The sequence below is a fragment of the Lemur catta genome, chromosome 1 (genome assembly GCF_020740605.2).
Source record: "Lemur catta isolate mLemCat1 chromosome 1, mLemCat1.pri, whole genome shotgun sequence".
Classification (NCBI taxonomy): domain Eukaryota; kingdom Metazoa; phylum Chordata; class Mammalia; order Primates; family Lemuridae; genus Lemur; species Lemur catta.
In genome coordinates, this window is record NC_059128.1 from 186057149 (window position 1) to 186129237 (window position 72089).

Below are 72089 nucleotides of genomic sequence, written 5' to 3' on the forward strand. Positions count from 1 at the left end.
GACCCTCCATCTGTCCGACGCAGCGCGCGCTTCCCTTTCTCACAGCCGCGCGCTCCCAGACGCGCGTAGACGCGGACCCTCGGGGACCGGCCGGCCGCGAAAGGACACGCCCCCTCGCGGGAGCGCACGGCCACCGCACGCACGCCCCTTGCACCTCCCCGAGAGCGAGCGCGCACGCGCGCAAAGAAGGCGGGGCTCCTTCCCGGCACCCACTGAGCGTCCGGCCTCCTCACCCCACCCCACCCCCTGGCGCCCAGGCTCCGCCTCCGCGACGGGCCCGTAGGGAGGAGGCGACCGGAAGCCACTTAAAGCAGAGCTCGAGGTGACAGGCGAGCGAGCTCGACGCGGAGCGCTGTTGAGGCTTTCTGCGCTCGCGGCTGCCGAATGGCCCGTGCGCGGCTAGCCGCGTCGCCGGCCTGCGACCCCTAGACGCCAGCGCCCTCCTTCGGCGCCGAGCCCCGGCACGGACGCTGCCCGCAACGCGGCTCTCGTGGTCCGGTCTCTCAGGCTCTGGTTCAGGTAAACGGCTCCGAGTGGGCGCTGAGGGGCCGAGGGACCCTAGCCGGGATGGCGGGAGCCGGCCTCGCGGCGCCGGCCCCGCGCCGGGAGTGCGCCGGGCTCTTGCGGGTCAGGGCGATTGATTTTTAGACTGCCGTTTTGTACCAAATTCATCCGGATCCCATCAATAGAAAGAGGGAATTAGTGTACACCCCTTAGTCACTGAGAGCCTCCGGCAGGTGTATAAGTCAGACCAAGACGCCGAAGGACTTAGTTGGGGTCGCTGGCGCCCGCCCCTCCCTCTTCGGCAGGGCGGGGGCATGTCCGCGCGGCCTCCCCCCGGGCAGACCCCGGGCGCTCCTGGGGCGCCGAGCGGCCCTTCACGGACCCGGGAGGAGGGCAGGGCGGTTGCGGGAGACTTCCGGCCGGCCCCGCGTTCCGGGCTGCAGCCGAGAAGTTTGCAGGCTGTTTTCACATTAACTTTGAGGGCGTACAAGTCTTCGCCTTCCTCCCGGCCGCCGCGAGGCGCGCCTGCCGCCTTTCCCCGGCGCTTCGCGGCTCAGTTCTGCGAGCCTCCGAGACCCGCCGGACGCTCCTGAGGAGGTGAAGAAGAAATGCAGAGCCGCGACTGGGAAGCCGGGGTCGTTAGTCAGGAGAAGGCCGGAGCGTGGGTTTGAGGGGCGCCCGGCGCCCGCGGAGGGGGCAGGGATGCCCGGGAACACTCGGAATTGTCCGGCCGGGCGGCGCCTCGGCCGCTCTTGGCCAAGTTGGCGCGGCCCGGGGTTCGGAGCTGCGGAAGCCGCCGCGGCCGGCAGGAGGCGTCACTCGGACCCGGGTCGGCGCCCGGGTGTCGCGCGGTGTGTGGAGCGGGCGGTTTCCTTGGAATGTGCAATTGTCCGGGAGTGTCGGAGATCCCTGGAGTCCCTCGGTGAGCGATCTCTCGGGGGCTTGCCTGCAGCCAGGGACCGGAGGAAGTGTCCTTCCAATCTTTATTTTTCTGTTATGCAAACTAATTGGGGAAGTAGGTTCTAGTGGCTTAGCCACTTCTCGAGTTCTCTACTTCCTCCCAGTTTTGTTTCCGAGTTTGATGAAAGGCAATAATAGGAAAAGTTGCACGCGCTCGTGTGTATGTACACACATGTATAAATAAAATTGGTTTAGTGTCTGTTTTGCCTTGATAAGGGGTGATAGGAGTGGTTGGTGTGTATGTGCGTAGGGGAAGGCATAGGCCGGTTTGGTGTGGTGGAGAGGGAATACCACAATCTGTGCCAATTCTGCCTTGAGGCAATAGCACTGAATGATGAATAATAACGCCTGGCTTGGCTGCTTTCCACTTGATTTATGTCTTATGTCGGGTCCCTCCTTCTTCGTGAAGCTTTCCCTAACAATGCCAGCTCAAACTGAACTCTGCTTTTTCTACCTTTTCCTTCTGTGCTTACATACACTAACGCTTTGCTATATACTATGCTTTGTATTTTATTTTTCTGAGTGATTACTGTGCACTTTTTACAGATCGATTTATGATTTTCTCCAGTTGTATCTTTAATGTTAATTTTTGGAGAGGCACTTAGTTTTATCTATTTTTGTTGACTTTGACCCATAAACAACAAAGAACTAAGCGTTTAATATGTGCCTTCAGTCATTCAGCCAACAAAATATTTGTGGAACACCTGCAGTATGCATTGTGCTAGGCACTGTACTTGGCATCTAGGATGCATACTTGATTAAATCATGGCCTCTTGCTTCAGGGATCTCTTGGTGTGTTGGACAAGAGAAAAAAGGGTTAATTGCTTATTACTGTCCCTTTCTCACCTGGCACAATCTGAGTAAATATTTTTTAGTTTCAATTTTTTTCAAGGGGTCTGATTCTTGAAAGAAAGCACTTTTTTTTAAATCTCTTTCAGTATTTCATTAGGAATCTGACATTGGGAATGTGTTTTATATTCTTGTGTTAGTTTTCTATATATGCCTTCATTTGCCTCTTTAAAAATGCATATATATAACTTTTGAAGACAGGGACTTAGAGGCCCTTTCTGTGTTATGAAGTTGTGTTTGGTTTCTAACACAGTGTGCAGTGGTTGCTGCTGATGTGGCTTCTGTTGCTAAACACACCCAGCCTGGTGTTCCGTCGGTAGTGGTAATGCTTCTGGGGATTTCAAAAGTAGACCCTTGACATTCTTCAGGAATATGTTAGAACTTTCTGAATATAGGCATGATTAATAGGCTTCTCCTAGCTTTCTCCCATATAATATTTCAATTGAGAGGTCCTGTTTCCTGTGTACATTTTTACACCCCAAATTCACTCACTATTTACCTTTGAAGTTTAACCTTCGTTTTTTTTTTTTTTTTTTTTTTTTTGAGACAAGGTAGAGTGAGTGCCATGGCATCAGCCTAGCTCACAGCAACCTCAAACTCCTGGGTTTAAGCGATCCTACTGCCTCAGCCTCCCAAGTAGCTGGGACTACAGGCATGCGCCATCATGCCCAGCTAATTTTTTTTTTCTCTATATATTTTTTTTAGTTGTCCAGCTAATTTCTTTCTATTTTTTTTTTTAGTAGAGACGGGGTCTCGCTCTTGCTCAGGCTGGTCTCAAGCTGCTGACCTCGAGCGATCCACCTGCTTCGGCCTCCCAGAGTGCTAGGATTACAGGCGTGAGGCACTGCGCCCAGCCTAACCTTTGTTGAACTTTTTTTCCCCACAAAGAAACTTAAGTTTTTGCCAACTCATGAGACAGGTGGTACATAAACAACTATGAAGAGAACCACAAAGCTAAGTAGAGATGTGGCTTCCCTGCTGTTATCATCTAGACACAGTTATTTCTACCTCCCATCTCCTACCCTACTCTAGCCTTAGTAAAAATTCATACCTCAGCAAAATTACAGACTCATATGTTAGGTCCACAAATAAGTGCCAAAGGCCTATTGAAAGACTGTTTCTCTCTTCTACTTTTACCTGCTGTAGGCTTTTGGATAGCCTTGGTTACTTTGGAGCTTTGATTTCTCAATAAAATTTAAAATTGACCTGGAAAGGCTAAATATAGTATAAGAGGAAATGATTTCAGGGCCTCTATCACAGACCAAAACAAAACATTTTTAATGAATGAATGTGATCCAGTTGTTGTCAGTGTGTAAATGATCATCTTCCTTCCTTTCCTGGTAGGATTTTTAGACTGAGGAACAATTGGAGCTAATCCACATCATGGAAATGGAAACCACAGAATCTGAGCCAGACTGTGTAGTGCAGCCTCCCTCTCCTCCTGATGACTTTTCATGCCAAATGAGACTTTCTGAGAAGATCACCCCATTGAAGACTTGTTTTAAGAAAAAGCAGGATCAGAAAAGGTTGGGAACTGGAACCCTGAGGTCTTTGAGGCCAATATTAAATACTTTACTAGAGTCTGGCTCACTTGATGGGGTTTTTGGATCTAGGAACCAGAGTGCAGATGAGAACAGCTTACATGAACCTATGGTGAAAAAAACCCTGGAAATGAATACATCATGCCCACCAGCAGAAAACAATATGTCTGTCCTGATTCCTGATGGAACAAATGTCGGGGACCAGATACCAGAAGCCCATCCTTCCACTGATGCTCCAGAGCAAGTGGTTCCAATCCAGGATCACAGCTTTTCACCAGAAACCATCAGTGGGACAGTGGCAGATTCTACACCAGGGCACTTCCAGACTGACCTTTTGCACCCGGTTTCAGGTGATGTTCCTACTAGTCCTGACTGCATAGACAAAGTCATGGATTATGTTCCAGGGGTTTTCCAAGATAACAGTTTTACAATCCAGTACATTTTGGACACCAGTGATAAGTTGAGTACTGAGCTTTTCCAGGACAAAAGTGAGGAGGCTTCCCTTGACCTCGTGTTTGAGCTGGTGAACCAGCTACAGTACCACACTCACCAAGAAAACGGAATTGAAATCTGCATGGACTTTCTGCAAGGCACTTGTATTTATGGCAGGGATTGTTTGAAGCACCACACAGTCTTGCCATATCATTGGCAGATCAAAAGGACAACTACTCAAAAGTGGCAGAGTATATCCAATGATTCTCAGGAGCACTTGGAAAGATTTTACTGTAACCCAGAAAATGATAGAATGAGAATGAAGTATGGGTATGTATTTATAACAATTTATAAAACTTTTTAAATGCTGTAGAGAAGGTAAAGAAGCTAAAAGCTTAGTGTGGAGTAGTTTCTTACAGTAGTAATAGGTTTTATTCTTTTTTCCACTGTTATTCTTTGGGCTTTACGCTATCCTGATTTTTCATGGTGGTTGAATGCAGGCTATTTACCCAACCAAACAATGAAGGTTTTATGATTTGAACAATTCATATGTCACTCTGTTCAATATGAGTGTCACTGAGAAGTTGCATATACATTGAATATTGTGAATCAAATATTATTTTAGTCACACAGGAGAGCTTTTTAAAAGAAAGTCCGTGGTGAATCTTATTATAAATAATGAATACCTAATTTGTCTAAATTTAAAGTTCTGCATATTGAGTAGCTGCTATTTTTTAAAAGAAAGTAATGTTGCTGGGAGATTTTTGTGGCCCTTTTCATTTTAAATAGTTTAAACACTTTTTTTGTGAGTGATTCACAAGTTCCTGCCATACTTCTCAATCTTTTATTAGTTTCCTTGAAGCTTTTTACTATTAAGTTTATCTTATAGATAAATAGTTGCACAATTCAGAGTATTTTTTAAACCTGGGAGAATTTTAACAATGAGTGAAGGGAGGATTTATGTAAATGGATATGTTTATTCACAAAAAAACTATCCTTTTGATATGCAAAATATATGTAATTCAGTTCTCTTAGTATGGATGTCTATAAGCAATATTTACTGACAGAGAACTGACATTTCCACATCCTAATTCTTCTTTAATTGAACTTTAAAATGAAAATGATAGTTGCCACGTGTAAAGTTGCTAGTGCAAAAATGGATATATAGTAAGCATCAATCTCTATAATTCTCCTATAACGAAGGAGGAGTTAAAATGTGTGGTGTTAATAGCTATTTATGTATGACAAAGAGTGAGGATTAAAATTACATGGAAGAGAAGAGCCCTTCTTTCCTTGCTACCTGACTTGGGAGACCATGAAGGCAACCTGACAGCTTCACAGATAATGAATGGCCTGGCATAGTATTGAGAGATATGGCCTATATATGAGGGAAAATGCAGACTGTGCCAACTCAGAAAAACTTCCTTGAGAGTCATCTTTGTTCATAGATGGTTTACACTACCCAGATGTCTGGAGAGTCAGCAAATGGTGGCTATAAACCAATTTTAAGTTGTTTTATTCTGTTAGTCTTGATGTTGGCCTTCTATACTCTGATTAGTGCCAGACCATTGTTGGCATTACAGAAACCTGATCTTTTTTTTTTTTTTTTTTAAACTTCTCTTGCTCCCTTTTAGTGTTGGGTAAGTGGTTTTCTTCCAGTATTTCAGTATTTCAGTTGTAGTATATAGGTCCATGTGTCTTTTTAACACCTTAATTATCATCAGACTAGAACTTTTTTTTTTGTTTTTTGAGACAAGAGTCTTGCTCTCTTGCCCAGGCTAGAGTGCTGTGACATCAGCCTAGCTCACAGCAACCTCAAACTCCTGGGCTCAAGCGATCCTTCTGCCTCAGCCTCCTGAGCAGCTGGGATTACAGGCATGCGCCACCATGCCCAGCTAACTTTTTCTATATATTTTTAGTTGTCTGGCTAATTTCTTTGTATTTTTAGTAGAGATGGGGTCTCACTCTTGCTCAGGCTGGTCTTGAACTCCTGACCTCTGAGTTATCCTCCCACCTCGGCCTCCCAGAGTGCTAGGATTACAGGCGTGAGCCACCAGCCTGGCTGAGACTAGAACTTTGCATATAGTGTTTCAAAGGGGAAGTGTGGAACATGAAGAGAAACAATATAAAGCCTAAGTTCAAGGGTATTACATAGGGAACCCCCTGGGATAAAAGTAAGGCCATATCAAGAGTGTAGTTTTCCTGGCTATAAATGTATTATCTTGATAATATAATGCATTCAAGATTCTACCTTGCTTGGGTAGCAAAACTTTTACAGTAAAACTGAGTACTTTTTTAAAACAGCCTTGGAAGAAAGAAAAATGTTTTATATTTTACTTTAAACATTTTCTTAATAAGGTATTGTCCAAAATCTCTTTTGCCCATGAGCTAGCAATTCTAATTGCTATGTCAAGGGTAATTAATTTTATATACTCTCAAAGCCACTCTAATCCTTCCAACTCCAGATTGCAAAACTCTGCAGAACAGTGGCCTTCCACTTCACTATGAAGCAAATTTCCAGTCTGCTGAGTACTTCAGCATCTTGGTACATTAAGTTTCTATCTGTTTGAATTGGTCAGGAAGAAACTAGCAGGATTATTGTTCAACACATTACATTCTGTTACTATGAGCAAGGAAAAATAGTCATTTTGATCCTGGAAAATCCAAGAACTCTTATGTCAGCAGCATATGGGGTATTTTATCCTTTGGTAAGATTATTTTGCTGAAGAATAAACAGATAAAAGCTCATAAGCATACATTGTTGGATCAGTTATAAAGTAGTTGCAGTGGGTGTTTGATTTCCATATCAATTTTAATGAAGTAAACTAATGTTTACCTGACATTTGGGAGAGGAAAAGTATGAGTGAATTATTATTATAATTACTATTGCTTCCACTACATTGTTAGTGGTAATAAGTGGCCCTGCCCTGATAAAATAGCAAAAAGTATTAACTGTTAAATTACTAGTAAAGTGAACTTCTCTCAGGACTACAGGAAGAAATTTTGCAATATTGTAGATAGCTAAGTGTCACAAATTAGGCTCTTGGGAAGTTGACCTGTGGTCATTGCAACCTGGTTTTCCTTGTATTCCAAAGCGATGTTGTGTTTCCTGGCAACAAGATGCAGATAACGGCATGTTGAGCCTTGCTGAGAGATTCACAAACAAGCTGGAGCAGCCCAGGTTCACATGGTTACCACATTATTTGGCTAAAGCTATTAATCTCTGTGGGTCAGACTTGTAAAGCTGGTCTATCTGTTCAGATTGCATATAACCAGGAAGTGTGTGTTCAGCTGTGTATATGTCCAAGTTAGACCTGGCAGTCTTTGGATTGAGGAATAATGAATAGTGAATGACAGTTGTTTATCGCAGTGTTTTCATTAGTTTATATGATTTGGTAAATCATTATATTCCATACCCATAACGTCTTCATTGTGTGCAACTTGGAAAAAGTTCATAGTTCTAGGTCCGTAGGAGAGACAAAAGCATAGTTTCAAACTGTGCAGATAACAATTCTTTATTTTGCTTTGCAAGTGTATTGGATTTACCATTTAAATCTAAATTAGAGGTGTAGTGTTCATTTTGTTCTCAGGAATGGAATTGGAAAGGAAGTTGAGCTAGATAAGTTCACAGGTCCTTTCCAACTTTTTAGTTATGATGCTTAGACCCTAAAAACATTTAAAAATTATTTCAATAATAAATGCTTACTTGGTTCATTGTAATGAAATTATGATATAATCCTACTTTGCTTTCTCATTCTGCTTTTGTACATCTATAAATGTTTATTGCCATCATTGACTGTATACGAGTTGTGTGTATGAACTCTCCAGATACAGATACTGAGGCTTCTTTTCTGTACATGAAATGGGCCTTGGAGAATTTCCAAATTCCAAATATGCAGTTGAGAAAACAACATTGAATGTTGTGTTTTCGATTAAGAAAACACAGTCTCTAACATTAGGCACTCATCCTTAGTAGATAATGATATTTGATAGCAGAACTAAGCAGTTTTAAAAGAGCCTCGCTCACTGTGTGGAATACTGTTGTGGATAATTGAAATTATGGAGGCTGTGCATATCTCTTTTTAGCATCCACGATCACCATTGGTTTCCCATTACATTCATTTTAAAGTGTGCCAGAATAGTATTCTAGTTATTGCCACCCATCAAGAAAGGACACTCTGCAAACCTTATTTTAGAAGTTACTACAGATGAAAATATGACTAATGATTATTTCTAATTCTGAATGTATCGAAAGAGGGTGGAGTTGAAAAAGAAAGTTCCAAACCCTGAATCTATGGTTAATTTTTTCCAGAGGACAGTGTTCTTTCCTCTTTTGGAATTAATCCTTATTGATAAAAGAGGGAGTTTTACTTGCTTAAGGTTGAAGCCTAAAGTATTGTCATAGTCTTAGTTGCTGAGTGATTTTGATTGCCAATTGCTGTAAGAAGTCTTTTTTTAAATTTGTCCAAGGGATAATACTATTAGATGACTTAACAGAAACTCTTGTGTAAGAAGGCAAGGAGAAGTGCATATTCATGATAATAAAAAGCATATAGTGTTATATTCTATATGACTTGCAGAGTGAATTATCTTAACTAGAACAAGCTGCTGACTGAACTCTACTGGAATAGTTAAATTAGCCAAGTTAACTCTGGCCTGCACAGCTGTGATGATGTATGAACTAACTCATTATGTGTTATTGATAACACTGGAGAGAGGAGAACAGCTGAAACTTACTATGCCTTGTGACTGTTTGGTATTTCTTGAATATACACAGCTGGATGAGTTTGAATTTATTTTAAAAATTCCTGTCTAAGAGAAAGAGAGAGCTCCATAAGCAAGAACTGTGTTTGAAGTGACTTTTAAAATGTGTGCCTTGTGCTTTAGGATAAAGCAATCCAATGAATTATTTTTTTTGGTACTTCTTTATGCTGCCATTTACATATGAAATAAAACTAATTGGCTTCCATCTATACTAATCCAGAGAAGTTACTGTATCTGTGTAGAGCTGTCATGGGAATCAGTGGCAATCATTCATTTATTCTCTTTCTGGGTTTTTATCAATAAGCAGAATAGACTTTTTGAAGCATCTGTCACCTGGCTTCAGGTTGGGGTCAGTCTTTTCCTGTTATATTTACGGTAATGAAAATAAACCTTGCCAAAAAGCACAGATTTATCACTATTTAATTAGATAGTTGGAGGAAATAGCTTATAAGGTTATCTGGCAATCCCTGAAACTAATTGCATTATACATTATGTCTTTTTATTGTTGAATTGAAAACAAAACTCTTTTTATTATAAATAAGAAAAAGAGAAGAAATGCAGGTTGAGTATTATCCAAAGTGTTTTTAGGACTAGAAGTATTTCAGATTTCAAGTTTTTTTTCAGATTTTGGAATATTTGAATTACACCAGTCAAACCTCCAAAATCCAAAATCTGAAATGCTCTAAAGAGCATTTCCTTTGAGCATCACCTTGGTGCTCAAAAAAGTTTTGGATTTTGGAGCATCTTGGGTTTTCGGATTAGTGATGCTCAACCTATAGTCATAACTCCATTCAGCATTTAAAACTTCTGCACATAATGGGCATGCAAAAAAATGCTGCTTTTGACAGGATAACTCTGCTGTGTCCCTGTAAATCTATTTCCTATTTTTGTGCTAGAATTTTTAGATTCTAGTTTTATAGTCTTCCATAAAGCAAAGGTAAATTTCATAAATTCTTTTGTGTATTTTTAATATGGTCAGTGATTCTCAGTTTTATTCTGGGTTTGGGGGCTATTTCTAAAGGGTAATGTAGTATGTAGACCATTCAAGCATTGACTACTCAAGGAATGCTACTAAAATCCAGACTTTTGAGATTATGACTGTTTTCCTATGGCCTTTTTTATTTCTTATCTCCCGATTTGATGATGATTCTGGATTGCATTTAAATGAGGACCTCAGGTCCTCTTAACCTTGGTCAACAACCTTTAATAATTACCATTCTCCCATTTGTGAGTTGTGGTTACCTTTTTGTGGAAGGAAACCCAAGTACATGTGTATATCATTTTTGCAAAGGAAAAAACAAATACATTTTGTATTGCAAGGTGATTATTCTGGCACAACTTTCTATAAGGCTGATTCAAATTGAACACTAAGTGAAAGACACTGTAAAAGTAGTAGAGTTTCTCTTTTATAAGTCTGGGAGTCTTAAGATAATGTGAGTGTGAATGATTTTGTGTCTTTGAAAGACACCAGAGTGCTGAAGGTTGAGCCATTTTCTGTTGCATTCTGGGTTTAAAATTGTTATGTACTAGGCTGAGATCTTGGGTTGAGCTCTACTTTGTAGTACCATAACCACAAACTGTACAAAGAAGTAAAGTACTTCTGAAGTTCACCATTTCTAGGAGCAAACAAGCCATATTTTAGATGTGAAGGAATTTCTTCAGCAAAACTAAGTATTGCTTATTTTTATATTTATAGATTATTCATGGCTGTGCTTTCTAGAGACCAGGAATTACACTGCACACAAACTCACCCCTATTTAAAATTTCTCCCTGCAAGTGTTAAAACTAATATAGCCCAGTTTGACACATGAACTAAAAGCCTCAAATTATTAATATAGATAATTTCTTGTTAATCAGGGAATTTGAAATTACAAGTGGTAGGTTCTGAAATACATTTTGAAATTTTTGAAAATTAAGGATTTTATGTAAATTCCACTTACTCAACTTGGTGTCTTTTTTTTTTTTTTTTTTTGAGACGGAGTGTCGCTTTGTTCCCCAGACTAGAGTGAGTGCCGTGGCGTCAGCCCAGCTCACAGCAACCTCAAACTCCTGGGCTTAAGCGATCCTACTGCCTCAACCTTCCAAGTAGCTGGGACTACAGGCATGCGCCACCGTGCCCGGCTAATTTTCTCTATATATATTTTAGTTGGCCAGATAATTTCTTTCTATTTTTAGTAGAGACGGGGTCTCACTCTTGCTCAGGCTGGTCTCGAACTCCTGACCTCGAACGATCCACCTGCCTCGGCCTCCCAGAGTGCTAGGACTACAGGCGTGAGCCACTGCGCCCGGCCTCAACTTGGTGTCTTGTAACGATTTATATTCAGTCTGTGCAAAACAGTATTGTAAACTTGATGTAAATATAACCAATTCTGATCAGGAACTCAAATTTTAGAAGTTGATATTAATAAACTTTTAACTGTCATGTATTAAACTTCCAATTTTCCTCGCTGACCTACCCAGTTACTGTTGCTAAGACAAGCATTAAAAGAGTGTTAACTAAGCATTCCTATTTGCCGTTTCCACACAACAAAATGTGTCTGTCTCCTTGATCTTTCTCTGTGGTGTTTACTTACTGGTAACACCCACTTGACCAGTAAAGAACCTTTACATGGTCATCACAATGAAAGTATAAGCACTTCCAAGAGTGAGCATACTAGAGTGACTGTTCCCTTTCACGTTCTACAGAAACCAGTGGTATATGTACCACAAAAAATTGTGTAAGGAATGTATTAGAATCTCCCATGACTAAGTTGTCTGAGAAAGAGTTCAGTAAATTTGTATTCTTTATGCAAATAGAAGTCCTGTTTTGGTTCTGTTGCTTCTGAGCATAAGGAAGGATTTGTGAATAGCCTTATGTTGAAACATAGCACTTCTCGTAGTGATTGGAAAATGTTTAATTTAGGCTACACTTACAGGAATTTCTATTACATTAGCTTTTTTCTTTTTGGATTAATTAATGGTTTCTTAAACTCTCCCTTCTCACTTGATGTATAGCCACAGAGTTTGGGGGACCTTCTTTGGTCTAAATTTTTACCAGCACTGAATAGTCAGTGAAAAATGGCATGGGTTGGGGCCCAAGGGTGAACTTTGCTTTCAGTAGTGCATTGCTTTCAGAATATTGCCTACACCCTGTGATCTTCACAGTTCCTGCAGCTGATCAGGGCGTAGAGAGGGCAAATGGCACAAAATATTCTAAATAATTTCCTGCTGTGGTTGGTCCTTGGTTTTTGACTGTCACCTGGCTTAGCTCTTTCATTTCCAGGCATTTAGAGAGTAAAAATAAGCACAAGAGAAATAACTAGGTTTGCCTTCCAGGGTTTAATTACTCATCCTAATGAAAGAAAGACATCTTTGAATCTGGATAGAATATGTGAAACAGGAGGAAATTTGCTTGCTTGCTTTTTGACATTTGGATTATCCTAATGCTGCCAGACAGCAGAAGCATTGTGTAAAGTGTTAATTTATTTGTTACTAAAAAATAATTTAGACTGTCTTAACTAAATGATAAAATTGAATCTATCAGATTCAATTATGGCTTTGTAGAATCCATCTCCCCCAGAAAAAGTTACTGATTTAAGACTGTTGATAGATTTTGTGATCATAGTTTACAAAATTTTAAACAATAAAAAACTTTTAATATCTTTTCTGTAGAAAATCTTTTTTCCAGAAATTTGTTTAAAGAACTATCAGGTTGATCAATTCCCTATGTAGTTTGTATGCATTCAAATCTCTAGTCTGCTTGAAAGCTGCTTACTCATCTCTGGGTTCTTAGCACCAAATACATCATAAGCCATCAACGAGTATGTTTCTAATTCTTTTATTGATTAGTTAGATTATCTGGACTAATTGGGGGAAAGCCAAGGCTAAATAAAAGAAAATGCTGAATAAAAACCTTTTTAAGGGAGTCATTTGTAATTTAAAAATCTGAACAGCAATGAAGCTAATAGATTATATCTTACTAGGGATTATTAGAGAGTATTTTTATGATAAGTATTTATAATTAATATTTCATTTGTGTACAGATGAGTCCTGAATTGTTTGAGGTTATTTGAAAGCAACTTATTTTTAAGTAATTTTAGGTTTTACATATATGTATTGACGTTATGTAGAAAAGTTTTATGAACAAATTTATTTTATCCCTCTTTAAACGCTGCCAAGTTTATATCCAAAAAAATGAATTAACCAGTATTTGTGCCTTGACTACATGACAGACATTTTTTATTGTCTACTTTGAGGTAAGATAGAAACCTTAGTTTTAAAAATATTTCACTCAACAGAGGGGATATTTACTCATCTTCATAAAAATCAGTAATTGGATAATTTAAGGCAATATATAAGGCATGCTACACAATTTTTAAAAACTAGTCTGTGCTTTCTATCTCAGCTGTTCTCCTAAAAATTAAGTTTCAATTCCTTATCAGGCTGTCCGTGATTGAGAAGTATGTCTCACTTATAGTTACCTTCTGTGAGTCTCAGGACATGTGACTGAACTTGGATCAAAGTTAAGGCCGTGTGACATTTTTGGTACCTTCAGCGTGCAAAATTTATCCCCATGCCTCCATAAATAGATAACAGTGAGATCTTCTGATCTCATAAGTGTAGTTTTTATTTATGAAAGATTTTAGACTTATCCACATCTTACTAGGAAGTTTTATTGTGTTTTTTGCTTTGATCTATAGTGTGTAATAAAAAACAAAAAATGTCAGCATAACAGTATTTTAGTAGATTGTTTTCCTTAAGTGAATATTATAATTTGCTTTTAGTGGTTGCATTGGGGCAGGGAACTTCAATGTATGGTATTATTTATTAGGGGTTTAGCAAACATGTAGATGTATTCAAATGGCCATGTCTTAGTATCAAAGCTTTTTGAGAATAAGCTGTGGTATGTATGGGTTTGTTTAGTTCCCCCAAAACTTTTGGAGAATATACAATTAAAAAAGCTTAAAAATGGTATCTTTTCATTTAGACAACTTACCTGCCACCCTTTCCTCTCCTATCTCTTATTCTCTTTGTCATTTCACCATGTTCAGCTGTAGAATGACTTTAAGACCACAGATTAAGATGTCTAATAATTTGTAACTCAGACATGGGGTTTGCCACACAGATAAACATGATTCCAGACAGCATCTCTCTAACTTGCTGCCTTCTCAGAAATTCACCTTTTTCCAAGCTGTTTTAGGAGAGACCAAAGGAGGAGCACGCACAGAATTTTCCCTGGTGATCACTTTTGAAAGAGTTGATTCCAAGAAATGCATTGTGTCTTAAAATGGGGAACATTTTTACCTACCCAAAACTCTTTTGAAGTATTTGGAACCATTAGATACATCTGTGATCCAAGTTTTATATTGATAGTTTTACAGAGTGATCTAAGCCTCAGTAATCCTGCCTTGATTAGGTCAGGATCTCTTTAGAGGTGGGCAAATTTAATTTAGAGTCAACATTTGGTTCTTAGTCTTTGCATAACTACTGAGCACCATATGTATAATAATGTAAACTCTCACTTTTGATTTGTGGGTATATCCTTGTGTATAGCTACTTCTGGATACAAAGCGAAAAATCAGTTGTTACCATGACCGATGTCATAGTGTAGAAATTAAGTGCAGCATTTTAACTTCTGGTGGATATTAAAAGATGTTGCTTTGATTGTAAGCATTTATAGATAAGGTTTATTGCTTCCCCCAACAGTTCTATGCTATTTATTTGAGGCAGTGTTAGCACAAATCTTAATTAGGAACAGAATAAATGGCAGTTACTGTGCTACTAAAGCAGAAAGTTACTAGTATATAGTTCTCTGAAGTTTAATAACTACACTACTTTCACAAAATAATGTTGGTGTTGTGTATGCCATGGCTTTGATTCTCATCACCTTGTAACATATTCGAAGGGTTATAAGCTGTCAGATACTCAGCATTGCTAAATGAGTTCCTGGAAACATCAAAGCCAGGTATCAAAAGCCAGCTATATTTTGTGTGCCTGTGAAATTTCTTTAGCAGCAGCAAACATATCCCATCTGTCATGCCTGTCTCAAGCCAGTAGCAGAAGAGCCTAAATACTCTCTCAGATGCATTTAATCTTTATCCTTCTATCATTATGACCATCACTTTGGGAGTTATTTTCACTTTACATCATAATAATAAAATAAGAGAGCCTACTAATTATGTGTGGTTTGTCTAGCCAGTTAGGGTTGGTGTTAAACGTCACAGGTTTATCCTTGCAGAAACCAGTTAACTCTTAAAGGCAGAAAGCCAGGGTTCCAAAGTATATTTGATCTGGTTAAAACTGTACAGAGTAGGGTTCAGAAAACTTGAATTGACTTTGCTAAAGTCTGAGTTTATATTTTATTTACATCCTCTTCCCACTTAAAGATGTTCCACCTCTTATAATTTCTTTCTCTTTAATGGCACCATGATCCAATCACCTAGATCAAAAACATGGGACATATCCTGCACTCTTTCTACTTTATTCGGATCCATACGTAATCATCCTTCATACAATTAGATTCTAACTCTTAAATACCTCTCAAATCATCCCTAATTTGCTTCCTTAGTCCTCTGTCATCATTTGTGTTGTGCAGTTCTAATAGCTGTAGATGGTTAATCATAGAATAATAAATATTGATAAATATGCTAATAAATATTTAGCAAATGAATGCTTGTCTCTACCTCTCCCCTACCTTTCCCCACCCTCCTCTGCCCAAAATAAATAAGTAAATTATTCTTCTATACAAGTACTATTGAAGTGACTTTTGTAGAGGCAAGTCTGGACCTTGTTGAAAATCTACTGGTGATTCCTATTGCCCTACTGCAGAGTCAAGTCCTAACCTCTTAACCCAGCATACAAAGCACTTTATTATCTGGCCCCAGCCAGCCTATCCAGTCCAGTCTTATCCCTTATCATCTCTCGTAGGCACATACACCCTGACTTCCCACATGAACCGCATGTGCTTCTTGCACACTCTCCTCGTGCCTTGCTTGTTTAGCTTCTACACATGCAGTCAGTCTGCATGTGGTGTCTTGCCTCCCGTTGTCTGCCTGGTGACTGACTGGACTTGGCTCACATTTTATCCGCTCTGGGACACCTCCCTTGACCACTTTTCCTGACACCTTTCCCAGCAGAGGTAGGCCATCTGCTTCTGAGTTGTTCCCAGACCACCTTTGTGCCACATTTCACACTGCCACAAGGTTTACTGCCCGCACTAGATTGGTTCTCTGTGGCATTTTGTCTTTTTCATATTCTTATCCCCAAAGCAGAGCCCAATAGTTAATCAGTGTGCCTACTTAAGATTACTTTTTCTTTTTTTTGTCACATTTCCTTCTTGGTTTCAAACCTTTTATAGTAGAGAAATTGCCTAAAATGGTTGTACTCTTTACTAAGCTCCCAAATACCTAAACTGAAAAGCTATTTATCTGAGAAAGAAGTCATGTTCTTACTAATTTCTATTTCATTTAGCATCTGTTTCTATATTAGTTTTGGTTTTCATTCCAGCTCTGTTTATTGCTCATGCCGTAGTTCTTTTTTACTTTCTTTTTAGTATCTGAAATACACTAAGATACTAGTAAGTTTATAATATAGAGGAAATGATGTGTAGGGCATATTTTCTGACTTAGTGTGGGTGTTGGTGCTCTATGCATTGCTAATATGTGTCAGAAAATGTGGGCTTAATTGGTATGTATAGATACTTGTTAAGAAGAGAACCATTGTTATAAAACATCTAAATTATGAGAATGGGTATCCTTTTCAGAATTTTAAATTAGTTTTGTATCTGGATTCTTACACTGGTATGTGTGGTGTTGTGTTTGTTGGCAAAACATGTGAAGCAGAATTGTTAATATTTCAGCAGTTAAAGTTCATTCTTCCTTTTATAACAAAAATCAGCAACCTGCTCACAAGTTTTTTATTTTTCTGGCTCATGATAAGGTTATATCTTAGATAACACAATACTGACGGATCTAGCCATTTGATATGTTTAGCAAAATATAAATCCTGAAACAGTGACTACCTCTCATACTTCTTTCTGGCCATCCCTCACTAGGGATGCCCTTAGGCCAGATAGGATTCTCATCCACAAGGATTATAGTACTCTACTTTTACAAAGACACTCCCTCCCCCAAAGTCCCACGTCTCTTAGCACTGTCTCTCTTGCTCAGTTTTCACACATCTAGTATTTACTACTTTGACTCTTTATCCTCATCTGCTCAGTACTCTAAATTCCCAGCCTTATGCCTTAAGGCTCTGAGACCCTGGATTATTTACATTCTTAGCTCATGTCCTGACATCTCTCACGTTGCCTATTACCCCCCTGGTTCACATTTCCTCATCTCTCATACACCCCTGTTTTGAAGGTCTCCTTTTCCAACTACTTGTACCACTTCTGTCTCCACCCTTCTTCTAGAATTGAAGTGTTGGAGACCTCTTTTTCCTTTTTCTTACACACAGCTGTTCACTGATATTTCCTATTATTTAAACTCCTAAAATTCTTTCTCTTACAGGAAGCTATCTTGGCTTGATAAAATAAAACCTCTTTTCCTGACCTTTATCTAATCCTGGATGCCAATAACCACCTCCTCTTCATAATGCTGCATGTCTATTCTTTGTCCTGTTACTTCTTGAATGTACTTGCCACTGTTGAATTTAGATAGGCAGATGTCCTGCTTCTTTCGTTCTACGTTTTGTTAGTTATTCCTCTCTCGAAGCCCCTGGAAGACAGGGACTACATCTGTTTAATTCTTTGTGTATTGCCTAATGCAGCCCACCATCACCATTACCACACACAGATGACTCATAACTGCTTTCTGATAATAGGAAACAGTGGTTTGATAAAGAAGAGTGGTGGATGTTGAACATTTGGCAACTGTTTTGCACACATTCATACTGATGCAGATTGTAGAGGAAAAAAACTCTTGGCTTTGGATTTTTAAAGCATTCCCTGTTTAAGGGAGAGCAGGTGGTAAAATTAATCTTATAAAAAGATAATTTAATGTTTTTCAAATTTGTTATTTTGTCTCTGTCAAGTCTAGAAAAGCATATTGAAAATCCAATAGAGCTAAAACAGTACTTTGATACATCAATCCAAAGAACAGTTGATTGTAGTAAATTAGAATTTGTCATAGAAATTTCATAATGCCCCAAGGACTGAAATGCACAGAGAATGTAGCAAAAGCTGAGCTGCAGTTGTAGATGTCTTTCTCATGCAAATCATTATCTATAAAGTCTCAGTAATAAGGCTTAAACAGAAATTGCTAGAGTGATGTCCAGAATAAAATCTGACACTTAAACAGCAAAAAGCATTAGCTGTTTATATTATAATGCATGTTAACATAATGAGTGCTGTTCTAAGAACTCCTTAAAGGAAATACTGAGGATTTGTTAACTCATAATTGGGAATAGTTGTTGGGAGATAAGCTTAAAGGGGGGAAAATATGCTTAGAAACTTGAAATAGTCTACGTTTATATCTCTCTTCCCAATCATAGCATCAGAATCTCCTAAAGTTAAGTGAAAATTCTTTAAGCAACTTGATAGGAAATTTAACTTAGGCATAGAAGTTCTAATTTTCTGGGTTTTTTTCCCCCCAAGGATTTCCCAGAAACATTTTTCCTCTTGAATTAAATATTTCTATTTACCATACATTATTTTATTTCAAACAAAACAGTAACCAAATGTGATTTTAAACTATGTCTTATTGTCTTATCCCCATTTCATGCCTAATTAAAATTATGTTATTTTGGCCGGGCGCGGTGGCTCACGCCTGTAATCCTAGCCCTCTGGGAGGCCGAGGTGGGTGGATCGCTCGAGGTCAGGAGTTCAAAACCAGCCTGAGCGAGACCCCCGTCTCTACTAAAAATAGAAATAAAAAAATTATCTGGACAACTAAAAATATATATAGAAAAAAAATTAGCCGGGCATGGTGGCGCATGCCTGTAGCCCCGGCTACTTGGGAGGCTGAGGCAGTAGGATTGCTTAAGCCCAGGAGTTTGAGGTTGCTGTGAGCTGGGCTGACGCCACGGCACTCACTCTAGCCCGGGCAACAAAGTGAGACTCTGTCTCAAAAAAAAAAAAAAAAAAATTATGTTATTTTTAAGACCACATCCTACTGCTAGTTATTATTCTTTCTAAGCAAGAAATTTGGATTTGGGGGAAGGATCTTTTGGAAATTTTAAGAGAACATACTGCTTTTTACAAGTTGTATGCTTGCTTCTTGGCACCAGCAATTGGGTATATAACTTGAGTTTTTTTTTGAAGAGTAGAACCTGATTCACAAATTGGCAAACATCAGGGTGGAGGATGGGGAGTAGATTTTTCTTCCCTGACATTTGCCAGAGGTGTATTGAGAGGTGTTACGTGGTATTCGTGGGGGGAGTGGAGGGAGAGTGCTGTCGTAGATTTAGAAGGATATTTTAAAGCCCTCATCAAGGTACTTCAGTATCTATCTTAGTATATATCTATTTTAGTATATAGCAGAAAGGCTATAGTGAGTAAGTTGTTTAACTGTGTATGACCAATTTTTCAAACATTTGACTGCAAAATCCTTTGTGCACAGAATACTTATTAACAGTTCTTGAAGCAAGTGTTCCAAGAGTAGAGTTTGGAAAATGTTGCACTAACCAACAAAACCCATAAAGCAAAATTAATAGCCTTTTCAAAATCCTAATTTACAGCAAGGAAATAAGTTAGTTATTGGGAAAATCTGTCCCAGTCTCTGGATTTCACATGTACCAGTCTTTCTGAATGCCACTGGATCTGGAATATCTCATGTGTTGTAGACATCCATTTAGAAATCCATTGTGATAGACAAGGTGGGAAGTATTGAGTAATGTATTCAGGAATCTGTTACTCTGCAACATATATTATGTTATTTTATGATATATTTCATTTTTTTAATTTTCTTAGGGAAATTTTCAAACATAACACAAAAAAGAAAAAGGAGAGAAAAGTACAATGAACATACCAGTTACTTAAAATAATAATTCATATGTTTCAAACACTAGATGATGTTCTATTGAAAAGGAAACAGATGTTTTAATTGGACCACAAATGAGTCTAATTCACATAGTGGGATTCCTCCCCACCCCCACCCGCACCCCCAACAGTATGGAGATGTTTGTAAAGTGCTGTTTCAGCAACAGTAGACCAGGTAACAAAATGACAAAAATATTCTCATAGGTAAACCTCACCATAATCCAAACTACTTTTCTCTTCCTGTTTTGCCATTTTTTCACCCGCAGGATAAAAGACTATTGATTTGGGGTGGATTAGTACTGGCATTGTCTGAGGTCATTTTATTTTTCCTTTGTTTTCTTTTTTGCTGTCTTTCATCAGCAATACTGTGTATTCCTGTATTGGCCCAGGTAAACTGATGCCTCTGAAAAAGGGGCAAGCTTCAAGAGAACTTTTCTTTGGTTTCTCTGTCTGGTTTCTATTATCAGCTTCATTCTAAAACTGACTCCTTGATTGGCTGAGACCAGAGTGTGTGTTAGCCCACTGTGGAATGGAGATTGGGATTATGTTGACTGGGTTAGGCCAGTGGTGCTACGTATGGGGTTAAATCAATCCTACCATAACACAATAGCCTGGAAATTTTGGTCTTGGCAAGAAAGGGCACATAGGGAATGGATACTATGGAAATAACCAGTAATATCCTGTACTCCAAGTAAAGCAAGTTTTCTACAACAAGCTATACTAGATATTTTTAATGTCTGATGAGATGTTTAGATATTTTTATTTTGTGAATATATTAACAGGATTTTTTGGGGGGGGTCTTTTCAGAGGACAAGAATTTTGGGCAGATTTGAATGCCATGAACGTGTATGAAACAACTGAATTTGACCAACTACGAAGGCTGTCCACACCACCCTCTAGCAATGTCAACTCTATTTACCACACAGTCTGGAAATTCTTCTGTAGGGACCACTTTGGATGGAGAGAGTATCCTGAGGTATTTACAGGTTTTTGTTTTTTTTCTTTTGGCAAGTTAACTTTTCAAATGTACTTTTTCTTTTTTGAAAAAGTATATTTAAAATTTTTTTCTCTGTTCTTTTGTTTTACTTTTCCAACAATGACTAGGCAGAACTACTAATATTATCAAAGAGCTTATGAATAGAAAATTGATCTTGTTGATACAAGTAAAATTTTTCTCTTTATTTTTCTGAAAACTTATTTTTTCCATTAATTTGAAATCCATAAATAGAATACCAGTATTATCAGAGAAATAAAATACTTTCCCCAGAATCTTACCTTATAGAGATGAAATACTTAAACCTGTTGCCACCTTTGGAATAATTTTAATGAGATGAGAACTGGTATAACTTGGTTTTTATCTGTCTCCTGGGCTTGATTGAGATCATGTGTTACTCTTAGCATTTCAGAAGCCTGATGAAAACAGTCACTCTCAGGGGCCTGGGAAGGAGTACCTGAAAATGTTTATTGAGCTGTGATCAGACAAATCAGCTATTTGAAATTTTGTCATATGTGCACTTGCATCCTTAGCCTAAGATAGCAAGAATAGCTTATCAATCACAAAGCAAGGTTTTTAAAATGATGATGGTTTACTTTGCCTCTGAATGACAATCCTGAGTCAAGTTTAAACACCCTGAAAATGGACTTTAGAGATTACTTTCACATTCCAAAGAGATTAGATTTCTTCAATTTGATTAAATTCATTTCTAGCATTACAAAAAGGTAACTTATCTACCTTACTTTGACTTAAGACAGTAGCAAAAGAAGACAACCAGTATGTTAATTGCTATAAAATACAATATTAAACTAAATTTCTTGCTCTCTTTTAAGTGATCACTGATATCTACCTTCCAAAGAAAATAAGAGGCTGTCCAAAATGTATTCTCAGGATACTTGGACTGTTCTGTGTTTTTCCTCGGAGAAGTTTCGTGGGTTTGGGGAACTTAATTGGTTTATTTGAACTTTATACACCACCATCTTTAATTCCTCTTCTGAAAATTCCCTTAAGAAATATAACCCCCCACCCCTCAAAAAAAATCTCTAGGACAACATTAAGGCTCAAAATAGAATAGAGTAATTCCCTGGGCCTCACATGTTTCATAAGGTGGAAATCATGTTCTTCTGAACAGGGAGCTTCTTCTCTGCATCTTCAGAGGAGAAAAAAATTTAACACATAAAAGGAATTAATTTGACTTTACTGTATTTTATTGAAATTCCTCTGATGTTAACAGTGAGATTAACTATTTTTGCCTTTACATTTTCATATTTCATAGTGATTATTATTAACTTGCTTTTTTAAAAATCTTTTTTTCTTTCTGTTTTCTACTCCGTAGTCTGTCATTCGATTGATTGAAGAAGCCAACTCTCGGGGTCTGAAAGAGGTTCGATTTATGATGTGGAATAACCACTACATCTTCCACAATTCATTCTTCAGGAGAGAAATAAAAAGGAGATCCCTTTTCCGTTCCTGTTTTATACTGCTTCCATATTTACAGTAAGTGTCCAGTGGAAAGTCTCTTCTTTACTCTTTTTTTATATAAATGCACTACTGAATACCAGAGAGAAGAAGATTTTAAATTAAGAGGCTCTCTTGGTTATTACCTCTAGAATGTGAAATTCTGACTTATTCTATGGATTTAATTCTTCAACAAATGAGTTCAGATAAGCTACAGTTAACACTAAAAGAGTGAGTATCTTCTTGGATTTTTTGAACTGAAAAGCAGAGTTAACATTTTTCCACAGCTATAAGTAATTGTGTCTGGAACGAGGCACAGAGTTTGTATTTGCCTCCTTTATGGAAAATATAGTAATATTTCACTTTCCATGAGATAGACTTCAAAAGGAGACCAATCTGGGTTATGGGAGTATTTCCCAGCCCAGGTAAACTACCATGGCAAGTGAAGAAAAGTTATACAAGGTAGTGTTCTTCATTCTTTTTCCTTGAGTGAATGTGAATGGGAAAAATTCACCTTTTCAAATACTTTATATTCTCATTGCTAAGTAAGGCACATCATCTTGTGATATTCACTAAAATTACTTGTCATACTTACTAGGAATACAGTTTCTTAATAAAAGGTTAAGACTGAACTCACCCTTCTGAATTATAGGTGAGTTCTTCCATTGTCCCAAGAACCATTTCTTCCTTCCCTCTCCAGATAATCACTGGCACATCTTTATAGATACTGAAAGGTGGGGCACATTACCATTAAAGTTAGTATCTTTGGGGAAATTACTATATACTCTAGTCACATATCCCATTTTTAGAGCCTAATCTTGAAAATACTACGTTTACTTGTTTTAATGAACTTGGGAGGTCTAGCATAATGGTCTTTTCTGCTTTGAGGTGAAAATACTGTTTTTATAATATTTTCCTACTGTTTTTATATTTCTTCTGTTTTTATTTTAAGCTCAAACCCATGTTTTCCCAAGTCATTATAACAGAATCTTCATGATTCTAATTCTGGAATTGTAAGGGGAACATTAAAAACAAAATACAAATAAAAGTCTCTGAAATGATCGGTATCCAAAAGAAATTTGTAGTAGGGCCAATTTTAGAAATATATATTGGCTTGGGTTAAGTGTGTATTTTCTTCCAAGTCCAAGTGTTAGTGTAAAAAATTTTACCTTCTTAGGTTTTTTTAAAATTAGAACTAATAAAAATACCATTTCTGTGATTTCACTAGCCTAGCTGGAGATAGTGTCAGCATCCAGTAGTTAGAGGAATATATTTTCCTCCTGGTGAGACAGTGGGACTCATTAGTAAGACCAGCAGCTTGACATGCTGAGTCAATCAAGCAAGATGTAGCTTCTGTGTGAGGATAAGAATGCTCATTTGAATGCTACATTGTTGGAAAAGTTTTAATGAATGGTGAAAATCAGTTGGTTTCAATCCTAAGACAAATATGGAATACCCTCTCCTCTTCTTTTCCTTTTTAAAGTTAGGTTTGTTTTCTAAAAGTAGGAGCTATAAAACTAATATAAGCAGTAGTAGAGTTAGTTAATGCCTTACTACACAGGCATGCATCACTTTATTGTGCTTTGCTTTATTGCAATTGACAGATACTGTGTTTTTTGTTTTTTTTACAAATTTGAAGGTTTGTGGCAACCCTACTTTGAGCAAGTCTGTCAGCACCATTTTTCCAACAACATGTACTTACTTGGTGTCTCTGTGTCACATTTTGGTAATTTTCACAATATTTCAAACTTTTTCATTATATCTGCTATGGTGATCTGTGATCAGTGATCTTTGTTACTAATTGTTTTGGGGTGCGATGAACCATGCCCATATAAGATGGCAAACTTAAATGTTGTATGTGTTCTGACTGCTTAACTGGTCATTTCCCTGTCTTTCTCCCTTTCTTCGGGCCTCCCTGTTCCCTAAGACACAACAGATTTGAAATTAGGCCAATTAATATTCCTACAACAGCCTCAAAGTGTTCACATGAAAGGAAGAGTCACACATCTCTCATTTTAAATCAAAAAGCTAGAAATGATAAAGCTTAGTAAGGAAGACATGTTGAAAGTTGAGTTGGACTTAAAGATAGATCTCTTGTGCCAAACACTTAGCCAAGTTGTGAATGCAAAGGAAAAGTTCTTAAAGAAAATTAAAAGTACTACTCCAGTGAACACAAATAATAAGAAACTAAAACAGCCTTATTGCTGATACGGAGAAAGTTTGAGTGGTCTGGATAGAAGGTCAGACCAGCTATAATATTGCCTTAAACCAAAGCCTAATCCAGAACAAGGCCCTAACTCTCTTCAATTCTGTGAAAGCTGAGAGAGGTGAGGAAGCTGCAGAAGGAAAGTTTGAAGCTAGCAGAGATTGGTTCATGAAATTTAAGGAAAGAAGCCATCTCCGTAATAGAAAAGTATAAGATAAAGCAGCAGATGCAAGCTGCAGCAAGTTATCCAGAAGATCTAGCTAAGATAATTGATAAAGGTGGCTACACTAAAAAACAGATTTTCAGTGCAGTTGAAACAGCCTTCTCTTGGAAGAAGATGCCCTTTAGGACTTTCATAGCTAGAGAGGCTTCAAAGGATGGCTGACTCTCTTGTTAGGGACTAATGCAGCTGGTGACTTTTAAGTTGAAGCCAGTGCTCATTTACCATTACAGAAATTCTAGGATCCTTAAATTATGCTAAATCTACTCTGCCTATACTCTAAGAAATGGAACAACAAAACCTGGATGACAGCAGATCTGTTTACAGCATGGTTTACTGAATATTTTAAGCCTGCTGTTGAAACCTACTGCTCAGAAAAAGTCCTTTCAAAATATTACTGCTCATTGACAATGCACCTGGTCACCGAGGAACTCTGATACAGATATGCAAGGAGATTAAGGTTGTTTTCATGCTTGCTAACAAAACATTCATTCTGCTGCCCATGGATCAAGGAGTAATTTTGATTTTCAGGTATTATTATTTAAACAATATATTTTGTAAGGCTATAGCTGCCATAGTTATTCCTCTGATGGATCTGGGCAAAGCAAACTGAAAATCTTCTGGGAAGGATTCATCATTCTACACGCCATTAAGAACATATGTGATTCATGGGAGAAGGTCAGAATATCAACATTTACAGGAGTTTAGAAAAAGCCGATTCCACTTCTCTTGGATGACTTTGAGGGATTTAAGACTTGAGTGGAAGTAACTGCAGATATGGTAGAAGTAGTGAAACAACTAAAATTAGATGTGGAGCCTGAAGATATGACTGAATTGCTTCAATCTCATTATAAAACTTGAACAGATTATGAGTTGCTTCTTATGGATGAGCCAAGGAAGTAGTTTCTTGAGATGGAATCTGTTGCTGGTAAAGATGCTATGAACATTGTTGAAATGACAACAAAGGGTTTAGAATATTACATAAACTTAATTCATAAAGGAGCGGCAGGGTTTGACAGGATTGACTCCAATTTTGAAAGAGGTTCTATTGTGGTTAAAATGCTATCAAACAGCATCAAATGCTGCAGAGAAATCTTTTGTTAAAGAAAGAGTCAATTGCAGTGGCAAACTTCATTGTTGTCTTATTTTAAGAAATTGCCACAGCAACCCCAACCTTCAGCAACCACCACCCTGATCAGTCAGCAGCCATCAACACACAGCCATCAACCCACAGCCATCCAGCAAAAAAATTACAACTGGATAAAGGCTCAGATGATCGTTAGCATTTTTTAGCAATAAAGTATTTTTTAATTAAGATATGAATATGAGTTTTTTAGACATAATGCTATTACAACTTTATTGTATAATATAAACAGCTTTTATGTGCACTGGGAAATGAAAAAATTTGCATGACTTGCTTTATTGAGATATTTGCTTTATTGCAGTGGTCTGGTATTGAACCCTTAATATCTACAAGGTTTGCCTATGTTTATAATATAGGCTTATAAGAGAACGAAAATCCTCTGATTTCCCTTCCTTTTTTAAAATTTAGATTTATTTATTTTTGCAGAGATGGGGTCTCGCTGTGTTGCCCAGGCTGGTCTGGAAACTCCTGGCTTCAAGCGATCCTCCTACTTTGGCTTCCCACAGTGCTGGGATTACAGGTGTGAGCCACTGTACCCGGCCCCTTTTTCTTTTTAAAATTTTCTATTTTAGCCTTCCTATTTGGAACTAATAATGAAGTATAAAGTAAGAAGTCAGAAAATTAAAGAGATTTTAATTAGACAAATACTTAAATGAGAAAAGAGCAGAGAAAAAGCCAGTTCACCAAGGTGGAATGGGTAAATGGAGCCATCCCATCTAACCTAGAGTCTGGGGCTGAAGGGTACTCAGATCGGCCTAGTGAGAAGAAAGAGGAAGGGGAATGGTTTCGAAAAGCACATTTCCAAGGTAGATTCCATAGACCATGATCTTAGCCAGGGAGTAAGTTTTGTTTTGTTTTTAAGTGTTGTTAAATGCAAAGGTCAAAGAAAAACATAGGTGTCAAGGAAGCCACAATTCTCAGGGAATCAGAAATATCTTAGAATTGGGAATGCTGAGGTGGAGATTGGGGGTGAGCCTGACTTAATTCATGAATTTCCTGCAGATTCAGCTGTTTTTAAACGGTTTTCCCTGCTTTTTAATGGAGCTGATTAAAAGGAGCTTATTCTTTAGTCTTAGACTACTGGAGCTAAGGCTGCATAAGCAAACAAGTCTCAGATTTAGGGGTTTGAGGGTTCATTTCTTTCAGCTAAAAGGACATCTCTCACATGTAATCACCTCATGGCCATGCAAAGGCCTAACACAGTTTCTTTGACTCCTCCCCCAAAAGGATAAAATGAATTTCTATTTCATTACTGAAGTTGGGTTAGGAAATATTTTTCAGAATGGTAAGGGGAGGGAAGGAGAGTGATAAAAAGTGACCTTGGATTCTGAAAATCCATTCTTTAGAGATCTTTGAGTAACAACTAGCTCGATACCTCTCGACTTGCCTCTCTAAAGAAGGCTGGTACAGCACTATGAAACATGCAGTATGTCATTGGAATACCCATGAGCTGAATATGAACTCAGCGTTCTCAGAAAATAAAGGCACAACTGTAACTGTACTTGGAATATATATATTAATATTAACCCATGGCAAATAGAATGTTGAAGTCCACCAGACAGATATGTATATGCACTTTTATGTTTTAGTCCAGTTAGAATGTTGGCTTGTTAAAAGTAAGCATCTATGGGTGGGAATGGATGCTAACCATATATATAATCTAATTTAACATCTTAGAATGAATAAGATTTACTTACCTAGGCTCATCTTCAAGCACATGTGAATAAGTAACAGACCTCTATCCCCTGCTAAAAAGGAAAGGATATATTAGAAGCTTTCATTTTATAGAACTGGTTCTTAGCCAGGAGTGGTGTCAGGAAGAAAAGGAGCAGAATCTTATCTGTTGTCAGTGCCAGGTATTCAATACAGGGTGAGGCAGTCTAAAACCTGTTTTTGGCAGCGTGTTTGGGGAGAATCTTAGCTTCCTTTCTCAACCCAGGAGCCCTTGTTGGTAACATCAATCCCTGATAATAATGGGAAATCTGGTGGGTTGGGACTTAACCCTTTTTCTTTGCAGAGCAGGGATAGAGGGAAGGGCTAAAAATAAAGGACTTATATTCTCCACTTCCCTGCCATTCTTCCAGAATTAGTGATGGCTTTTTAAGGAGTTACAGACCTTTGAGAATCTGATTAAAGAAGTGGGGCCTCTCTTCAGAAAAATGTACTAGTAAAAAATGTACCAGTACTGAGGCTCCAAAGGAATCTGTCAGGGCTCTGAGAAAATGCTCCAGAGGACAAGAACTGTTGTGCCTTCTGTTGTGAAGGTTGGAGAAACAAGTACCACTTCAAATCTGCCCCTGAACTTCAAAACAACTGGGAGATTTAGTAAGCTCTGGATCCACCCACCCAGGACTCTGTCTCACAAAGGGACTTTGAGGCACATTAAATTGAAGGCACAGCCACTTGAAGGAGGTGGGATGAGAGAAAGCAGTTGCCCCTCCATACCTTTTTAGCTTCTTATCAAACTATCTCTTGAAAGTAAAAAGACTTTTATATTGTTGTTGGAGGAGGAGGAGGGAGAGTCAGGTAAACCTGGCTTGGAATCCTTATATCCCATCTATCACTTTCTAGCCTTGTTCTTAAAAAAAAAGAAAAGTATAAATTGTAAAATATACAGAAATGGAAAGAGTGTGAGTTTAGAAACTTACCTAGATGGGCCTGTATTTAAATCCTGTGTCTCTAGTCTTTGCTAGCTGTGGCAGGACAGATTATTTAATCTCTCTGAACCTCAGTTTCTTTATTGGAAAAGTAGAGATAGCCAAGCCGTCTTAAAGGGTTATTGTGACAGTTAGTGATACTGTGTGTAAAATGCCTAGCCCATAGTATGTGCATGGTATTAGGTGGCTATGATTAGGATGAGGGCAATGGTAAAATATGTTCTTTGGAGATTAGATGCATGTTCACACATAGTTACAGCCTATGTGACACAAAGCTCTTTTGAAAATTTCAGTTTCCTAATCCATTTTGGCAGACATCATTATTATTTCCTTGTGACTACTATGTGCCAATGAGTGTTACAGTATCCTAGTACTAAAACTGGGTCTGAAGGTCAGGATTTCCCTATTCTCTGCTTCTCCCTTTTTTCGCCATGTAGAAAATGGCCAAGAAATATAATTTAAGTGTAAGTATTTAACCAGGCAGGAATAAGTAACTTCTCACATCTTCTGCTTACCTAAACTCATCCTTCATAACAGACCTGAATTTAAAAGCTCAAGGATGTGCTTTCTGGTGTCTAGAGTTTATAATAATTAGCTCCATTTTAAACACACTCAAATTTATAAAAATTAATAGTATCAGTGGTTTTGTTATTATATGTGATCTTGGGAAATGAAGTAAATGTCAAATACTTGTCAGCTTTCGATGCTTGTTTCATGATTTTTGTTTGTTTTTTGTACAGAAATGAAAGTAAGCTTTTTTATTCCCCCCCCATAAGCTCCCTCTTTGCTGGCTGCCCTACTTTGGCTCCCATGCCACATAGCCTTATAGTGACAGCATCTTTTCTGCTTAGTATCAGCAAAGATTGAAGAGAGAAAGCATATAAACGATCATTGCTCCCTTGAAACAAAGTTTCTTTAACTACATAGGTAAAAGAGGAGTCTAGGATTCAAAGTAGAGATATTTATGAATTGGCTCTTGCTTGTTTGCCTTGCAGCAATGCATTCCAGAGTTTTCTCCACAGGAAGGAGGCCAGGAGGAAGCTAATAATAGGTTATCTGTGTACAGACTGTGTTTGCTCTAACACTTTTTTTTCTTAAATCGCATTTTTCATTTTTTAAATAAGCATTTAAGCTGTACAAATTATATTAGACACTGCTCTGTAGAGCACTATAATGTGACATGTACTTACTTCTGAGTGTTTTTATGTTGATGTTCCTTCCTCTCCATTTTAGGACACTTGGTGGGGTTCCCACACAGGCTCCTTCACCTCTTGAAGCAACTTCATCATCACAAATCATCTGCCCAGATGGGGTCACCTCGGCAAACTTTTACCCTGAAACTTGGATTTATATGCATCCATCTCAGGACTTCATCCAAGTGCCTGTTTCCGCAGAGGACAAAAGTTACCGGATCATTTACAATCTTTTTCATAAGACTGTACCTGAGTTTAAATATAGAATTTTGCAAATACTGAGAGTCCAAAACCAGTTTCTTTGGGAGAAATACAAAAGGTGAGTCAGAGGTATAAAAAGCTCGAGAGCTTTTCTTAAAGTAGCTAATGTCAAATGCAGAACATAATAGTAAACACTTGTGTAGAATTTAATATGTTCCTATTTTTCCACATATTAATTTGCATGTAATACTCAGACCTATGAATAGTATTATTCCAGCATTTCACAGGGAGGAAACTCACTCACAGAAAACTTTGCTTGCTTGCCACAGGTCATGCAGCTAATAAGATAATGGTGCTAGAATTTGAACTCAGGCAGTCTAGCACCAGAGGCCTTGCTCATAATCGCTCTGCTATGCTGCCTGTCAAGTCAACAAACTAATGTAATACAAAGGGAATACCTGCAGATTTGAGGAATCTCAAATAACGGACACTCAGATTGGAGGAATTAGACAAGGAAGGGATCCTGAGGAAGACAAGAAATGAGAACTAGATTTAAGATGAAAGAGAAAGCAAGTAAATGGTTGAAAGAGAAAGAAGGAAAAGGGCTTTCCTGCAGTGGAAAAGATTTTAAACTTTTAATATGATCTTTGATGGCCTTTTGCCCTTGATAACTACTATAATATTTCCACCCCATTGAAACCATAAAGATAAGTTTATGACTACATCATGCCTGTTACATTGATCTGTATGTCCTTTTTCTGAATTTTTTTCCCACTCTTTGCATTAGGAAAAAGGAATATATGAACAGGAAAATGTTTGGCCGTGACAGGATAATAAATGAGAGACATTTATTTCATGGAACATCGCAGGATGTGGTAGATGGAATCTGCAAGCACAACTTCGACCCTCGAGTCTGTGGAAAGCATGCTACAATGTTTGGACAAGGCAGTTATTTTGCAAAGAAGGCAAGCTACTCTCACAACTTTTCTAAGAAGTCCTCCAAGGGAGTCCATTTCATGTTTCTGGCCAAAGTGCTGACCGGCAGATACACAATGGGCAGTCATGGCATGAGAAGGCCCCCTCCAGTCAATCCTGGCAGTGTCACGAGTGACCTCTATGACTCTTGTGTGGATAATTTCTTTGAGCCTCAGATTTTTGTCATTTTTAATGATGACCAGAGTTACCCTTATTTTGTTATTCAATATGAAGAAGTCAGTAACACTGTTTCCATTTGAAAAATCTTGGTACTGCTAAATTATTTGATATGAACTCAATCCAGCATTTGTAGCAGGTTTTGAATGGGTGGGACTGGGTGGGGGAACAGCATTGGACATTAATAGGGCACTTTTCAGACCCATTTTTTAAAGTGCTAGAAAGCATAAATTTTTTTTAAGAAAAATACAAGTTTTGAAATGACCACTTATTCTTTATTTACTAATTATTTTTAGTGTACTCAGTGTGGAAAAGACTACGGATTGCACACTCTTTTCATTCACACTGTACATATAGGCAGCAATGTTAATTAGAAGCATTAAAAAAAAACAAAAAACTGAACAGCCTAACTAATTAAATATGGCTTGGGCCTGGTAGAAGTTTGGCCGGACAAAATGAAGGGTATGAGCAAAGTGAGAATTATATTTATTCATATACATTGATAAAACTGACTGGAACTGGTACTACCATGCTTATTCCCCGTCCAAAGCATCACTGCTTTGGTATAGTATAAGTTCATGAAATTCTGATAGGTGGAAAGAAATTATTTCTATCAGCAGGACTGAAATATATCACCCAACCAGAGAACCCCAATAACTTTAACTGTTCTGCAGAGTTTGCCTGAGGAAGTTTAAAAAAAAAGTTAGAGGAAGTTTAAAAAAAAATTTTTTGAAAAAATTTTATAACCAGCAAAATTTTTCACTAACTAGTTATAGTTATATTCTTGTGTTAATCTTCAGCTTTGGAAAACTCAGTCTCTTCCATTATCATACACACCAACTTGAAGGCATTGAGCAGCTAATTTGCTTGAAGCCAGACTTGAGGACTTAGAAATATTACTTTCTTTTGGGGTTCCAGACGTAGCCCATGACTGACTGTTGGTTTTAGAGAAAGGAAGAACGTCTACTGCCAGAGTGATAAGGTTTATTACCATGCTTTGCACAAAGTAGATTCTCAAAAATACTTGCTGGAATTATTGGTAGATGGCGATCCCACCCTTATACCTGCTTTGCCAGATTTAGCTGGGTTCCCTGGCTGAATGTACCTTACTTACACTACTTAATAGAAACACAAACTTGGAAATTGTGCCACTGGCCCAGCTGGAGTACCAGTAGGTGAGTATGCTGTGCCTCAGTTCAGAGAGGTAGCAGCTAGGTATCTTCTCCTTAAGCAAAGCAAATATCTCGATTTACAAAAGTGGAAGTGGTTGTTCACAAAAGAATGCACCATAGAATTCCTTCAGATATCAAGCTTTCCTGATATGTTTGTGGTTGTTTCATTTACACAAAACTTTTCAGGAACTTCTGTGTTGTTTAAAGCAAGATATATCTATACTGATGTCTCCAGTGAATCAGTCTGTTTAAGCACTTATCAGGGCTTCCACACAGTTATTTATTTTGCCCTAGTTGATCCTGTTGTTTGCTGCCATTGTCATGAAACGGCCAACTGTGGCTGTTACAGCTCTTTCATTCAATTATAACTTGTAAACCAGTGATTCCCAATCTTTTTCAAGTTAAGACACCATACCATTGCCTATTTGATTTTATGAAACTTGTTCCTTTTTTCTCCCTAAAGAAAAAGAAAGCTTTATGACATATTTATTTTTTTAATAAAACTAAGCAAAAATAAAAGTTATGGTAATACTTTAAAAAATACTTATGTTGTTTTGGTTCCATTTAAGATAACTGAAGTCAACACATAGTTGATGATATAATTTTATAAATGGTGGCTGGTTGGTTGGATGAATGTATGATTGAATGACTGACTGAACAGATCTAACCAGAACATGCTGCTTAAGCTTCAGTACCCAGGGAATCCACAGAAAGTACATTATCTAGCATTCAACTTTAAGTCACAAGAGTAGAGTGAATATTTTATTTTGCAGGTAAGTATTTGGAGGAAAGGGACAAGTTTTATACAGATTGAGTATCCCTAATCTGAGAATCCAAAATGCTCCAAAATCTGAGACTTTTTCAGGGCCAACATGATGCTCAAAGGACATGCTTGTTGGAGCATTTCAGATTTCAGATTTTTGAATTAGGGGTACTCAACTGATACATATAATGCAAATATTCCAAAATCTGAAAAAGTCCAAAATCTGAAATTCTTCTGGTCCCAACTTTTTCCAATAAGGGATACTCAGCCTGTATTAGCAAACATATAAAGAGATAGAGAAAAAACATGAGCAGGTTGTCACAGGTGTGAAGGAAATATAAAAAGGGAATCGTAGAATTCTTGTCAGCAATCAAGCACCTTAGATCTCAGCCAACTGAAAGTCATCTTGATACATATGAACATCTCTAACAGTTCTTTGCCCCTAGTGTAATGATTTTTAAATCCCTGTAATAGTATATTGTTTTAACTAAGCAATAACTATATAGTCAGTCTAAAATTTTTAGTAGTTACATCTATTTAAAAGATACTAAAAGACGTTCAGTAGCTTTCTTCCTATAGCTGTCATGTACACCATTTCATAAAGCTGGAACTTATTCTTTTAAACTATGGTTAAGATTTCCAGGAAAAGAGAGTCTGTAGACTCCCTGAGATATTTCAGTATCATGTAATCCTATAGACAGGAAGATTTTTTTTTTATGTGTGCAAAGTTTATAAATATTGGATCCCTTAGAATTATGAATGTAATCCTTTGCATCTTTTGTTGTAAACCCGTTTTAGTAAACAATTATTTAGTTAAAAATAATCACTAGGGCCTGAAATACTAAACTTTAAAGAAGAAAATTTTTTATATAAGATCTGAATTAAAAAGAATACATTCAACAATACCATCCGATTAAATCAGAGATTTTTTTTCTCCTTCATTTAAGGAAAGTAAAATGACTAGAAAATATTTCCAGTTTTCCTTAATCAGAATCCAACAGTCAAAATGCATTTTAGAAAATTCTGCATAGCATTTTTCTAGACTCTAATCCACACCACGTACATTGTTGCTATTACAGTGTGATGTTTTAAGAAAATAAGCTTTTCTTTCATAACTGTAATCTTGGACAAATCACTTAACCTTTCACACGGTTAAGTGTTCTCATCTTTGAAATAGTTGTTTTCTAAAGAGTACAAATAAGAATATTTCAACTTTGAAACCCAATGGAAAAATTTTTTGTAGAGTGCTGTACAAACAACTTACAGCATTTACTTAAAAATTAAAAGCCATTGGCCGGGCATGGTGGTTCATGCCTGTAATCTTAGCACTCTTGGAGGCCAAGGTGGGAGGATTGCTTGAGGTCAGGAGTTCAAGACCAGCCTTAGCAAGAGCAAGACCCTGTCTCTACTAAAAAATAGAAATAAATTAGCCGGGCAACTAAAAATATAAAAAGTTAGCTGGGCATGGTGGCCCACACCTGTAGTCCCAGCTACTCAGGAGGCTGACGCAGGAGGATTGCTTGAGCCCAGGAGTTTGTTTGAGGTTGCTGTGAGCTAAGCTGATGCCAGGGCACTATAGCCCGGGCAACAGAGTGAGACTCTTGTCTAAAAAAACAAACCATATACATTTTCCTTAGAAAAAACTAGTGTTGAGTTTTTAAAACACTCCCATCTGGTTTATTGATTTAAGTACCCTTATCACAGAAAAGTTAGAGAAATGAAATTAAACAGTGCTTTCTACCTTCTTTAACTTACTTTACTCATAAGCTATCATTGTAGAAAAAAAACCATGCTATTGAAAGATTTCATTAGCATTAGTTAGTTGGTCTTATTGCTTAACTCACTGCTTCACATATCTTCTGGAAGACTTAACTCTTGTATAGAATGGTCAGCTAGGAGCTCTTTTGAAGCTTTAATCTTACATGAAGGGAAGGGTTTGTGTGTTAGAAGTGTTTCATGGACACTTGCTAAATTCTTCAAGCTAGAGGGAGTGGTGCTCAACCATTTTAAGTATGTCAGAATTTCATAGACTCTTCATGATAGTACTTAATTGTACTTAAGTACCTAATGATTTATAAAATGCAGAATGAGCAAAAAATAGGAATTCAATGATTATTTTAAAGCAAATTTACATTACTCATCATTACCATATATATCTGTATTTGATAACGTAGGATATATTAATATTTAGTCTACAGAGATGTATATTTGGTGCTCAAATGAATTAATGGATTCCTTATGATGATTCTCATATGCTGTTGGGTTTCATAGTAGTCTGGGACCGCTGGGCTGGACTATTTCTATATTCAAGTTTAAATAATTTCCTTTTATAACTAGGTGTATCTCCTTAGTTATATCCAATCTTAAAATAGCCTTAATCAAGTCAGCCAACAGGCTCTTGAACACTAGGTTCAGGCTAGTGTTCAAGAGCTTCTAACCCTTCTAATGCTTATCACGTCTTAGGTATCAAATTGTCATTTGGTGTGCCTCATGTTAGATACATCAGAGCTGCATTGTATAGTACGTTAAGGACTGCATTTGACAGATTTGAGTGGCAAGTGTACACTAAACAGGTGCTTCTCAACCAGATGATAATGTGATAATCTTCAATGTTATAAGAAATTCTTATGCAACCATCAGTTTATAAATTGTTTTTTGTGCAGCAGTGATGGCTTTTGGGCATTAACCCACACTTTCCTGACAAAGGTCAGGAAAAGTTACACATTTTGTATTACCTTGGTCAAGGATTTAAGTCAGTTTCTAAGCTATGTACAATTAATTGTTTCATTTAGGGGCAGCAACCATAAATCTCTAATTAGCACTGGTCTCAGTGATCTAAGGTAATTGGACCCAGTATTTATAAGCTTTAGTCCCAGTCACTCATAAACGTAGCTGGATTTCTTCTAAATGCAGGTGTCTACCCAGAGGACTTATGACTATATTTTTCTAAAGTTACAGGTTTACAAGCTTAGCTTGTAGGCATATGCAAGTCAGTGCTCGACAGGAGTGAGAATGCAGCAATATTGTGAATTATTACTCAAATTTGTGATAAATTACTGTCATTTACTTAAAGCAATGGCTTAGTCACAAGGCTGTCTGCTGTTCTCTACACTATCTTAGTATGTGGCTTGCAGACTAATTGACATAAAGACCATAAAGCAGTTAGAATGGTGCCTGGCTCATACAAAATCAAATTTTAGCCAGTGGTAGTAGTGGTAGTAGTGGTAGCAGCAGCAGCAGGCGTAGCAAGTTGTGTGGTAGGCTGAATAATGGCCCCTAAAGGTATGCTAATCCCAAGAACCTGTCAATATATTACCTTATATGGCAAGAAGGACTTTACATTGTGATTAAATTAAGAATCCTAAGAAAGGGTGGTTATCCTGGATTATCCTAGTGGGCCGAATGTAATCTTGAGAGTCCTTATAAGAAGGGGACAGAAAGGTCAGAGAGATTGGAAGATGTTATATTGCTGGCTTTAAAGATGGAGGTTGAGGCCATGAGCCAAGGAATGCAGGTGGCCTCTAGAAACTAGGAGAGAGAGGTAAGGAAACAGATTGTCCCCTGGAGCCTCCAGAAGGAACACAGCCCTGCGTTGGTTTGATTTTAGGACTTTGACCTCCAGAACTGTAAGAATAAATTTGTGTTGTTTTAAGTCACTACATTTGTGGTAATTTATACCAATAGCAATAGGAAACTAATACAAGTAGTAAAAATAATAGTAATGATATTAGAGATTCATCAGAGAACTGTCCCAATATAAATTAGTAGTTAAAAAGAGTACTCCAAATGTGAAAAATTCCAAATGCTTGGTGAAAATTTAAAAGGTTATGTGAAATTCCAAAAGAGTGAAATACCAGTGGCTTTCCAAGAGTGGTGTATCTACATGCTAAAGACAAACCACTTAAAATAAGGTTTCTTCAAAGGGGTATTTAAATACAGAATAATGGCAAGCACTACAGTTAGATAGCCCAGTTCAATGGATCTCCCATTAAAGATGGGGGAGAAAGCAAATTGCTTAAGAAAACTTGATGAAAAAGATGTAGGATGGAAAATTTTAACATTGAGGTTGTCTAATGGTAAATTTACGATGCAGATTCAAGCTTCCTTTAGGTGATCTTTTGTTTTTAGCTAGGGAAGGGTACCAAGCTATTTAGAAAAGCACTTATTGATTAGCTTCTAGAACCCAGTGAATTCCTTCTTGAAAGGGCATTGTGTTCCAGGTTATAAAATAGCTTCCTTGAGCTTAGCAAAGTACAGGATTTTCTTCAGCCCCTTGTTAAAGAACATTGTCTTTTGTAGAGATCTTGTTAATTTCTCAAATCTTATTAAAAGTCACTCCAGCCCAAAGCAGCTTCTTCTTGTTCATAATCCGGAACTTCTTACTAGAAGACCTCATCTGGAGCTTTGCTTTGGAGGACGGGACATCCGCTCAGCTTTGTTCGCTATTGTACCGTCCTCCGAAGAGTCTTGTGGAGAGGGTCAAGGTGATAAGATAGTTTTGGTAAAGATACACAGAAGTGTCTTAAATCATAATACAGTGAATTCTTTCTTTCTCATAACAGAAGTCCAGAGGAAGTCATTCCAAGATTGGGTAATTCAAAGGTGCAGCATTTCCAAGGATTCTGTATGGTTCTCTTGATTCCCCCTCATGATTGCAAGATGACTGCTCTGGCACAAAATTCCTCATATCATCTGCAGCATCCAAATGTAGAAACGGATGATCCTTATGTAGTACTGTTTCTTTTTTCCTGATAAGAATTAGTTAAACCTTATAATAGCACCCTAGTGGATTTCCATTTATGTCTTACTGTCCTGGGTTGCATAATGAGACTGTGCCTAAACCAATCCCTGGCCAGGGGGACAGAATCATTATGAATGCTTTGAACTAAACAACATTCACCACCTAGGGCACAGGGGTGATCCATTAAGCAAGTGGTCACCCATACCTGGAAAAATTGGGGTTCTGTTAGCAAGGGGAAAAGAAAGGACCGTACAATTTGGCCTATGAGCCATTATTTGCCAACTCCTACTGTAGTGCAGCAGTTCACAACTTCCCTGAGCCGCGTTATGACCACCTGGGAGTGTGAAAACAGATTCCGGACCCTTTCTCAAACCTGAATTTTGACAGGCATCTCAGATGATTCTTAGGGCAGGCAAATTAAGGACCCTGCCCCCTATATGGCCCTATACAAATCCCTCAGAATATATGAAGAAAAGGCTAAAGGCACCCTCCACCACCAAGTAGATGTTTGGGCTCTTTCTTACCCAGACGTGGGCTCACAAGAACATTACTGTTATGATTGTATCTAAAAAGACAAGTGACATAACTGAAACAATTTTTTGGATAACAGAATTCATAGGTGCCAGACACTGTTCTAAGTACTGTTCATTCATTAACTATTTTAAGCCTTATAACTTTGTGTACTGTTATTACCCCCACTTAACAGATGGACAAATTAAGGCTCCAAGAGGTTAAGTAACATAACCAAGGTCACATAATAAGTAAATAGGGGGCCAGGCGCGGTGGCTCATGCCTGTAATCCTAGCACTCTGGGAGGCCGAGGCGGGTGGATCACTCAAGGTCAGGAGTTTGAGACCAGCCTGAGCAAGAGTGAGACCCCCGTCTCAACTAAAAAAATAGAAAGAAATTATCTGGCCAACTAAAATATATATAGCAAAAAAAAAAAAAAGTAAATAGAGGAACCAAGTTTAAACCCACGCAGTTTGGTTCCAGAATTTATACTTATTATCACTATTGCTTGCTGCCACTTATACTATTAATATATACCACTCTCATTCAATCTTGATTATCAAACCAAAAGTTAGTTTATTTGATTTACTTGAGATATACAGGTACTGTGTCAAATTTTTTCTTCTAGTTCCTACTACAGGGGTGCTCCTAACTCCAGGGAAAGCATTTTTACTTTTTAACGTATGATTTCCCTTCCCTCTCTGTCCTATATTAGACCCTATACAGTTCAAAAAGAAAATTAAGGCCAGGCGCAGTGGCTCACACCTGTAATCCTAGCACTTGGGAGGCCAAGGCGGGTGGATTGTTTGAACTCAGGAGTTTGAGACCAGCCTGAGCAAGAGCGAGACCCCGTGTCTACTAAAATAATAGAAAGAAATTAGCTGGGTAACTAAAAATATATAGAAAAAATTAGCTGGGCGTGGTGGCGCATGACTGTAGTCCCAGCTACTCAGGAGGCTGAGGCAGTAGGATTGCTTGAGCCCAGGAATTTGAGGTTGCTGTGAGCTAGGCTGATGCCATGGCACTCTAGGCCGGGCAACAGAATGAGACTCTGTCTCAATAAAAAAAAAAGAAAGAAAATTAAAAGCCTTTAGGAAGTCTATGCCTTCGTGGCCAATATTACTTGTGAAGATGTGCCACAGTGGTTATATTTTCCACGCTGGGGGCAGTGGTGGATCATGAAGCTACTGTGAGAAAGCTTCTACCATTGCACTGACACACACTCCAGTTGAAGGGCAATCCCATCCCTGCTGTTCTGGTTTAATAGAAACCTACCATCAGGGAGTGGAGTATATGGGAAGCAAGCTGGCTCCAAGAGTGGCAGATGGCCAGTCTCTTATGGGGGTGCCAAGTGAATGGAGAATTTTGACTTTGGTGTTTTCTGTCCCAGAATAGCCAAGGAGCTAAAGGAGCTGATAAAGGCAAAGGGTCACTTATCATAATTGCCATGTCCTTTTTCTAGAGTCAGAGTTGTGTGGATAGGGCTAGATCCAGGAAATACAGCAGGGAGTTTGTTTTCTCTGGAGCCAAAGGGAGACAACAGGATGAAGGGAGTAGAAACAATATTACAGAACCATGACCACATATGCTTAACAAGGCTCAGGAACACTCCCAAATCTGAGAGGTCACTGTCAGAGCCTGTAGTTAGGCTGTGTGGAAGCAATAGACCAGGACTAGGCTGTGGGTTTAGTTCTATAATTCTCTCCAGAAATGGGGGAAAGGGCATCTGGTGAGCAAAAAAAGAAAAGAAAAGAAAAAAGTTGGAAGTAGACAGCTGGCAAACATGCCTATAGAATTCCCAAGATAAAGAACTCTAGAGTGCTTTGGCAGCTTTTCACAGACTTGCCACAGGGCCTCAGAAAAGCCAGCGAGCAGGTAGTGATAGTTATGGTGTTGGTGATCTCAATTACTGGGGGTGATGATGGTGGTCCTTTATGTTGATGGTGATTGTGAGGATGATGGTAGTGATGATGATACAGCTGACTCTTGACGAACATGAGGAATAGGAGCACCAATCCCTTGTGCAAAGATCCACATGTAACTTGACTACCCAAAAATTTAACTAATAGCCTATTGTTGTCCAGAGCCTTACTGATAACAGTTGAGTAACACATATTTTGTTTGTTATATATATTATATATTATATTCTTACAGTAAGCTAGAGAAAAGAAAATATTAAGAAAATCATAAAGAAGAAGAAATATGTTTACTATTCATTAAGTGGAAGTGGATCACCGTAAAGCTCTTCATCCTTGTAATCTTCATATTGAGTAGGCTGAGGAGGAAGAGGAGGGGTTGGTCTTGCTGTATCAAGGGTAGCAGAGGTAGAAGAAAATCTGCATATAAGTGGACCTATGCTGTTCGAACCTGTGTTGTTCAAAGGTCAACTGTACAATGGTGATGGAGATGGTGTCGTGGTGATGGTTATGGTGGTAGTAGGGACGGTGATGTTCGTGGTCAAGGTGGTCACGTAGGTCATGATGGTGATAATAGTATTATTGCTCTTGGTGGTGGTGGTGGTAGAAAGGGGAAGAAATAAAGACTGCTAGGGCTTGATAGAGAAAGAGAAAGTGGGAGTAATCTTTTATTATCACCCCAGCTCCATCTTAGAGACTCTTAAAGGAGAAAAGAAGTTCAAAAAATTTTGACCTTGATCTCTACCTAAAAACTCAATCTGAAAACTTTGGAGTCAGTACAGAAAAACAGTAAATTTGAAAGCTTTTATTAATTGTTAGGGAGAGAGAGAGAGAAAGAGAGAGCGAGCTCATGTACCACCTATGGTGGATGTTTTTTTCTTTAGGAAGCCCTGTTAATAGGCTACTTGATTTTGAAAATGAAGTGTTTGCATTCACCCCCCACTCTTGATGAAAGGACCAGGGCTACCTTACTGTACAACTCCAGGCAGCATTATTCACTTGTCAGTGTGAATGGCACCCTGGAGAAGTTTAGTGCCTAGACTACAGCTATACTCAGGGCCCTGCCATAACAGAGTATCCTGTAGTGGTCTGAGAACCTGGAGTTGGACCTTGAATTCTGGGAAGATCTAAGAAAGCAGAAAGTTTTCTGAATGAAAAGAATAGTGCCAACAGCAGGAAGACAGGCCAGGCCCAACACTGGACAGGATCAGTAAGATGTTACTAGCAATGGGCAGCAGTCCATGAACTTAGGAAGAGAATTATCTTATGCCTAAACTTTAAGTTCTTTCCAGTTCTCAACTGTATTTACTCTGTATTATCCACAGTTGTAAGTAATGTCTTACAACAGCCACTCTTGGGATCATTCAGATAAAGGATTAAGCTGAAGCCTGCAGGTAATAGAGAACTGAGTCAGGAGAGGGAGGTCAGGCAACCACCAGGAAAATGGAACTACCAGAAGAATTTAAACACTGCTCTGGACTGCATGTTTATGCTCTTCCCAAATTCATGTGTTGAAACCTAATCCCCAGTATGATGGTATTTGGAGGTAGGGCCTTTGGGAGGTGATTAGGTCATGAAGGCCGAGCACTCATTAGTGGGATTAGTACCCTTACAAAAGAGATCCCAGAGAGCTCCTTTGTCTCTTCTGCCATGTGAGGACACAGAAGGACTATGGCTGTCCTATGAACTAGAAAGTAGGCCCTCACCAAATCTGCTAGCACTTTGATCTTTTATTTCCAAACCTCCAGAACTGTGAGAAATAAATTTCTGTTGTTTATAAGCCACCAGTCTATGGTAATTTGTTATAGCAGCTTGAATGGACCTTCCTCAAAAATTCAGGAACATATACTGGTCTTCCCATAAATAGGTGGGATGGGAGGAGTTGAGTTATTTCATTGAAATGTGAAAAAAATAGGGTGACCTTAGAAGGCTGGAGAACTTGGAGCTATTTAGGTACAGTAATAATATTTACTGATATTTATTGAACATTTACTATGTGCCAGGCTCTGTACTAAGTGCTTTATGTGCCTTATCTCAATTTATAGTTAAGAAAATAAGGCATACAGTAAACTATTTTAATCAAGAAAATGTAGCCAATAAGTGACAGAGCCCTATTTAAACCTATGTCTGCTAAATTCCAAGTTCACACTCCAAATCACTGGTCTCTGAACATTATGATAATACATTCCTATCATTGAGAACTTCAGGAGCATCCACCCCAATGTATTTTTATTTATTCATAAATTATATATATATCTTCCCTACTAATAAATTATATATACTATAAAACAAAGAAATAAAATGAGTAAGAAAAAGATGAATAAATAATATAAAATAAAAGATAAAAAGATTTTTAAAATTTTAGTTTTTTAAATTATTAAATATACACAAAATATTTTTTATTTTCACTAAAAAATAATAGTAGCTGGAAAAATAACATCACAAAGATACATATAAAGTAAAGAAGTCCATCACTGGCTGAGCCTACTAAATCATGATACTCATTTTTCATTTTTAACTTTTTTAAGGAAAGATTTCTATTGAAATAGAGTTAGCAAATATTCATATTTCCAGATGTCAATCAGTTTATTCTTGCAGACTAATAGGAAGGAGTACTTTTATATTTTTAATATATGGCTTTAAATTCCACTGAAACTCTTCATTTAGATAGTTTTTAAACAGGAAAATTCTTCTTCCAAGTGTTTCTAGGAATGCAGATGTGAACATTTTTATGTGATAACATTTAATGTTTTTTAGAAACAGAATCACATAAATGGAAACATATCAAAATATTATTTTTCAAAATACTCCCTCCATAGCGAGTTTCTTGTGAAATATATAAGCATTTCTCACTCATTGTTTAAAAATATCCTTTTGGCTGGGCGTGGTGGCTCATGCCTGTAATCCTAGCACTCTGGGAGGCCAAGGCAGGAGGATTGCTCAAGGTCAGGAGTTCGAGACCAGCCTGAGCAAGAGTGAGATCCTATCTCTACTAAAAATAGAAAGAAATTAGCTGGACAACTAAAAATACATATAGAAAGAATTAGCCAGGCATGGTGGCGCATGCCTGTAGTCCCAGCTACTTGGGAGGCTGAGGCAGGAGGATTGCTTGAGCCCAGGAGTTTGAGGTTGCTGTGAGCTAGGCTGACGCCACCACACTCTAGCCCAGGCAACAGAGCGAGACTCTGTCTCAAAAAAAAAAAAAAAAGTCATTTTGCCTTGAAAAGGCAGTTTAAATTGTGGATCTCAATTTTTTTTCCAAAAATATCTTATAGTTCACTAGAGTCAGCTACTTATCATCAGAAAAAACAAGTCAGCAACTTTGAGATGTGTGTTTTCATAAAATAAAAAGCAGATTCATCTTTAAACTCTACCATTCTTTTGAGAACTTTGTCATGAACCAACCAGTCAACCTAGGTGTGCTATAAAGATTTTTTCAAGGTTATGATCCTCCCTCATCCTAATCTTATAAAATTTTTCAAAAATTGAAATATTTAGGACAGGGTTTGGCAAATGTTTTCTGCAATGAGTTTGACTGTAAATATTTTAGGTCTTTCAGAACATACAGTCTCTGTCACAACTACTCAGCTCAGCCATTGTTGTCTGAAAGCAGCCATAGACAATACGCAAATAAATGAGCATGGCTGTGTTCCAGCAAAACTTTATTTGCAAAAATATGCAGCAGGCCAGATTTGGCTCATGGGCCATAGTTTGCCAACCCCTGATTTAGGATGGTATAATCCTAAATCCACTCAACCAAGTACCAATAAACTGTGGTATGTTACAATATCCTGACAGGAGAAAGAGTATGGATACCTCCCTCTGCTCTGGGAACCTCTCGTTCCTTCCTGAGTGTACCATGCCTACTTTACTTGATATGTGCAAATCCAACAGACAGACCTAATGAGGGCGCCAATGTTAAAAGTTGGGAAACAATATTTTTTCTTAATTTTTTTAGATAAAAATGAGTGCAAATAGATGTTCCAATATTTCTGTCCTTCATCTCAATTGATCGTTATGTGCACCCCATTTTTGAGATACTGGCTTAAAGCCACTGCAATACCTGCCTGCAAAAGCAGGTCATTGGGGTAAAAATGGAGGAGCGGGTATGTGGGATCTTTATTGTCCTTAACACTAGCCAACTTTAAGATGTGGGGGACCCATGCGATGGCTGTCTTCAAGGGTGAAGTTCAAGGGGTACAGAGATGAATTAATGAAAGAAGAAATGGAACAGGATTTACAGCTCTTGGACAGACTTTCTAATTTATCCAGACAAAGTCCATCATGTTCTTACCACACACCACATTGTCATTAGTTATTTAAAGGTATGTCTTTACGACTAGACTGTGAGCTCCTTGAGGGTATCTTTGTGTTTTCGGTGTCGTTTTTAGAAACCAGATGTTTCTAAAAGAATATCGACGTTTCCTGAGTGAATGACTGCAGAGCCCACAGCAAGGTATAGAAGATTTGGGATTCATTCTTAAGGAGTAAGGTTAACTTAAGATTAACTAAGACACATAAAAACAAGGCAGTATATATCCCCCAAAGTGTCACTGTGCATCCCAGACCCACTCCAGGGAGGGACGGAATCGCTCTGACTCAGCAGAACAGTTTCGTTCACCATCACCAGGAGATGTGTTACACAAGGAGATGTGAGTTAAAGCCCCAGATTTTTTAATTGTGTTTTTTCACAGATAGTTGGTTTGATCAAGAAACACCGCCAAACTGGAAAATTCTGGTAAAACATGATCTACTTCATGCCAAATTATATTGTTTGTTTAGACTTATTGAACTGGAAAATGCCAAATTTCTTTTCCCTTGGCATTGCATGAGTATTGCCTACAGTGATTAAGTGCAGAATCCCAGAGCAAATCAAAACATCAGCCAGCAAATGAACCATAGTCCTTAAGCAGCCATGGCTCTCCCTGAAGACAGAGGTTAACTCTAACCTCTATTTCATATGTTTGAGCTGGAGTCAGTTTATGTCTCAAGTGTTTGTGAATCTGAACATTATTTGTCAATTAAGATTTCTTTGATTTTAATTGACAAATAATGTAAGCCCTTATATACAGTCTCTCTCTCTCTGTCTGTCTCCACTTGCCCGCCTCTCCTACTCTCTCTCTTCTCTGGAAATTCCTGCTGAATCAACATATTCAATTCTCTTTGGGACAGGGAAATAGACCACACAGTTTGAAACAAAATGAATAGAAATGTGAGCAGCATATAAAAGTGGGAAATTAATATTACTTCTCAAGTAGCAACAGACTCTGCTTGGAGAAAGAAAGCTTGAATTCTAGTCCCAGCTTTTCTGAGACCATGAACTAAGTCACTTAACCCCTCTAGGTCTCAGTTTCCTCATCTGTAAAATAAATGGGTCAGATCTTTACTGTTCCTACCAACTCTATGATTCTAAGACAAATTAAGAAATAATAAGTCTGTTGCTTGAATTATTAATAGTATGACCTTAGAGACATAACAAGCTTCACGAAGAAAGTCATCTGATTCTAACTGAGTGACTCCAAAGAGGGATCTCAAAAATAGAAAGTGGAAAATACAAGTCGAAATCCAAGATTATTCACACTTGTCACATTGATCTTCACAAGACTCTCAGACATATTTTCTGCCTGTAACAGAGTGCTTCCCCCCTGGAATGGAGCCCCTTTCAGAGTCTTGAGTTCCAGAGTTCCATCTGAATTATTATTCTCTCCCTCTCTCTAGCTCTCTCTTATTCTCTCCCTCTCTCTAGCTCTCTCTCAGGTTTTTCTCTCCCCTCCCCTACTACCCAGTGCTCGCTCGCACCCCTTTCCCCCTCCCCTAAGAATACGAGAGGGTGTGTGTTGTCAAGGGCCACAAAAACAAAAGCCTTTCTTGAAACCTGATCATGAAGACATGGGACCCTGATGTGGAGTTAGCTCAGCCCTCTCCAATGACCCACTTTTTAATAACTTCTTTCCCTAAGACGAGGTTCTGTCGGCACAGATAACAGGCCTGAGCCTGGAAATGCCTCCTGCAATATTGACTCTGGGTTTCTCCCCTGGGGCGCATGCTGCAGTGGAAGACCAATGGCCCGTGAGTTGGGTTCAGAAATACCTTTCATCTGTACCCGGATTCGCAGAGTGGATAGACTCTGCCAACAATTGATGGCATTCAGTTCTTGAATGGAGCATTCAAAGTTGCTGTCCACATGCTGGTGATGAGCAGTTTCTGTTCTCTTTGCCCCTCCTTGGTCAGGTTGTGCTCTCTGACTCAGCTCCACATGCAGCTGTTCTCTGGAGTGTTACCACAGCATTGTCTAATGAGCCATCTCTCCTTCCTGTAGCCTCACTGGGACTCAACCCGCAGGCCACTCTGCCAATTCCTCAAGCTCTGCCCCTGCATGAATTCTCACATCCACCTTATAGCTTATGGAAATTTTGATTACAAGCAAGTTAATTCCCCACAATTCCACTAGATATATATTTAATGCATTTTAAAAATGGATACTGAATATCATTTCCATGGCTATTTCAGATTGTTGATGGCAAATGTTCTTTTAAATAAAGTTTTTATATGCATAAATACTTTATTTAACATGGGACAGATTTTATTCTTATGAGGAATAGAGGTTATAAGCATTATTTGCTGTCCTTCCCTGGCACAACATTGTAGGAAACCACAGAGATTGTGCTTAAAATACAGACATCTGAAACGCATTTGATTTCCATCATATTTCTTAAAATTTTACTGGTAGCTAAAGGCTCTTATCAGTCCCTAATCGTAAATGGTCCAAGATATGAAATAGCTGTGAGAGCTGAGAAAAACATTTCTGCTGGAACAAATTCATTCTTAGAAACCAAGGACTATTCCAACTGAGAAGGGGGAAAATTATATTAATAATATTGTATATGCACTGGAAAGTATTTTTCATGATGTTCAAATCTTTCAGTGGATTAGAAATGAGTTCACTGTCTTCCAAAGAGGATATCCATCCTAAGAGAAAATGCCTTTCCTGAAATGTTTCCTAAACTCCATCTTATAAAGACCATACTCAAGGCCTGGCTGAAAAATGTCCACTGGTCCAGCCAAGAAGGTGACTACACAACTGATTTTAGGAGCTTTTCTACTTTTAATATTTAACATTCATTCTAACTGGAACTGTGATGTATAAGTATGTATGAAAATAACTTTGTATGAAAGTTACATATATAATTATTTATACTACAATTCTTTCTTTTTCAAAATATTTGTTTGGAATATTTAAGTAGCTAATACATACAAGTAAAAATAAAGAACTTACAAAAGAATATATAGAGTTTTTCTAATTCTCCCTTCATCCCCACTGATTTAAAAACTGTTATCAGTTTTTATATATCCTTCCAAAGATAATACATGTGTACGTATATTTTCAAAGATGATAGCATATTAAACATATAGTTCTTGCACCTTGATTTTTTTCACTTAATTTATCTTGGAGCTCTTCCTCATTCTTTTTAACAGCTTCAAAGTGTTCTCTCATACGCATGTTCCATAATTTACTTAACCAATCCCCTACTGATGAATTTTTGGGTTGTCCCTAGTATATGGCTATGGTGAATATCTTTATACATATATCTTTATGCAAATGTACCATTATTGCTACAGATCAAATTCCTAGAGGTAGGGTTGTTGGATCAAAGGATTGTGCATTTTAAATCGGTAGATATTGCAATGTTACTCACCTTAGGGCCCGAACAAATTTATCAGCATTCCCTGAATACCTCAGCCCCACACCAAAAAAAAAAAAAAAATATATATATATATAGTATGAGAGGACAGTGGTCTCCTAGTCAATCTCTTTGCTTTATTTGAGTTTATGTCCTTGTAAAATTGCTTTAAAAATAGAAAAGTATATCTAACAGAATGTGACACAATTAGCATAATATTATTATTCAGGTCTCAACTCAAATGCAAAGCTCCCCTGACCACCTCAACACACACATCTCAGTCACTCTCTAGGCCATTATCCTCTGTGTTGTCCTAATATCACTTGTCACTATCAGCAATTACTTTGGTTCTTTGTTTATTAGTTATTTTCTCCCCCTACCCAGCCACCCCCCACTAGAAGGTAAGCCTTGGGAAAGCAGGAAGCATCTATGTTGTTCACCCAGCATTTTGAACAATACTTGGCATTAATCTGCACTCAATAAATGTGTGTTGAATGACACCCTCGGTCCAAAGGTCACCCTGGTACCCAAAGATGTGAGTTTGCTCTGTAATAACTTTCCAGGGCCCTCCAAGGAAGGCACAAAGCTGTGGGCTCAGAGGAGTTTCTAATACATTCTGGAAGGATTCTGCAGGCTTTGGGGAGAAAATGAGGCTCACATAAATTTCAAGGAAAACAAATGGGGCTGGTAGAAACTCTCCAGTGCTTTTATTTGGGCCCAAAGAAAAATAAACTGCATTGTTCTTGGTTGGAACAAACTGTGGGTCAAAATGAAATATAAATTAATATTTATAAAGTGGTTTGAAGAGCAACATCTTTAAATGAAAAATAAAGCAGAGATCTTTAACTTTTAGTCTAGGAAGCACTGTGTTTTGAGGAAGTTCTGTGCGGTGGTATCTGTAGCAGGGTGATTCACTGAATACAGGTAGTAATAAATGAGTGTTTGTCGAAGGGGTGTTTCTAAATCCTGGGAGGGTTATTCGGCGGCTGGGTCCCGGGTGTGGCTGGCAGGTTTGGCTAGGCCTAATTAATTGGATTCAGCCCTGTGAGAAACTTTAGTAATGACTGTTGCTATAAACATTTCATGCTGCCCATTCACTGGCTCGGCACACAGGAAGACATGAAAATGTCATTTGAGCTTTCTAGGCGTTATATATTCTAGGAGACACAGGTGACACCATGTGACTTTTCCAACTGGAAAATATTTCTCAATCTTGATTAATTAAGTACCCGAAGCAGATTCCTCTTAATTGCCAAAGAGTGTGCATTTTTCAGAATTGTTGGAGGAGTCTGCTGCTCAAGTTGTTTTGTAGAAATTGCATCTAGGATTTTAGGCACCAGTGCCATGCCAAGGGGTGGCTTTTGGGACTTTAGACCTGCTTTATCCTCATCTGGGTCACCTTCTCCAATTCTTCATATACAGAATTGGAGTGTTGGTGTGTTCTCAGCTTCCTGCTTCCAGCTGTATTGCTCTTCCTAAACACCCCTACAGAGAAATTCTCAAGTCCCTGGGCACGGCCATCTAGGTTTGAAGACACAGGAGAAAGCAGCCCACACAGGGCTGTCTTTCTAGAGACAGCGTCATTGTCAGTGCTCTGCTTCCTCCTGTCAGACATACCACCTGTAGGGAATTCATTCTGAGTAGCCTTTCATAGAGTTTTCTGCTGTAACCTGGGCAGGCCTGGGACCTAAGTGAACTTCTGACTCTGTGGAAGAATGTGGCGGGACTGGGTTGTCCTGTACCATGCAGACCAGCAGCACCCGGCTCAAGAGAACTTCCCAGAGTCTGCTCAGTTGCTTCTTCTCAGGCCCAGGCTCTGCAAGTAGAAACTCCCAAATACTAACACTTAACAGAAGGGCCTGATAGTCACTCTAAGGGCTGTGCAAAGCTCTGACCACTCTAGACCCAGGCCCTTGAGCAGGTGCACTTTCCTAAGCTGGGAAGAAAATATAGTGCAGAATTGGGGGTGACCAGAGGCATCCAGGGTTGGTTTGAATCACAGGATTTCTAAGCTGTAAGGACTAGAGTTGATCTGAAGAGTTCCAGATATTCCTCCTTCACACAGCATATATTTTCCAGTCCTTTTGTAAAATACCCTTCAAAGAAAAATGGACTACCTATTTGCATTTAAGAAATGTACAAGACTGAAAAGATGTGATGCTAGAATTCTGTCCCCTGGGAGTTTCCCCAATATAGTTGCTCACAGGTAATCAAACATCCATCTGCCTGCCTTACATTTTCTACCCAGGAAATAAGAATTTTCCCACAACTAACTGAAGTTTCCTGAAGAAAAAGATAGGGAGAAATATATACTTCCCGGCATGTGGAGTGGGGAGTGCTGTTATGATTCCCATTCATACAATCCACCAAGATTGTTTCTGAAACAAAATGCCCTCTAATTAAGAGAGCTGCCCCTCGGAAAGGCTCATTTTGCCAAGCCTGGCTTAGAGTCTTCACAATGCCTGCCCTTCACATGAATACCTAACAGGAAGCTGTGTAGCAACTCAGTTTTCCAGGGCTGAGGGCACAGTAGTGAGGACAGGGCTTTCTCTGTAGTTTCTAAATCCTCTACATAACTGTTCAGTCCAGGACCTGTGGACAGCCAGCGTCGCTACAGCTGCAGCCTAACCCCGAGGCAAAGCTGTACTAGAAAAGCCAGTGTGGGGTATCAAGTCAGGAGATCTGAGATCTTGTCCCAGCTAAGAGAGTGTGAACAAATCAGCTGACCTCTATATATTTGTATTTCCTTGTCTGTGGCACAGAGGCCATTCTAGATCTGATCTTCTGTGATTTCTTCAGAGAAGCTCAATTTAGAAGCCTGTTTCCTCACTGAGGTGTGTGAGAGGAGTGCAGGGTGCACTGAGGCACCAGCCGGCAAGGCCCAGCAGTCAGCCCAGAGCCTAACAGAATGCAGTCGAGATCCATTCGTCATTTACCTAGTACGTATGAGTCCCTACTGGCATGAGCCAGCCACAGGTCTAGCCACTGGGATGCAGCAGCCAAGAAAACATGAGCACTCCCCACCTGCATGAAGCTCTATTTGCACATTGCCCTGAAACGCTAGCCCTCAATGATTCTGATGCAGAGCTAGAGCCTTTGGAAAGCTGAGGTGCTAGCACTCAAGCAGTGCTGCATTTTTTCAAACGTATATTAATGTTTTTCCCCTGTCAAGCTTGCAAGATATCCTAAGAGTACGTGCTGTCCATAGGAAGCGGAGCCACCCAGGGTGGGAGCAGAGGAACATGAGCCTGGCCCCAAGAGTACTGGTTGGCCCTGTGACTGACACACCCGGTTGTGTGGCCCCGGACCAGGAGCTTCCGCCTTGTGCCCATTTCTTTGTTGACAAAGTAGGGATGTGTGTGAGTCACCCACCAGTCAGTGTTTGCAAAGTCCATTTCAGATGGAAGCGCAAGTAAATGAAATGAGCTTTGCAACCTGCCTCCACGCTGCTGCTAACTTGCTGCTCACCTTCCAGGGGACCCGACTGTAAACACAGGACCGTGTAATTAACCTGAAGTCAACATTAGCTGTACAAAGGCATGAGGCTAAGGGGAGCCAGGTGGCCCAGGAGCCAGACAATTGGCAGGCTTTAGTAGAAAAGGAGCCCTTTTCTCGGGCTCTTTATTCAGATCCCTTCAAGGGAGGAAGCCCTACCAAATGTGGGCAGTTTCTAGGATTGGTGAGTTTCATTCACACAGAAGGGAACAAAAAGTTACCCTGGGAGGCATTTCTTTTCCCAGAAGCCACCGGCAGCCAGGGGCTGTGGGCACTTTTCCAGGTACTTCAGGTGGAAGTCTAACTTGTCCCCAGCAAATTATTTGATAGGTGACGTCTGCTGGGCTAAGCTGGGCTAAGTAGGGCATGCAAGACGCACGGTGTTGCGGCCCGGTGGCTGCTGACGGAGTTGGGGGGAGAGGTGGAATTTAAGGGATCCCCCATTTTGCCTAACATTTTTCTTCACTTGGGAAAAACGTAGATATTTCAGTGGGATGATTTATAATGAATAGAGCAACTTTAAAATTGAAGGAACGAGAGAAAGCCACGTTGTCATTATAGTAACAAAATATATAAAGGTGAATTCAGCGTAAGGTTAAGACACAAAGAGCTTTGAAGACTGTCAGGGCGGGGTGTGGCATTGCTGAGGGATTCTCCTTTCTGCCATCTAAAGGAAAACTTTTTTTTAGTCAATTTGTTACTCCTCCTCAGAAGGAACGAAAAGCTTATCCTAAGAAAGGTAAAATATCCTAGTGAAGGAGGAAATGTTTTCCATTCCAGCTAGCAGAGATTAGGAGCTGGGCCTCCTGCTTATTGGTGACTATGGCCCGATGCCCACCCTCCCACCTTCCCTCCTCCTCTCCTCTTCTTTCTTTCCTCCCTTTCCCCTGCTTCCAGCCTCTAATTGCCATTAACAGGTTTTAGTCAGTTAAGTAAAATTTGACACCTTTTTGACCTCTCTGCCCAGCATGCCTGAAAAGTGCCAAGACAGAGTTCCAGGTCCAGCCCTGGGAGATAAGTCTCACGCTTTACAGTCACAGGGCATTGTTGCAGGGATTACCACCGTCCAGCGAGGGAGCTGGGCGCAGGCAAGTGACCTGGCAGGAATGCGAGTGTGTGGCTGCAGGCTCTGGGTTGGTTCCACAGTAGGCGCCTGGCCTGCGGGAAAGCCACCCCTCCCGCAGGCCTGGGGCGTGGAGTCGCGGGGATCCGTGCTGCCCTAGCCACTTGGGACCCGGTGTCTGAGTGCCAGGGTGAAATTTCCTTAGAAGTTTCCTGGTGAATTCCTGAAGGCAAAAACAAAACAATGAAACCAAACACTGCTGCCATGAATTTGAGCTCTCGTGCTACCTTGTCGTCTTTTTGCCAGTCCCAGACCTCCCTGGACTTCAGCGGTCTCAGGGCCCTGCAACATGCCATTCCCAGCAGCGCAGCCCCCACAAGGTCTTTGGCCCTGGATTCATAGGCTAAGACCTAGATGATGATGAATCCTGATTTCTACTCCAAACAGTCAGCAGAGCTGAACTCTGAACTTCACCAGGCAGTTGTGTGGGTTTTTTTTCTTCCTTTTCCTATTTTGTTTTTTCGGGCTGCAGTCATTCTTTTTTTTTTTTTTCCAGTTTATTATGGGGGTACAAATGTTTGGTTACATATATTGCCCTTGTCCTCACCACCCCCTCAGTCAGAGCTTCAAGCGTGTCCATCCCCTAGACGGTGCACATCGCACTCATTATGTATATATATACCCATCCGCTCCTCCCCTCTCCCATGTGCCGACACCCCATAAATATTATTCCTATATGTGCACTTAGGTGATGATCAGTGAAACCAATTTGATGGTGAGTACATGTGGTGCTTATTTTTCCATTCTTGGGATACCTCACTTAGCAGAATGGGTTCCAGCTCTATCCAGGAAAATACAAGAGGTGTGCAGTCATTCTTTATGAGGCTGATGTTTTCCATTCGATGGTTAACTTATGAATAAACACTGGGAGCTGTGAGTTCTCACTGGGGTTATTAGTACATCACAGTGATGATTTAAAAACAATGAGCCTTAGAAACAGCCAAAGACAAGGACCACATGTCACCTTGTCAATGTGCTAACACTCGGAGGTCTGTTGGGAAGGGAGAAAGGAAGGGATAAGTCACAAATGAACGTCCTTCACACTCTGCAACGGCAGACCTTGGACTGAGCACATCAGGCCAGGGATTTCAGCCTCATCAGCACTTTCTTCACTCTGAGGGGAGCTTCTCCAACACACAGGTTTCTGCACACAACGTGCAGTCGGCCAGAGGGATGGCTGGGCGCGAGAATCCTCCATATGGTTTTTCCAGTTATCACACTGTTCCTGTGCCCAGACCAGCAAGGGTCCCTCTGCTGTTTGTGAAAACACATCTGTTGGAGTTGGAGTTAACTCTGCAATGCCACTGACAGCACGTTGTCACAGCTATTAAGAGCTCTGGTCCAGGAAGTGGACTTGTTTGTGGACACCCTGTGCGGACCGAAGGGACTGAGTTGGGATGAATTTTGTACAGTCAGAACTTTCTCAGGGAGAAATTCACTACCTCTTGGTAGGGTGCTGACTTACACTGAGTTATTTTAGGGTATTTTTGCCCTTCCCCAAAAAGGTAGCATCATCTTTCAGAAGGCTTAAAAATTACCAAGCATAGATTACCACAGGAATTGTCACATTTCTTACCATTTAAAAAAAATTGAACAGAATTGCAAGAAGGCAGGGCAGTCTGTTGATCCTTGTAGAAGCTAGGTAATAGCCATGTGGAGGGCTACTACACTATCTTCTATACCAGCAGTCCCCAACCTTTTTGGCACCAGGGACCGGTTTCATGAAAGACAATTTTTCCATAGACTGAGGAAGGGATAGATTTGGCTTCAGGATGATTCAAGCACATTACGCTTATTGTGCACTTTATTTCTATTATTATTACATTGTAATATATAATGAAATAATTATACACCTCGCCATAATGCAGAATCTAATGCCGCCACTGATCTGACAGGAGGCAGAGCTCAGGCGGTGATGTGAGCGGTGGGAAACAGTCATAAATACTGATGAAGCTTTGCTCACCCACCTGCCACTCACCTCCTGCTGTGTGGTCCAGTTCCTAACAGGCCACGGACCTGTGCCAGTTTGCTGCCCGGGGTTTAGGGACCACAGTTCTATATTTTTATGTATGTTTGAAACCATTTAAATAAGTTTTTTCTAAACAAAAGACTCTGAACGCTCATGTGAAATGATATAAAAAGAATTTTTTTATTCAACTCAACTATTAAGAATTGTCAGGCCTCGTGTGGTAGTGAGTGCCTGTAGCCCCAGCTACCCAGGAGGCTGAGGTGGGAGGATCGCTTGAGGTCAGGAGTTTGAGGCTGCAGTGAGCTATGATGGCACCTGTGAATAGTTACTGCACTCACTGGGCAACATAGTGAGACCCTCATCTCTTAAAAGAAAAATTAAAGAATTATCATTAACTGAGCACTTGGTGCCAAGCCTTTATATGCATGATTTCTAAGCCTCACAACAACCCTACAAAAACAGGATAATCGATCCCATTTACAGGCAACATTCATGGAAGCTAAATGATTAGCTCAAACTACTTTTCTAGTAGCAGAGTCAAGACTGAAACCCAGATCTGTCTTTCTAGAAAAAGCACAACTTTCCCCAACTCTACACAACCTTCAGCCTTGTGTGGATGCGGAGTAAGTGATCATCCAGGCCAGTGATTCCCAAGCTCAGCTGGTACAAGAATGATGCAGAACACAGACTTCTAGGTCCCTCTCCTAGAGAGCAAAGGTCGGGGGCAGGACTGGGGAGTGGAGAACTTAGGAAATACATGTACTCCAATTCTCCTTGATTTGCTGGCTCTCGGATGTCCCCTCCCCCCACCGAAAAAGAAACTTGTTCCTGCAAAGTGTCCCCCTCTTTAGAGGTTGTCTTTTAAAATATATTGCTTCTCGGCAACATAAAACATTACAACACAGTCCTACTTCTTTTCCTTTGAATTAATTTATTACATAGCTTTTTTTCCCTGTTGGGAGAGGATGTTCTAAGAGCATGGAACATCTGGTTCAGGGGAATCATTAAAAGGTAGTAAAAGGTTGCAAAAAGGGAGGGCGGGGAAATCCAAGGTCCTTTCCTTTGCAATTGCAGCTAGGACTAGCCAGCATCACATGCCTATGGGTGCATATTTGATCTTTGTACATTGCAGTCCGAAAATAAATCTCTTTGAAATAGAACATTATGCCCTCAGTTCCCATGGAGGTTTGGAATCTGGTTAATCAATTCTATTTTTTTTTTTTTTACTTTGAGATAGAGTCTCTCTCTGTCACCCCAGGTAGAGTGCAGTGACGTCATCACAGCTCACCACAGCCTCAAACTCCTGGGCTCCAGGGATCCTCCTGCTTCAGCCTTCTGAGTGGCTGGCACTACAGGCACGGATGCCAGGATGCCCAGCTAATTTTTCTATTTTTAGTACAGATGGGGTTTTGCTTTTGTTCAGGCTGGTCTCAAACTCCTGAACTCAAGCAGTCCTCCCGCCTCGTCCTCCCAGAGTGCTAGGATTACAGGTGTGAGCCACCTTGCCCGGCCCCAATCAATTCTATTTTTTAAAGGCCAATTTTGATATATGGGTTTTCTTCCTCACGCCCTCTTCCTTGCCTAGCACAGTGTTTGCTGAATGTGTCAGTCTCTAGCTGGAAAGAACTGACTGTATTAGAATTGCCAAGGGTCAGAAACTGAAGCATTTCATATCATAGGTCTAAGTTCCAGAAAACCATGAAATTCCTGAGCTCTTTGGAGACACTGGCATTCAAAGGGGATTGGATTATCTCAGCTTCCTTTCAGGTCTGGGGAAACTGCACTGTACTGTAAAAATCTGCAAGAATGAACACACTCACTCACCCCACCTATGAAAACCACGCATTCTCAGTGACTTCTGCCAGTCTCCTTCACAATACCATATCCACCCCACTGAGAGGGACCCCGAAGGGCCTCTTAATACACCACTGTGAGAGAAGAAAACACACACTGGTTTTTTTCCCATTTGTTTGCTTGTCAAGGCTAAGAAAACATTCAAGCTGACGGCTTCTCTCAACCAGTTGAACCAAGGGCAGAATGACAGCAAATAAGATCTGCATTGACCTCAAGTCCAAAGACGAGGCCCTTCTTCAAAGAAATACTTATTTGAATGTGTCTGTATAATCTTGAGATAGGAGATGAGGGCATCTGAGGCCTGTGGGCACCCACAGTTGGAGCAGGTCTCGTGTTCTTCCAGCCAGGATGCCAGGGTGGCCGCAGAAATGCACCTGTAGGAATCAGACATACCACGGAGATGCTGGGGCCATATCAGCAATCACCCTGAGACTGCATGGTCCACTGCTGCCACACACTTCCCCTCCTGGGCCCCGACGGGACTCTGGAGGCATCCAACAGGAACAGTGACTGTTCCCCTAGACACCCCCTCAGAACCATTTATAAAGTTATATGACCTTGGAGGCCTAGTCCTCCAGGCATATAGTCTCTTAGGCCTGGAAGGCACCCCGAAGTCACCTCATTGTTTTGTCTGGTCATAGGAAAAGACAGACTTCATAAGCGAAACTTCCACTTATCCCTTTAAGCTCTAAAATGCCTCTGGTAAACTATTTTTGAAGGAAGTATTTCTAAACTGTGTTATCTACTAACCCTTTTCATTAAACAGATGTTAACATAATTCAACTGTTTCTTAATAAACTTAATATCATCCTCAAGCTTCAGTTTTCCCTCCATCTCTATGAAATGGGGAAAACAATAGCCCTGACCTTATAGAGTTATTTGTCAGGATTGAATGAGACATGACATATAAGGTGCTCTGCACAGTGCCTTACCCACATCAGTGTTAAATAAATAGCAGCAGGAACCAGAATGCCATCAGATGTTATCTCTGCTGGCAACACGGTGACGGTCTTCAACAGCTCTCTGCCAATCTCCCATTCATACTGCTGTTTCTTATCCGCTGTGTACTGGGGAGAAATCAAACTTGTCCAGAACTATGTTTATGTGCTCAATTAGAATCAATGCGAGTCCAAGGGAACACTTAAGTGTATAGCTGTGTGTGTTTTAACAGAGACTCCCCACCCAGGAATAGAGTCTGTGTTTTGAAGGGATGAATATATTTTAAATCAGCTCTCCAGGGTCTAGATGAGTAAGCTGTGGCTGTACTTATTATTCTCTGCATATACAAGGTCATATTTCTCTTTAATAAAGTAATTTTAATCACATATCTTTAAGATCTTGCTGGGAAGTTACTCTTTCCACCTCCTGGCTGAGAAACACACTAGGGGACACTGGAAGTGATGTCATCAACATAAACCAAAGCCACGGCTCCTTGGAGGACCATCCAGACATGGAGATACCAGATGCCTGTCAAGCCAGGAGAAATCTCTAGTCTTAGCTACGCAAAACAAATCTCACAGGGGAATAAATTTACCACTGGCTCTGTAAGAAGAGTAACGGAAAACAATGATGTGTTTCTAGGTTGGACGTTTGGCACTGGCTGCCTTCATCCTAAGGGGATCGCTGTGATATCATGTAAGTGTCTGTTATGAAACAAGACAGATATGGATGTGCTTTTGTAGTGAACTGTGGTTGATTTTTTCCACCTTAGGACCATCCGCCGTTCTTTTGGTAACAGTACTCCAGTTCAGAAATGGGCATGTGACTTAAGCCTGGCCAATCAGAGCAACATATCCTAAAGGGGTCAGAGCAACATATTCTGAAGGGACCACAGTGATTAGTTCAGATATAAATATTTTGGTCAATGAAAGCCCTTTGGTGCTAACAGGAAAGGGTCTCTTTCTAAAACGAAGAGGCAAGCCTGGAGCTACTGGTGGCCATCTTGCTACCACAAAAAGAAAGCAGGTTTGAGCCCAAGACAGAACCCTGAGGACCTCATTTAAGGCATTTTATCCAACAATATCAAGACTTTTCAGTTATATATGCTAGTTCTCTTTTATTTGACTTTTTCTTGAACCAGTTTCAGTTGGGTTTTGGTCACTTGCAACTGACAGATTTCTGATAATACAGTTTGATGATATGCAGTTCTTAGCTCTGCGTGACCTCATGGTAGCCTGCCTCCAAGATGACTCCAAATGAACTTTGCCTACTAGTATTCATATGCTTGAGTACTTCCCTCCCACAGACTTAGGGCTGATCTGTGTGACTAGAGAATACAGAAGCAGTAATGGTGTGTGACTTCCAACGGTAGGTCAAAAAATGCATTGCAGTTTCCACCTTGGCCACTTGAATGGCTCATCCTGGGTGAAGTTAGTCACAGTGTTGTGAGAACACTCAAGAGGCCCACGTGAAGAAGTCCATGTTGGGAGAATTAAGGCCTCCTACCAATAGCCAATGTCAATTAGCCAGCCATAGGAGCGAGCCGCCTTGGAAGTGGATCCTCCAGCCCCAGCCAACCTTTGCAAACAACCTTGCAGTCATGACTGCAACCTCATGAGACAGCCTGAGCTAGAAAAACTCTACCAATTTGATTCCAAATTCCTGACCCACTGTGAGAGACAATAAATCATTATTATTTTAAGCCACTAAGTTTTGGAGTAATTTGTTACACATTAGATAACTAACAGACTCCTGCTACTTCCTACCTCCTGGCCCTGGTGGGAAAAACAGGACACCATAATGTGTATTTCCCAGGCTCTTGTCCCTCAGAGTCTCACTCAGTTCGAGAGTTCCCAGAAGGGAGGTGGTGGCCACAGTGGAATCCCTCCCACCACGTGCCAGCACCTTCTCCGAGTATCACCAGCCCCTCTCTAGGCACCGCCATCACTTCCCCGGGGTCAGTGCCTCTGCCCAGTCACTGGGCTGCCCCTGGCCCCAAAGCTGCCTCCATGGCAGCCCTCAAGTTCCCAAAGCAGAGCTCAGGGCTCACCATGGCCCCCTGCAGAAATGGGCTGCTTCTCTCCCTCTTTCTGTTACATCACTTTAACCTTTGACCTGCCCATGAAGCTTGGAATGTTTAAATTTGTGCATACCAAATGATATCTCAGAAGTCCAGCTGGGCCATTTTCTCTTCCATTGTTGGAACAAATAGCTTTTTCTTTGAAATAGAGCTGCCTGATACAATTTTTTTGTAAAAATGGAAATGTTCTATATCTTTACTATTCAATACAGTAACCACTAGCCCCATGTGATTACTGAGCGCTTGTAATGTGACTAGTGTGATATAAGAATTGAATTTTTGATTATACTTAAGTAGCCACATGTGACTAGGGGCCTCTGCATTAGACAGCCCAGCTTTAAATGCAGTGGTTGGCAAGCGAAAGACATTTTCTCTTGACCAGAGAGTTTGTGCTAAGATGAATATGACTTAAGAGCAATGCTTTAACACCGGTGTCTTACCCAAATTTAGTGGAAGTATCTCTTTTCATTTTTACTTTTGGTACCTCTTCCCATTTTCCCCTCAGGACTCAGACAGGAGCCTGGGGCTGACCAATCCCACCATCCTCCCAACTTGCCCGTACACAACTGAACCCCAGGGATGGGTGTGGGCCTCTGTCAAAGGGTTACCTGCTATGATCGAACCTGGAACCTCAGGGAGGGAAAGGATGTGGAAGCTTATCTAGTCAAACGTCCACGGGCTCCTCACTGCTTATGGTTATGTAAGTGTTTACAAGCAGTCCCAGCTCACTGGGGTATAAACGTAAAATGACTTCGGTGTTTCCAATCGCTATCTCCTGGTTTGATTTGCTCCTAACAAATCAAAAACAAAAAGCTTTTCCCTTAGCACATCGTGGGCAGATTCCTTTACTCTATTTCATTTTCAAACACTAAACTTAGGTCGGTCTACTTTAAAAACTCATTCTCATATCTAATTCAGGATACTCTCCGGCCTACTGCCCTCAGTTGCTTTTGAGATCCTCCAGGTTGCTGGAGTGGGCAGGTGTAGGGAAGAAGGGGCCCCACCGCTCCCAGATGGGGGAGATCCAGCTTGGAAGGACCTCCTCTGCCACTTTCAGCAGTGCCCTGGTGGCACATCACACAGTCTCTTGCTTCTGGTCCCCATGTCAGTGGGCAACACTCTTGGGTGGACCCTGGAAGGCAGCTCAGGCCCAGCTGTTTCTCCAGGCGCAGCCCCCCTGCTGCCCAGCTCACTCTCTCCTGCCTGGGTAGGCAAGGGGAGAGACCTGCGAGTCCACGGCTCAGGCAGATGTCCACTGGGGAGTGAGGTGCCACTCTCCCCTTCTGGGAGACCCTCCCCCATTTCTTTTGCCTTGGGGCAGGAGGGGACAGTGGGGATAGGGAAGAAATCCCTTTGTACTGTGAACCCTGCCCAAGGGGGGAATGGCTCTTTTCTGCTCCTCCCCCTATAGAAGGAGCAGTGGGGTGACAGGGCTAGGAGTGGGGTTGATTGTGGAACCTAATCTGTTGCCTAGGAAAGCCCCAGGGAGGCAGTACGTCGCCCTGGCTTCCTGCAGCTCTCCCTTGAACAGGAGGCATTTAGCACCCCTTCTTTTCAGCTGGGACCCTAGATGCCAGGTACAGAGCAACAGGAAAACTCCCATTCCACCAACCCCACTTCCTTGTTGTCTTGGGCTAGAAGTGTGGATCTTGATAAGCTGCTTGGTGGTCTTGGGTGAGCTTCTGGCAGAAAGGCTATGGGCAGAAGCCAGCCTTGGACAGAGACCCCAGTGCCAGGAGTAGTCCTTGGCTTTTCAGGCAGTGTCACCCCTGTTCTGAGGTCCTCACTCTGCGCAGGGGCCACCCTGGCCCCTTGCCAGGCCAGGCAAAGGGCTTCCAGAGCATTGGCCCAGGCTCAAGGGTAAAGCTACTGGCTTTCTCTGTTGACTCACAAGTGAGCAGCGGGGAAAGTTCCAGCCTAAGTGTTCTTACCCCTTGGGATCAAAATGTCACTTGCAAGGCACAGGTAGGGTGGCTCAGGGAACAGGGGTAGTCAAATCTCCCTGCTGAAGCAAACCTTAAAGGTGGGGTCTGGAGGGCAGAGCAGGAGGCTGAGTGCTCGGCTGGGACTGCTGCCATGGAGGCCTGATGCAGCTGGTGGTTCGCAGTGTTTCTTGGGAGCAGAAGATTCTCCAGTGTCACACTCAGTCTCTGGCCCTCATGCATTATCAGGCCAAACATCAAGCTATTTCCATTCTTAGTGACCTGCACATTCTGTCTGTGTCCAGAGACACCTGCAGAAGCCCATGGGAGTGGTGTCTCAGGCCAGGTTCCAGAATCTACCTGCCTGCCCTTGATCTGCACCACTATGCTCTCCCAGATACTTGAACCCTGCTCCCATCTCCCCAGGAGGAGAACAGCTCCTCTGCCTTTCTTTCCATTTGTTTCTCTCCTTCTCTCTCCCTCTTTTCTTTTTTAAACCCAAGAAAGAAGGGACAACCCACTCCATACCTACCATTCCCAGGGAAGCTCGCTGCATGGATTCCAAGGTGGTAGAAGTATCTTGCACTTTTCTCAGCAAAGAACAGAAAAGAAAAAAGTACAAATTAAATCTCTAGGACATGGCTCTGACAGAGTACCAGCTCCCCGTGTGCACTTGAATAAGAGAAAGAAAAACACCATCGCTCTTAAAGCATTAACCTCAAATCGGCTCTTGGCAGTCTTTTCGCAGCCTGAATATGTCCCTGTTCTCAATACCATCTGTTCTCACACACCTGCAACCTTTAAATAGGCCAAATGTTCCTATGACAGGTGAAAGATTTCTATAAGCAACATGGCTCATAAAGGAAATGTGGTTTCTTCGAACTCACTAGATTCTGAAACTTATTTATAATTTATAGGGAAAATATTCAAAATGCATCTGTAGCAAAAGTTATAAAACATGATTGCCTTGTCTCTTTATTAAAAGGAGGATATAGAGCTGAAAGCTGGGTCAGTCTTTTTTTCCCTCTCAACTGAATTGCTTTTTCCTTGTGGTTTGGCTTTCAGAAGACTTTCTTTTTTTTTCTAAAAAAAAAATTCTATTGGTTCTTAAGGATAAGAAGGTTTTGCTCACTGCACTCAAGGTTACATCTTAATTAGAATTGTGGTAGCATTTCAGATTGTTCATTTTCTCACAACAGAGCCATGAAACAGTATTGTTCCATTTTATTTCTGAGACTACTAAGGCATGAAAATTTCTCCAAGGTCAGATTAACTGATCTAAGATTTTAAGTCATCATGCTGTCCCAGATATTTAAACAGTTCTGCCACTATTGACTTTCTGATCAGCTGCAGCAATTTCCTTTAGTTCTTAATGCTGACTCCTCGAGTAATGTTATAATTTTAAGTTTTCTTGTGGTAGGTTTAGATTAATAAGCATATAAACTGGAAGTGTCTCAATTTTTTTTTATAGTAGCTTAAGGAAATATATAGGTAAAATGTGCTCAGAATTTTTTTTTTTTTGAGACAGAGTCTCACTCTGTTGCCTGGGCTAGAATGTCGTGGCATCAGCCTAGCTCACAGCAACCTCAAACTCCTGGGCTCAAGCGATCCTCCTGCCTCAGCCTCCCGAGTAGCTGGGACTACAGGCATGCGCCACCATGCCCAGCTAATTTTTTCTATATATATTTTTAGTTATCCAGGCAATTTCTTTCTATTTTTAGTAGAGACAGGGTCTCACTCTTGCTCAGGCTGGTCTTGAACTCCTGAGCTCAAACAATCCACGCACCTCAGCCTCCAAGAATGCTAGGATTGCAGGTGTGAGCCACCATGCCCAGCGTGTGCTCAGAATTTTGTCCCAACTTCTACATATTGTTTCAGTATTTATCTTATTGGCAAATTATATTTCTAATGCTTCTGTTTTAAATGAGAGACCTCACTAGCTTCCTGGAGGAAACATACAAGGGAGTAAGGATCTTAAGTTACTCACCACCTAGATTCCTCTAAAAGTCTACCCTCTATAGGAAGAGATCTTCTTTTACACTGTGTTTTTGTGTATATTGATACTTGGTTCTGTGTGAATGCTTTTCCTAGTTTGTTGTCTTTGTTCCCCCTAGAACTACCCAGAGCAGACTCCTCTCTTTTTCTACAGATGCAGAGCCAACTGGCCTTTCTTTCTGTTTTTCCTTTTTTCTTTTTTCTTTTGTTTAATCTGTAGCGTGTGCTTTATAACAGAATCAGGGGATTTAGAAAACCACATATTTGGCCTTTGGTCACAAGCTGCACCAACACAACACTTCCAGAGTGTAAATGTTTGTACTCTCCAAGTGCTTGAAGGTCTCAAACATTTGGACTAGCAATGCAGGTGGGAGCTTGTCATGTCTGGTCACAGGAGTAGGAAGCTAAGTCTGTCCTCAGTGCCCCTGTATGGAGCAGCTCTGGGCAGCCCTCGTAGTCATGTCTGCTCCCCTGGAAATTGGCAGAAATCTTTTCTTCCCTTTCACCAGAAGCCTCTTTGTGTGGCTACTTGGATGTGCCACTCGAGTAATGTAGGGCTTCGCCACACCTACTTGCTGTCCTCTGGCCCAACTGGTGAGTACTTGCCATCAGCTGACTTCTATAAACCTCCATTTCACACTTTTAAGTAAAGAACATGCTTTAAAAATTACCAAATTGCCCATCTCTTTTAGACTGTGAAAGGTTTAGATCCGTGGCCCTCAACCCCCAGGCCATGGGCTGGTACCGGTCTGTGGCCTGTTAGGAACCAGGCTGCACAGCAGGAGGTGAGTGGCTGGTGAGCCAGTGAAGCTTCATCTGTATTTACAGCCGCCCCCCATCACTCGCATCACCACCTGAGCTCCACCTCCTGTCAGATCAGCAGGAGCGTTAGTTTCTCGTGGGAACATGAACCTTAGTATAAACCGCACACAAGAGGGATCTAGGTTGTGCGCTCCTTACGAGAAATGCCTGATCTGAGGTAGAGCTGAGGTGGTGATGCTAGCACTGGGGAGTGGCTACAAATACAGATTATCATTAGCAGAGAGGTTTGACTGCACAGAGATCATAATAAATCAATTGCTTACAGACTCATATCAAAACCCTATCAGTGAGTGGCAAGTGACAAGGTAATAATAGAAATAAAGTGCACAATAAATATCATGCACTTGAATCATCCTGAAACCATCCCTCCTCCTACCCCCCCTTCCCTCCCCCGCCCCACCTTTCTGGTGCCTGGTGCCAAAAAGTTTGGGGCTGCTGGTTTAGACTATAGCCTGGAGAGACAGGGAGTGGCCTAAAGCCATGTGGATCACCTAGAAAGCACAGATGCTTTGGCAAGCTAAGAGCAAGCCAGTGCGGATGGTGGAGCAGTGGAAAAACCTGGCATTTGGAGAGAGAAAAAACAAACTTTAGGATTGAAAAGGACCTAGAACCCATCAACTGCAGTGGTTCCCAAAACCCTGTCTCAGTACTATAAGACAGGAATACACTGTTGTCTTAAAATGCCTGGTGGAAGGGGGTGGTAGAGAAAGGGGGCCTTGCCAAATATGCACTTCTGGTCTCCAGGTTTATGAGCCACCAGAAATTTATCCATCTCTCCAATCCCCATTTTGCAGATGAAGCCCAGAACAGGGACATGACTATTCCTACATCTATGACCATTTAGTGGTAGAACTAGAACACAAATTCCCACAGCCTATTGGCCCATTTCTCCTTCGAGTAAAATGCAGAAATAATGTACAAGAACTGTGCTTAGAGGGCAAAAAGTGTTCTGTCCAATGTAAAAGTCAAAAGGGGCGGTGAGGGTGGGGATGTGCCAGGCCCAGCACCTGGAATACCGTAGAGGTTCCACCACGCACTCCTCACGGCCAAGTCCGAGTTTATGTACTCTCAAAAGCACTGAGGCCAGGCACGTCACACAGATAAGAATAACATGGTCCAGATCTGGGAGAGTATTGCTCCAAAAACGTTTATGGCCCCTGCTTCCTCCTCCCAAATATTAGGGAAAACTTCCACCTGGGGTGGTCCTGAGGTGTAGAGTTTGGTGGATTCTCTGTGAAGATTTAGAGGCCCAGAGCCGAGCAGATCATTACAACTCCTGTGTTCCCAGCATAGAAGTGAGGGTAGGAATGTATGATGCAGTCGTTTCTTTTTCTTTTTTTTTTTTAAGGGCTGAGAGGCCGTGAAGGAAAGAACATTTTAGGTCAGATGTTAGAGAAAACTTGCTAAAACTCAGAGCTGTTTCTCTGATGATATGGGGAACTTCCTTCCCTGGCACGTTCAGATCTCAATGTTTTCACAGCAGTGCCATAAGACAGAAACTAGCACGATGCAGAACAAGTTCAGGTTGATCTTTTGGGTTGTCTGTCTTGCGTTTGTGCTTTGAGAAATTTGCTCAGCAAAATAGCAGGCAGGCAGCAAGTTTAAGGCCTTTTCCCTAGTTTAAGGCAGCTCCAAGCATCACTGCTAGTAAGGAGAGGAATCTTTTTTTAACCCTTCAGATGGGAGCAGGGCAAATTCCACAGTGCATTCATGAGTCAAGGGACAGTATCTCTGGCATGGAGATGTCTGGCTGGCTGGAATTTCTGGATAGCTTTTCCCACCGTAGGGATTTAAGTAAACCATTGTCATTCTTCCCTCTCTGGCAAGAAACAGGAAACTCCCAGCCCCCAGAGCATTAGTTCTGGCTCAAGGACATGGGTTTGTCCTGGAAACAGGGTCTGGCTCCATGAGATGCCCCAGAGTTGGTGCTCTGTGTTGCTAAGATGCTGCTTCTGGCAAGCAGAAGTGGGGAAAGGGGCTGCTTGAGAGAGTCTTGATGCCCCTCGGAGTGAAACAAAACCTTCATTATTTAATAGTTATTTGACATCAGAGAAATTTTGCCCAAGAAAAAGGCTGAACTTAGATGACTTCACTAATCGGAGTATTTTAAGAATTACAAACAGAAATCAGATCACATTAAATAGTGCATTTCTAAGCTGAGTACAAGTTAAATTGCCTACTGGGCTGCCTAGAGAAACAAAGAAGTTAGTTGTGGATCCGCAGGTTTGTGAATGTGTCTGTAACTGGCAGGCAGCACACGGACTGGGTGAGCCAATTTCCTGTGCCCTCCGGCCCGAGGCCTCACAGAGCCTCAACACCTGGAGACTCCTCTGTCAACAGCCCCACGTGCTGGCAACCACTGAGGCAACAGTGACATCCACCCACATATCAGAGCCAGAACCATGATGCAGCACAGAATTCAGGCTTTTCCAGGCCCCTGCAATAACCATTTTGTATCCATAACTTCTTCTAAGGGGTTTCATTTACCAAGCAATCACCTACTATAGCAGTTCTCTAAGATCCCTGGGGAGCCCATGCCTAATTCAGGGGTCCATTAGGTCAAAACTACTTTCATAATAATACTAAGATGCCATTTACCTTTGTCACTGTGTTGACACCTGCACTGATGATGTCAAAGCAATGGTGGAGAAAAGTGCCGATGCCTTAGCACAAATCAAGGCGGGGGCACCAAACGGTGTTAACAGTCATTGCAGGCTTTACCATCACACGTTCACAGTACCCAAAGAAGCCCCTGCTGGTTTCATTTAAGAATGTCCTTGATGAAGCTGTGAAAACTACTCTGTTTATTAAATCTCAACCCTTAAGTACATGTCTTTTTAATATTCTACGTGATGAAACAGGAGACATGTATGAAGTACATCTGCTGTATACTGAAGTACAGTATTTGTCTTAAAGTAAAGCACTTGTGCAGTTGTTTAAGTTACAAGCTAAACTAGCTGCTTTCGTCATAGAATGCCACCTTTACCTGAAATGATGGCTGAGAGACACATTACAGTTACTCAGACTTAGGTATTTGGCAGAAATTTTCTCAAAAGTGAACAACTAAGCCTGTCACTTCAAAGAAAATAACTGACAGTATTTATGGCCAATGGTAAAATTTAAGCCTATAAGCAAAAATTAGAATTTTAAAAAACTTGTATCACCCACCATGAGCTTCATAGCTTACCAATATTTAAAGACTTTACTTACAAGATCAATGGTGATATTGACAAAATGCAATTTTTGATGTGGTATAACATAATGTGTCAACATTTCAAAGATCTGAATAACTCAGTAATATGGAGATTTTCCAAATGACAAATGCTTGATATTAAAAAAAATTATGCATGAGTAAAAGAACACTTCAAAGTACAAGATAGACCAACAGATTTTAATGCAATAGAGATAAAAATTGATTCATATAGCTTCAGGTTCCACATTGCAACTAACCTTTAAGAAACTATCACTTGTACAGTTTTGGTGTAGTATCAAAGAATATACACAATTTTCTGAAAAAGTTCATAAAATACTCTTCCTTTTCCAATGACTTATCTGTGTGAAGTTAGATTTTCTTTTTATACTTCCATCAAAACAGTATATCAAAACAGAATGCAGAAGCAGGTAAAATCCAGGTGTCTTCTACTAAATCAGATGTTAAAGAGATTTGCAAAAAATGTAAAACAAAGTTATTCTTCTATTTTGCTTATAAAATAGTTATTTTTTAAAAAATGTGTCATTTATGTTATCATGAAATGGGTTTGTGTTATTTTTAAATGAATTAAATAAACATAAATTTCTGTCTTAATTTTTTACGGTAAATATCTATAGATATGATCCACATAAAAACCCTTGGGTTCCTCAAAATTAGTAAAAGAATAAAGTGGCCCTGAGTCCAAAAATTTGAGAAATGTTGGTCAACTAAAACCTCACATAATAAGGCTATTCTAACCAGGAAACACGGAAGAGTGAAAAGAACACGTGCTTTGGGTCTGTCAGACCCAGGTTCAAATTCTGACTTCACCACCTAGTAGCTAGTTGACTTAACAAATCACTTCATTGTTCCAAGCTTCAGTTTCCTCATCTGTAAAATGGGGATAATAATATCCACCTTTAGATTGTTTGAGGGTGAGAGATAATATTTATAATTCACTTAGCATAAGGCCTAATGGTAAGTGCTCAAATAGTTATTTTTTTTTTTTTTTTTTTTTTTTGAGACAGAGTGTCACTTTGTTGCCCGGGCTAGAGTGAGTGCCGTGGCGTCAGCCTAGCTCACAGCAACCTCAGACTCCTGGGCTTAAGCGATCCTACTGCCTCAGCCTCCCGAGTAGCTGGGACTACAGGCATGAGCCACCATGCCCGGCTAATTTTTTTTTGTATATATATTTTTAGTTGGCCAGATAATTTCTTTTCTATTTTTAGTAGAGACGGGGGTCTCACTCTTGCTCAGGCTGGTCTCGAACTCCTGACCTCGAGCGATCCACCCGCCTCGGCCTCCCAGAGCTAGGATTACAGGCATGAGCCATCGCGCCCGGCCTCAAATAGTTATTGATTGAATAAATATAGTAAAATGTTCAGTATATCAATGAATGCTTTTGGCTGCAAGGCACAAAAATATCTTTAACAACAGTAAACAAATTACCTTCCCTAAATAAGAAGTCCAGAGACGGAAGAGTTCAACAACGTCACAAGACCCAGGTCCTTTCCACCTCCTGCTCTACTCCCTCAGTGTTGGCTTCCTTCTTTAGGCAGGTGGCCAGATGGCAGCAGCATTTCCAAGGCATCACATTCAGGCAGGACAGAGTCCTGAAGAAAAGAGATTTTTTCCCCCCATGACTATCTTTTAGGAAAGAACAAACTTTTCCTAGATTGCTTCCAGCAGACTCACATTTCTGACCTGAATTTGGCCACATGTCCATTCCTAAACCAGTCCCGTGCCAGGGGAATGAGAGGTTCCTTTGACTGAACAGGCCCATTTTTGGAGCTGGAGGTGAGGTCAAACTTCCCTGAGGTACAGGCCTGGTGGGTGAAGGGCTGGTCACCCTTCAAAACAAAATCAGGGCTTTGGTAGGAAGGGAAAAGTGAGGATAGAAGGAACCAGTAGGCAATCACACAGGATGCACTACATTCAGTAAATAAAGCTCTAGAACAGTGGGTCCCAAATGCTGGTAGGCAAACTGGCCACACAAAAATCATCTGAGAGCTTGTTAAAAAATATAGCTCAAACCATAATGTGCATATAAATTGCCCGGGGATCTTGTTAAAATGCAGATTCTAAATTTGTACCAAGTTCCCAGATAAGGTAGCTGCTACTGGTATATGGACCACACTTTGAGTAGCAAAGATATATATCTCACACCTCCAAATTACTGACTCAGAATCTCCCAGGGGATCCTGGTTTGAGAACTGGGTTCAATGTGGTAAACATCAACAATACACAAGCTTAGCATGGATTCATTCATTCATTGAATAAGCATTCACAGAAAGCTATACGCTGCCAAGCCCTGTGGTTATTGCTGAAACTACAAAGGGTCCACATTCTGTCGGGGAGGGGCAGCAGGCTATCCCACATGCAGGTGATTTTAGTGCAATCTGAGACGTGCTACAATAGAGATATGCACGAAGTTCTCTGGGATCGAGGAGCCAGGAGCACCGTGGTAGTGAAGGTGGAGTTGACAGGGAAGGTTTCACAGAGGAGGAGAGGACTTTGGGACTGGGCTTTCCTTAGGGACCCAGACTGAGACAATGTGTATGAGAGAAAGCCTGGAAATATGAACCAACCAAATATATTCAGGACACAATGAGAATGTCTCTGTGGCTTACGTATATCTACAGGCTGACATGGGGTGGGGGAAGAAAAACTCAAAAAGGTAGGCTGGGGCTAGATTACAAAAGGCCTTGAATGCCATGTTAAATCACTCTGTAGCTGTTCTCAACTTTGACTGCATAATAAAATCACTTGGAGAGCTTTTAAACGTCCTCATGCCCAGGCCACACCTACACCAATTAAATTCTACTTTCTCAGGGGGAAGGGGCGGAGGGAAAGCTGGCACTGGTACATTTTAGAGCAGGTGCTGCCCTGTGCTGCCAAAGCTGAGAACCGCAGCTCGACAGGGGCTAGTGTCTGCCGAACCTGTTTGCATAGAGCATGCTCTTCCGTGTGAATAGGGCCCATCCTTCCTAAATGCACTTTTCATTTCAATTTGATATTCAAAGTCAGAATGATTGAAAAGCTTTTATGCCCCCGAGGCCACGTGATGGGCGTTGGAATGGAGTCCCCCCCCCCCACAGGGGCCTGGGGGTGCGGGGATGGAGCCCGCCCTTTGTTCCCCGGCGCCACTGAAAGCTGATCCCTGAGAAGCCACTGTCGCCGGGCAGAGGACACCTCTTTCTCTCAGCAGCCTAGACCATGGGGATCTTTGACTACAAAAATCTGCAAAGTATGTGCCGAATGAGAACACATTTCCCCACCCCACCCTCTTTTACCAACTGAATACCTATTCAAGAATTTGGGTACATTTTTACTTGATAAGATAAAAGATGAAGTGTCCACATTGTGCAGGCTGACAGTTACCTTTCTGGAGGCGCTTCACAATATGAATTTGGAACGTCTGTTCTTGGTCTTGATCTCTGTGTTAAGCTGCTGAAATATCATAGTTAAGAAAAGTTGTACCTTCGCTCATTTATCACCGTTAAAGTTCCTGAAATAATCTTTAAAGTGCCCACATGTTGCTATGAAACATTCATAGTTGTTCCCTTAAGTTGCTGAATTTCTGGGGTGTTTTGAATTTTTAAAAATATTTTATACGATTCCATATATAAAACATAAACACAACTACAACACAGCACTCCAAATTCGTTTACCATCCAGCTCAGTTCCCCAGTTTTAGTCCATGTAAGGTTCAGACGTCTTCAGTGGAGTGAAACGACCTCCTCGGTGGTGGGGACAGGAGGCTGATGTGTGCGACTGCTGCAGCCCGGCGGGTTCCTGGGAACGTGCACCCCGCTTTGGGCAGACTTCGGTGTGGCCTTAATGGTTATTTTCACTATGTCCTGTTTTGCAGTTCCCGCCCAGCACATGGGAGGTGAAGCGCTGCTTTGTGTGCAGAATTAAACTGTCGGCCAGGAAGCCTTCCGGGGTCCCCTTTGCTCTTGCTGGGGGAGGCCCCGGAGGAGAGGCGTGCTGTTGTTCCCCTCCCATGACTCACAGGCTTGCTTTTCAAATAATCCACCCAATCTCTTCCCTCCACGAAAGCTTTCCCCACAATCAAATGATGAGACCTGAAAAGAAAAATAAAACAAACACTTATCTGAAGGTCTGATTCAAAGAGCTGGATCCTATGGAAATTACAGGCTTTTGCTCTGGCTGTGCAGATGTGCCTAGGAATCCACGCCATGGTAACACAGAAAGGGGAGCTGGCCTCCATGTGCACAGGCGTGCCAGCGTGTGGGTGGCCTGGGGAGAAGCCAGCCCCTCCTGGGCAGGCCTCAACTGGGTTTGAGTCCCTGAGCAGGAGGCCCGGCTGCCACCTCACCACTTAAAACGAGAATATGTAATTAGCAAACAAAACCTAAACAGCCCCTCACCACCAAGCCTGCATCCCCAGAGCCCCAGAAGACGACCGTGCCCAGCAGGCTTGGCTGTGCAGTGGCCTCCCGTTCCTGTGGGCTCACCCAAGACCCTGCTGGGGTACAGACAAGCTGGCCTTTGATGACAGGAAGGGAGTGGAACTTCCCTCAACATCGGGGTTCTGGGGGACATTACCTCCCTCTTTGCAGATCACTGATTGCTTTCAAAATACCAAGAATTATTATTTTACCTTACAGGGTTATTGTGCTATGATTAATTTAGCTGAAGCTCCTAGAAAACAGTAAAT

General features: G+C 40.5%; 1 protein-coding gene across 1 annotated transcript; it reads left to right on the top strand.

Annotated features, from left to right (window-relative positions):
• The first annotated feature begins 211 nt into the window (after window positions 1-211).
• LOC123630206 (TCDD inducible poly(ADP-ribose) polymerase) lies at window positions 212-32945 on the top strand. Its single transcript, XM_045539529.1, has 6 exons — window positions 212-519; window positions 3658-4616; window positions 20815-20983; window positions 22338-22498; window positions 29920-30198; window positions 30868-32945. Exons 2-6 carry the CDS (start codon window positions 3697-3699, stop codon window positions 31313-31315), a joined length of 1977 nt encoding a protein of 658 aa, XP_045395485.1. The 5' UTR covers window positions 212-519; window positions 3658-3696; the 3' UTR covers window positions 31316-32945.
• The last annotated feature ends 39144 nt before the right edge of the window (window positions 32946-72089 follow it).

Excerpts from the sequence above, each read along its gene's own strand:
- LOC123630206 (XM_045539529.1), top strand. The coding sequence starts at position 3,697 with ATGGAAATGGAAACCACAGAATCTGAGCCAGACTGTGTAGTGCAGCCT. Across the intron at positions 20,984-22,337 it reads GATGGAGAGAGTATCCTGAG|TCTGTCATTCGATTGATTGA; the intron begins GTATTTACAGGT and ends TCTACTCCGTAG. Across the intron at positions 30,199-30,867 it reads CTTTGGGAGAAATACAAAAG|GAAAAAGGAATATATGAACA; the intron begins GTGAGTCAGAGG and ends TCTTTGCATTAG.